This window comes from Castanea sativa, chromosome 2, assembly GCF_040712315.1.
Source record: "Castanea sativa cultivar Marrone di Chiusa Pesio chromosome 2, ASM4071231v1".
Taxonomy (NCBI): Eukaryota; Viridiplantae; Streptophyta; class Magnoliopsida; order Fagales; family Fagaceae; genus Castanea; species Castanea sativa.
In genome coordinates, this window is record NC_134014.1 from 47674896 (window position 1) to 47746140 (window position 71245).

Here is a 71245-nt window from a genome sequence, read left to right on the forward strand (position 1 = left end):
TGGATAAAGAACTATTGTAGAGATTAAGGTTCTGGTCTACTCACGCGTGGGCTGCAAGCAACCCACGAGCTCGGGGGGCTAAAGGTTGAGGTCTAAAAAGCCACAATGTTGCATCAAGGCCTAAAAATGGCACAAAGAATTGAACTCCATAAATAAATAAAAAACACTACTTGACCCTGCAATAAAGAAAACAAATGGTAAGCCCAAATCCACTAAGGGTTTTAAGGAGTGTAAGGGTCAATTTTTGGACGGTGTCCAGGCCTAAGTTTAAGCAAGGACGCCGAGCCCTCCTGTTGTAGTTTGAAGGGAAGGGATTGAGCTTGGTTCACCGCAGCTAAATGAGGGCTGATTACGAACCAAGTTGTGCGTAAGGCAAGACTCCTGCAATACGTACACACTAGCAAGCAAGAATATGTTTTGAGTAACAAGAAAATAGCAAAGGAAGACAAGATTATAACAATAAAACACAGAGTAATTGTTCGGGATGCTCAAATCAATAAGAGCTAATCCATTAATTTTTCTTAGTTATAGATTACAAATGCGCTCATTAAGACGTAATATAAGGTCCAAATAAGCTCAAAAAATTACAGACTTAGATGACTATTTAAGCCTCTAAAACTTGCAAAGTTTGAATCCTTTTGAATCCAAGTATGTACTGTAGTGGCTGTTTCTGGGATACCGGGAGATATTTCCCTGTTTTTTTTTAATTTTACAGAGTTTTTTCTTAATGATTCTATCTGATTTCCTTCTTGTTATCCAATGAAGTATTTTTCCTTTCCCTTTACCTTCATAGGTCCTGCATAAGAATACACTACACAATACACATATCTTCAAATAATTGTTAGTTTCTTAGATTAGGATAATGCATTTTAATAAATATACATATATGTAAATGAATTTCATGAGAATAATTCAGCCACAAGGATCTTGACCCCAATTCTCACAGTGGTGCTTTTGCACAAGACTTGTGGGATTTGGAACTCAAGTCCAAGTGGCTTTGCTTGGGTATTGCCATCCAAGATAGTTAGGTGAGGAGGATTTTTGTGGGAGAGAGTGATATCTAATGTGTGCATGTTTTTTGGCTTATATTTCTTTGGAGGCTAGGTGATGTTTTGAATAATCTCAAGGATATGGGACAAATTCCTACTCCTTGGCTCTCTCTTTTGTTTATTTCTTTCTCTCCCTTGCTGGGCTTCTAAAACTCTAAGAATATGTGTTTTAAACCTCTGAACTTTTCCCCTTAATACCCATTTTTCTCCCCTCCGAATCCTCCTTTTTGCTATGCGTTGTGTTCTTTTTATAACAGATCTGGTCTAGGACCCCGGGAGAGGACATGCCAGGTTTTCTGGGTAAAATTACGTCCTTTGTGACCTGAAAAGGTGCATTGGGCAGAAGTTTAGCTTATTTAGGCAATTATAACTCAAAATGGGCATTTGACTTTAGCTATAAATGCAAGATTCCCTTTGGGAAAGTCAAAGGAATGGATGGGCTGCTTAATGTATTGTCACAGCTTTGTTGAAAATGACATAGCAAACTTGGTCTGGTACCCCGAGAGGTCTGCTGGGTAAAATTACGTCCTTTGTGACCTGAAAAGGTGCATTAGGCAGAGGTTTAGCTTATTTAGGCAATTATAACTCAAAAGGGACATTTGGCTTTAGCTATAAATGCAAGATATCTTCTTGGAAAGTTAAATGGAATGTCTGGGCTGCTCGATGTACTGTGATAGCTTTGTTGAAAATGACAATTGAGAGGAAATTATGGGGAGGTGTCATGCACATGAGGGAACTGAGTTTTCCATTAGTTCATGCATTCCAAGCAAATATATGAACCAAGGGAAAGCTTCGGGATCCTCTTTTCACCAGAAATCACTCCCTTACCGACCAAACCATTCCTCCCTTACTATTTACTCGGGATCCCACGGGCTTGGACCATGGGTTATAAAGATAATACCTGGTTTTTTTTGCTGGATTTTTAATGGCTTATTCTTTGCTGGAAATCTGAACATACATAGGGCCTTGATGTTGATTTTTCTTGTTGCATATCCTCTGGCCTGACCGAGATCCTTGTTGCATGTCCTCTGCTTTGACCGAGATCCTTGCTGTATGTTCTCTAGCCAGGATCCTTGTCCGAGATCCTCTTCTCTTTTTTTTTTTTATATTATTATTTCTTTCTTTTTTCTTCTTTTTGGGATTTTGGCCTTCATGGTCCTTCTTAACTTCATGAATTGGGCCTTCTTTTATTAAAGCCCATGGTTTTTCCTTACTTTTCATGAAATAGGCTTTCTTGTGAAATTTTGGCCCTCAACAAGGAGGAACCCAAACCTACGAATGGGTAAGCTTTAGAACTCACGAAACAGAGGGGAAAAGAAAAGCCCAGCTCGCCAAGGTCAGATAATCGCTAGGGAGCCCAGTGGTAAAAACTGGGTCGGGATACCTAGGGACTGCCAGGAGCTTGGGATCCTCGAGACATGTAGCAAACCCAGGATTGGATTAAGACAGTTCAAAGGGGAGGCCAAGAAACACAAGGAACAAGAACAGATGTGTCCTTATCAGCCACCCAATGATGTAGAAAGGAATCAGAAAGCTTGGGAACCAACAATCCATGAACAAGGGGCTGATACCTCGAGGAACCTAGAAAGAAGAACCATGAAGGGAAGTAGCTAAGAAACTTTCAAACTGGTAAGAAGGCATCAACTCACTTGGGAAAAATGACAAAGGGAAAGGCAGCCAAAAGCTGAGTTTGAAAAGGTGGGAACTGGAAACCTTAAAAGGAGAAAAATCCAAGGTTAGCCCTTCAAGACGTACTAGAACAGAAAGGCAGCAGGAGACTTTTGAGGAATAAACTCCAAAAGAAGAAGATAATGAGGAATGAGGAAGGGGCCAACCACTAATGTTGCTGACACAATATTGACTCTAGAACTCAGGGGAGCAAATTGAGGGAATCAGTGGTATCCCGGGGACCTTAGGATGACACTATAAAAAGGGGAAGCAGCCAACAGCGAAGGGCATTCAACAATAGTGAATTAGAGTAGAATCATTGAGAAAACTCTGTTAGAACTCAAGAAAGTAAGAAAAGAGAGGGAAATACCGCCTGGAATCCTCAAATAGCCACTAGAGAACACACTTGGATCAAGGGGATTCAAACTTCGCAAGTCTTAGAGGTCTGAAGAGCCGTACAAGTCTGTAATTTTTTAACTTATTTGGACATTGTAACATGTCCTAGTGAGCATAATATATTACACAATTGGGAAAGTAATGAAATATTTCACATTATCTCAAGGACCCTTAACGTTTATTTTGTATCTTTCTCTATCACATTGCCTCTTTATTGTTTCTTGCTGTTCAATGCATATATTTCTGTTTGCTAGCATTTATGTGTTGTAGGATTCATGCTCTGTGCACTATCTGGTTCGTAATTAGCCCATTTAGCTGCAGTGAACCAAGCCTAGTCCCTTAAAACAACAACTAAAAGGCTCGGGGTCCTTGCCTTTACTTGGGCCTGGGCACCGTCTGAAAGGGGACCTACACACTATTTCAAAGCCTTAACTATTTTCAAAGCCCAAACTTTTCAGTATAACAAAACCCAAAAATAAATAGAGATTCACTATTTTTGAAACCCTAACTTTATTGATTCAATATAAACAAAACACAAAATAGAGAGAGGGTATCGAGATTTTCAAAAGAGTCACCTTGAGTCTTGAGATGAGAAGCCGATGATCAAGCTGACGTGGGGAGGGCGGCATGTGGAGGTGGCGGCACAGGCAAATTCAGCATGAGAGGGATTGTGGAGTGGAGGGCTGGAGGCTGTCTGAACGTGAGAGTGGAAAGTGTAAGAGTGAAAAGTGTGGGGTATGTAAGGTAGGGTTTTTTAAACTTTGTTTTTATAGTCTAATTAGTTTTAGTTTAATTAGATATTTACTTAGTTTAATTATAGTTAATTAATCTAATGGGTTTTAAAATGCTATCATTGCTATGTTTAAAAAGATAAAATGAAAAACTATTAAGCTAGGGGGCCAGATTTGATGACTGAATCAATCAGACTGATGTCTGATCATATAAACAAAAAAAGTTCTAATTGTTTTAAAATAATATGATGGAGGCCCAAAGTATATATAAACCAAGGAGGCCCAAAGCAAAGCATATATAATAACAAAGGCCCAAAGCTCAAATATTTACAAACTTTATATTATATATTTAATATAAAATATAATATAATAATATATTTCGATTTGGTTCAGTGCATTCAAATCTGCCACTGAAAATCGAACCGAAATTTTCAGTTTTTAATATAATAAAACTGAAATTGAACCAAATTGAAATTTTTGCAATGATTCGGTCGGTTTGAAGTAGTTTTTTTAGTTCCTCATTTTTTGCACACCCCTAGTTTTAGTAGCCAATATTAGATAAATAGCAGCACTAGATGGAGAAGAAAGCAAGAGAATCAAAGAAATTTTCAAATGGTGTTAAGTGACATTTGTGCTTATGGAGCAAATTGGATATTTCTAAAAAAATTCTAATAGTACCTGGCATTAGACCAAATCTTAAGAATAATTTTTTGTATTTACCCTTTAATATTTTATGTTAGATTTTTTTTTTGGTAAAAGGGAAATTTAATCAAACAAACTAAAGATTACAAAGTCTAGGGTAAGAAACACTCTAAGCATCAACAAATAATTGGTACAAACTAAAGGAAGGGGGATGCAAATATAAAACAAGGCTATCGCTAATAAAAGATCCTTCCTTGGCCAAAAGGTCCTCACATTGATTCTCTTATAGAAGGCAAGGTAGATGTGGATTTCCTCAAAAGGCTGGAGTATGGACCTACAATCAGAGTTCAAAGTACTACATGGGTGAGATGAATCAAATGAATAAATAGAATGTAATAATTGTAACCATTTCCCTTGCATCAATGACAAGTATCCCTCCAACTTAAAACTACTTTAACCACCGTACACCCTTATTGCGATACTCACTCCATAAGTATAAGTGCTTATGGGGTGTGGGGTGTGGGGGCAAGGGTCGGGGTTTAAGTCTCCAGGAGGGAGCTTCAAACACATATACACTTAGATTATGATAGAGTAGAATTTCTATTTTGTAAAAAAAAAATAAAAAAAATTACTTTAAATCCATCTAAACTACATTTAGCACATTCTATTTCAAACTTCTTCTAACTCATTTAAAGTTAATCTAAATTTTATTAACAAAATTATTATTGATTAAAGTATAGATTTCAATGAAATTTTTTAATATATTCTAACAAAGCAATTGCTTCTTTTCAATATATTTCCAAAAACACAATTTTCATAAGTTATTTGAAAAATGAAAATATTAAATAAATTCATTGCATCACAAAGAGGATATATATTTCTTAACAATATATATATATATATATATATATATATATATATATATATATATATATATTACAATGTTTACCAAAAAATATTTTTACAATTTGTTTTTCAAGAGTTGACAAAAATATAAAAAGGAACATCGTAGTATTTAATTTAGAATTCTTAAAATGAATCTATGTATAAGTATTGAACTACAGACTAATAATTTGCAAATTACTTGTAGGCATCCTCTTTCTTCCTTTGTTTTCTCTTGAGATGTGTTGCCTCAGCCTGGTTGATATGTAAGGCTCAACCTTTTACGAAGGGGAAATGAGCTTATTCTGTACAAGCCCAATTTCCCTTGATGAACCGGACCTAGAGTTGGGCTTCTAATTTATTTGTATAATGGGTAATGAGTTTCCTACTATGAGTAGCTCCTCAGTCGAGCCTTAATAAGGAATTGGCCTAACAATTGTTGTTCCTCCTATTCCCCTGCAACCACTCTCACTACCACTGTCTTCTTTTTTCTTTTTTTCTCTCTCTCTCTAGAATGTCCAACCCTCTTTCTGTCATCCTTCCTACTATTTATAGCTTTAGGATAATGGGGAGCTCATCATAGCCCTTGATCTCACTCGTGTGGGAGGGGCCCAAACTGATTATTCTTGACAAGGAATATACTCTATCGGAAATGGAATTGAAATCATTAGAACTGGTACTAACCTCCAAATCTTATTCGGTAGCGTAATTCCCTAAGGCATTCACGTGCTGCCGACGTATTATTGAACAAGGTAAAGACACTCACTGACCACCTTATACCGAATTGAGGGATAATGGGCTAGTCATGAGGTTGGGCTTGGGCGAGGTAATATCCAGATTCATTTGGGCCTAAGCTAGGGCCAAATGGGCCTATGGCCACACACCGTAAATATTATATTTCAAAATTTTCAAGAATTTTAAAATAAATTTTAAAGTTAATTTTAATTATTTTGATCATCTATTATAATTTTTTAATTTAATATAATAAAATTTATACATTACATACCATTTTCACACCAAATAACTCAATATATGATTATATGGCAACAACATTATAATTCAATTGGTTGACACCTTATTATAACCCAGTTTTCAAATCCTCACACCTCAATTATCAACCAAAAATGAAAAACAAAAACTCAATATATATATGCATGTGTGTGTGTGTATGTGTCTTTGCATTTTAATAATTTAATCTAAATGGAACTCTAATAAAGTTTCAAATGGCTCACGAAAGTTGCAATATTATTTATAAATTCATTTTTCTATTATATAAAAAATTTAATTTTAGAATTATGTGTTTTTGGGACTAACTTATAAGTTAACCTTTTGTTTTTTAGCTTTTATTTATAGTTTTTAAAACCTTAATTTTTCTTTTCTTTTTTTCTTACTTTTTAAAAGGACAATTATACTTTAGCACACATTCAACAAAAACCTAAATAAGTTGTTCCCAAAAGTTTTAACACACTTCTTTAATAAATGAGTGTTAAAGTTAAAGTAAAATTGTATTTTGAAAAAAAAAAAAATTTTTTTTTAAAAAAATGTACATAAAAATTAAAATTTTAAAATTTATATGCTAGTCCAAAGTCCAAACACACTGCCATCCTTTCTCCAAGGATTATTGGTTACAACTTACGAGCAAAACGAGGATAGTAGATAGTGCTGGCTAGAATTGTGCTACTCCTAGACTAGCTTATTAGATTACATCACCCAAACAAACAATCTCCTTTCTGCAACCGAGTCAAGTTGCGGTCTTTTTCTAGGTTTTATATAGTACGAGAGTGGAAACCAGACCACTTCGACTCTCTCTCTCTCTCTATCTCTCTCTGTCCGTCTCGATCAAAAACTGTCGCCGATCAAAATTTTAAGGTATAATCCTTAAACTCATTATCCAATTTATAACTTTTTTTTATTAAAGAAATTACTGTACTAATAATAGATCATCCTTAATCGTGATCAGCGAGTTTATGTAGCTTATTTAGTTTCAGATCAAGATTGTGCATTTTGCTCACTTTTCTTCAAGAAAATTTTATTTGAATTTCCAGTATGATCGTCGCTACTGTACTATCTGATTGTATAGATGTGATCTGTTTATCAGTGAGATCACTACTAGGGCATGTTTGGTTGCTGAGAATTCGAAGGAAAAAGGTTAAAAAAACATTAACATTCTTATTGTTTCTGATAATTACGAATAGAGATGAAAAAAACTCGAATTAGACAGTACCAACTAGTTGGCATTGGACTTTGCTCAGTGATTTTTCTTTTTGGGTGTGATTTTAAGTTTGGGTATTTTGTTTTTGTCATATAGGTGTAACTTTGTTTGGACTTAGGTGTGTGTGTGTGTGTTTAATTTTATAATCTTTGGGTTCCTGTGTATAGCCCAAGCATTTAATAAAATCCTAGTACCTTTGGGTACATAGTATTAGTACCCACCAATAGTGCTAGATTGGCTTGGAGCCTTGGACAATGAACCCACTAAGAAGGGGAGCGCAGAGTGCAAGCGGTACGTCTCCTTAATGAAAGCATCTAAATTGTGTAATTTGGTTAAGTGGGATTCTTCTACTAAGCTGTTTGATCCCACAAAATGTGTGTGAAATTTGGACTTAAGGTGTGTGTGTTTGGACTTAAGTAGGAAGCCATATTTCCACTCAAGGCCCTTTCGCAAGGTGAGATCAACCATTTATGGTGGAAGCAAAATGTTTGGAAGCAAACACTCAAGGTGTGGAAATAAGACCAACCTTGTTACATTTTCATTAGTGTTACTTTCTTACTCTTGGTATTAGTCACCGCCATCGCTAACATATAGGATAGAATATACAAATTCTTAGCTTTTTTTTTTTTTTTTTTTGGCTTTTCATGCAAATGGATAGCTGCTTGTTTTTACAAGCCCAAAATGTGTTTAGCTTGCAATATGATTTGTTAAACACTTAAATATAACTGCTGTCAAGGGAGTTTTACTTGGAAAAATTGTAGATTATATAGCCTTTTAGATAAAATGTATTTTTCTTTATTGTGATTCATCCACAATTCCACATCATTAGTTAGTTGTTAGTTTGGACTTTGGAAGGTTACTAATAATGACTAATGAGTTTCCATGACAATATTTGTTAGTTATATGTACATCATTAGTTAGTTGTTAGTTATATGTACAATATTTCACTCACAAAGTTGTTTTCAATGCATGCAGATAAACCTACCTTAAGCTATTTATTAGTTTAGCTACTGTGTAGGATAGTATTATTGTTGTAAATGCAGTAAACATCGATGCAATTGAGAATTTTATTGATTTAGAATTTTTCAAACATCAAAATTAAGCATTTTGAAACAAATGAAAAACCAAAAACCAATTCTGTATTGAGGATCTGAAAATTTTAGTGTTTGCTTTCTACATTTTTTCGTTAGATTTATTATATCAAGATACTTTTCAATTCTACTTACAAAGAACTTTGATGTCTTGATACAGTTTAACTACTGAATAGGAAATTTAATCAGGAGTTCAATGGATCAAGGAAGGAGACCAAATAAGTTCATTGCGAACAGAAACAATAAGATATACATGGACCTCAAAGACATAATACGGGAGCATGCCCTCCCTTTCCTTCCTGCTAAATCACTGTTTAGGTTCAAAGGGGTTTGTAGGGACTGGAAGCTCCAGATTTCAACTCCTTTCTTTGCCCACAATCAGTCAAATAATTTTCATAGAGTCATGGGCTTTTTTTTTCAATCCCAGTCAAAGCCACCCTCATTTATATCCCTTGATCCAAATTCATGTGGCATTCCAGACCCATCTTTGCAGTTTTTGCCTGAACCGGTTGACATCAGGACTTCTTCCAATGGCCTACTCTGCTGTCAGGGTCGCACTGGCGAGCAGCCCTACTATATCTGTAATCCTGCTACCAAGCAGTGGAAGAAACTCCCTAAACCCACTGCTAATCATGGGTCTAACCCTGCCCTTGTACTCATCTTTGAACCATCTTTACTCAACTTCATTGCTGAGTACAAGCTCATTTGTGCTTTTCCATCTGCTGATTTTGATAATGCTTATGAATTTGAGATTTATTCCTCTTCAGAAGGATCTTGGCAAATTTCACGTGAGATGTTCTTTGGTGGTGCAATGTTCATGCCTTGCTTAGGTGTCCATGTGAATGGAATTGTATACTGGCTCTCAAAGATGGGTGGTGGTGGGATTGTATTTTTTGATCTCACCATGGAGCGTACACAGCGCCTCTATTCTTCTCAAAATGGCTGCTTGGGTGTGATGGATGGGAAGCTTACTGTGACTAGTGCTTATGGTCAGGCACTAACTGTGAATGTGCTGTCTAATTCCTACACAAACACAATGGGGATGAACAGCAGAGTCAAGGCTTGGGATAGAAAACTTCATGTGAATTTAAGCGACAGGTCAGAACTTGGTGCACTTCCTAGTTATACTCATTCAGCACATGATCAGGGTGCTGTTCTCTTTGCCAGTGGGGATGTGATTGTGTTTCGTTGTGACAGAGCAGTTCATACATATGACATGAAGACTAAAGAATTTGGACGCCTAAGTTGTGAAATTGATAATGATATGAGATTTTTTGGTTATGTGAATAGCCTTGTTGAAATCTAGCTGGACTGTTTCTTATATGTTGTCTACAGAGTTTGCAACACTGTCTAGCCATAATATGACACACCGAGCAGTTATATTGGGTAGTAAATGGCTTTATCATGTAGTAGTCAGTGAAATAATTTAGGGCTGTTATGTTGTTAGCTATCAGATTTGACTGTATTACTGATTTACGTCTATTGCAACTTTCGGTCTTTTCGGTACAAAATTGAAAACATATTATGATTTACATCTATTACCTGGACCTTTAATTCTTACCTGTCAGCTTTGGAGCTTTGACTGGCCTGTATGGAATCTCCAAAAAAAGGGTGTTCGTGGCCTGGCCTCTAGTCTAACAATGACAGGTTTTCATTTTGAAATGATGGGATAAAAGGATCAATAATAGCTTGGCTTGAGGCTAATTTAGCAATAACCAAGTATTTTTCAGGACCCAAAAATAGAAAAGAAAAACAAAGAAGCACCCTTCTCTTTATTTTTAGGCGTATCCAATACGTGCCTCCCTCACTCTACTATTGGGAATCCAAAATTAGCTTTTAAGCTTTTCGTTTACTTCTTGCTTCCAGAAACAACCCCAAAACGCAGTAAGTGGAGCGCTACTAATCTCGAAAAGTTATATTTAATTGTCATGTAATTATTAGTACTATGCCTGTGAGATGTAGTTTAATTAAAAATTAAATGTAAATAAACTAAAATTATATTAATCATTAGTGAGACACGTGACAAAAACATATTAATTTTATGACACATACATAAGTATATTGAGCCACGTACTTTGCCCGAACATGATATATAATATATAAATTTTATTATATAAAAGCACAAATTTATGATATATAATCAAGATTATTAAGATATATATTAATTCTATTTTTTTATGAGGTCAGGGTTGTTGGGTCTTGTTGCGATGGAAAGTACCTTTTACCAAAAGCGACAAGCATTTGATCTCCTTAGGAAAATCTATGATTCAAGAATTGTGCCATTGCAATCTTGATTCAAACACAAAATGTCTTCCACTTTGATTGGAGGATGAATTGAAAGGTATTTGCAATGAAACTATGATGAATCTATAACTATGCACTTGTTAGAGACTTCTCATTCTTTGCGTATTCTTTGAATGTTCTTTATGTACGTTTTTCATCTTCAAAAATTTGTGGTGGAAGTTTGTTTTTCATCTTCCAAGATTTGTGGTGGAAGTTTTTTCGGAACTTTAGAGCTTGCAGCCTATGAAACTTCAATGGATTGGAGTCTTTGGAGTTTTTGGAGACCTTGGAGCTTGATTCAGCTTTGACAATTGAAATTCTTGGTGGTTTTGGAGCTTGATTTCAGCAAGTGGAGACTTTTGAATGTCCTCCTAAGAGACTTATAAGAGTCTCTATTTATAGCAATTTTGAAGAGGTTTAATGACACATGGTTGATTTTGATTGACAACATTACATATCATAATTTAAATGAAGAGACTTTAAATCTTATTCTCCAATGGACACATGACATAATTTGATCAACCAAAGTGTTTTAATTTTAAGTAACACATGGAAATATTATTGACGTGATTATTGTATGCCGACGTGATTGACTCTTGAATATTCATTTATCATTTTTATTCAGTATCCCTTGACGAATTGTGACATTTTGCAGGGGCATTCGGCACTCAAAAGTGCCAAATTTTCCTTGTGTCCTCGTTTCCCTTGATATATAATAATTAACTATATAAACTATAATTTGCACTTGCTATATCAACGTGTACAATCAGGTATGCATAGACTCTTCTTTAAAAAAAAAGGTATGCATAAACAAATTTGTAACGTTATAAAACAGCGTTAATACTAAATTTGTGATTCAAGCTATTTGTACGAGTTTTTATTCTTAGCAAAAAATATATATACTAGTTAAAAACCCGTGTGTTGCACGGTTTTATAACATATATATTTTATAAGAGAAACAATAACTAAATAAATTATTATTATAATAACAAAATGAATAAATTTTATTGGTATAACAACTATCAAATATAAAATAAAAACACCTCTGTAAGGACACAATTTGCATCTAAACTCAAAATAGGAAGGGGATAGACCCAAAGAGCCCAATACAATGAATTTGTAGAGAGTATGTTAGAAATCTAGGTTCTAATGAGTTTAGATAACAATGACAGTAGGCCAATATCACAGTATGATGAAAATGAAATAGTTTGTCTAGTGAAAATTGTCTTCAAACTCAAGCTGAGGAGGTTGATTCTTATATTTCTTTCTCTTAAGGACAGATTACAGGTATTGTTCTTGAGTCTGTAGTATACCTTTTCCTCTTTTCTCCGATCCTCCATCCTGAGGGTCTCCTTTCCCTTTTATTCTTTCCTTCCTCCTCTCTCTGCCTTCCACGTATGGATCATGTTGTCGATCTGGATACTTGTCACATCAGCTCCTTCTTGAAGGTTTTAAAAGTAGCTGTAAAGCTGGACACTATTGCTCAGGTATCACTTCCTCATTAATGCGGCCAGTGAGTTAGTTGTAAAACATTCAATGCGGTAGTAGCAGCTTTCCTTTTAGATATTCCATGGTTTTCTTTTGGGCTTATGTTCTCATGGTGCATACTTTTATCAATAGAGTCTCATGGGGCGTTGCTTCTGGGTGGCAGACAATACATTCCGACCTCTGCCTAGCTGAGCCAAGGAAGTATTCCTCATCGACGGACTCTTAGTAAGATATTTATCCATCCTCAGACTGCTTAATGTCCTCGGATTGGGCCTTCGGCCCAATATGTACGTAAATACGTACTTCTGGACCTATCTCCCCCACAGCCTCAATAGAAAATTATTAGCTTGTAACTTACAAATTGTGCTCTAATGAGACTTGTAGTGACATGTATCAAATTGTTTCTATCTAAATTTTGTATATAGCGGATTTGTAATATTATTGTAAAAAAAAAAAATTGTTTTAAATTTGGGGAGATTGTTGAATACCTCTTTGTACACTATATTTTCAGTGTATCCTAGTTCTTGTTTGACATTGTTCTTTATTAAAATCTTTAGTCCTTCATGCAATTGGCCGTGGCTGAACACTGGACTTGGCAAGTCCTTGATTTTTGTTGATTGTTATAGCATAACAGATTGTCTTCTTAATCTTAAAAAAATATTAATTATAATCATTTTTTAAACTATAATTAATATGTAATCATACGAAGATTATCATTTTGAATGCTTTTTATTTGATAAATCATGTCTAATCATTTTAATCATAAATGTGTATCCAAGAGTTAGGTCATTTTGGATATACACCACTGTAAGTTTCTTCAAAAATCTTCTCTTCTCTCCGTGTGTGTGTTAAAAATACTTAATATTCTATAATAATAAAAATGTGTAACAATGTATCACCATTGAATATCTCTTTAGCTACCAAGTCAAAAAGTAAAGCAGTGTGTAATTCATAATAACAAAATCATGTCTAACCATATATATATATATATATATATATATATATATATATATATATATATATATATATATATATATTGAGAAACATGTCTAAGCATATTTAATGATTGATTCTATATGGTATACAAAATAAAAATAAAAATCATGTCTAAGCATATTTAATGATTGATTCTCAAATCACAACCATATAAATTGAATAAAATTTAAGGAAATTAGGTTAAATAAAAGACAAAAAATACACAAAACCTATTCAATTTGATGGGAAAAAAATTAAAGTAAACAAATATATAGTTGTAGGTAGAAGAACAAAATTCCATGGAAATCAAAATTCATCCACATTTGGATATAACTATTTTTTTTGTATATGTTTGTTGCAATGATCAATGACGTAACAAAACAATTAAACCATTTTCAATAACCACTAAAAAAAAAAACAAAAAGAAATCATCAAACTTTCATATTCCAAATATGGCCCACGTATTTTTTGTAAACAAACAAAGGTTCAAAAAAAATTGTTCACATAAAATTAAAACTACATCCATCAATTTGAATTTAAAATTGCTTGTGAATTTATAAAATTCGTACCTTAAATGTTCAATCATGAATGTGATTTTTAATGCATCTACAATACAAAAGAAATATCACTGTCTCACCAACGAACATGATTCTTAGTTATCAAAAAAAGAAAAAGAAAAGAAAAGAAAAGAAAAGGAACATGATTCTTGCTTTCTCCAAACGGGCCTGAACAAAAGAAATTATATATATATAAACCATCTTCTCTCACTGCGTTTCTCTTTCTTTTATTTTTCATTATTCCAGCGGCACTCTTTGGCTGTTCTTTCTCTAATTATCTCACAAGTCACACCCATGTCTCTGTTTATTATTTGTCTCTATTTATATAACAAATAAAAGCAACCGTTTATCAAAAAATAAAAAGCAACTGCCTTTATCTTTACGTCCTTTATAAACAAAAGATACTACGTCCACAATATTTTTACAACAAATCACAGGTGATTAGTTGTTATTGGTTTAAATTTGAACCTAATACTAAAATTACTTTTTTGCTTCAACAATAACGACCAGCAACAACCTGCAACTTAAAATTTATTGTAAAAATATTGTGAAAATATTGTAGACATATCATTTCTCCTTATTAAATTCACTTGGGATTCCTATCCCTTTTTGATATAGAATACTAGATAAGTGGGTCTCTATGTATTTGTTTTCTTATCTATTTGTTCTAGAAAAGAGTTTATATGATACACCACTAAAATTACAACGTAACTGATTAGAAAAAATGAGCTGATTTTTACATTTTATTGCAATGCCTACTTTTTAAATACACCACTAAAATTACAGCATAACCGATTAGAAAAAATGAGCTGATTTTTACTGCAATGCCTACTTTTTAAATATATACATATATATTTGTGGGTTCTAGCTAACTCAATTGGAAAAGTCTCTGATGGTTGAATAAGAGATCTGGGGTTCAATTTCTGCCTACACCAAAAACTGATTGATGTCTTGGTTTGATGATAAAGAGCTTCAGGAGCGGACGTCATAGGTTAAAGTCTCATGTATTGTATGGATTTGTTTTGTTCGGAAACATATAAAATATATAATTTTATGAAAAAAATAATAATTATTAGTTTTATTACATAATTTATATGAATTATATGATATATGTATACACACTCCACATTGAAGAAGTTGATAAAAACAAAAAGTCTAATGCCAGTTTAAGCGGTGGAAGTGTGAAGCTGGATTCTAAATCTAAAAAATAAGTGTTAAGATTTTTATCAACTTAAAAATTATAGGAGAAGAAGATAAGATCAAAAAAGAAATTATATCTATTTTTTTAAAATCTAAAAAAAAAATAGAATTTGGATTGTAACCAAATTGAGGCTTTTATCAATTTAGAAATTATGACTAAAAAGATAAGAACAAAAAAAAAACTATTTTTTTTTAATTTATAAAAATTTCTACAATTTAGTGGAGTTGCTTGGTGCAACCACAGCTTTTAAGCCCCAACTTTTATTATATAGTATACTAGTCGCTAACTCGTGCGATACATGAGAAAGCTATTGAATATGAGATTTTATAAACTTTTCATTAAACTTCCCACCACAAAGATATTAATTGACCAAAACACAAAACTTTTAGTGTGAAAACAAAGATAATGATATTTAATGGATTGGGTAATAACACAGGCTTTTAGAAGAAAAACAATTTGATTTAAAAATTCGGAAATTTTAGCACAAGCAAGAGCAACTACAATTGTTAAGGAAGGATTAAAGGTCCTATAAGAAATATTTTTTCCAAAATTTGGGCCCAATGGTAGAGTTCAAAGAAGGTGACCTATTACACAAAATTCTTCTCATTATAATCAACATCCTAAAGTGAATATTCAATCCAAAAATTTGTAACCAATGTTATATATTTAAGTGCTGTACAGGGCAGAGATAGAACAAACATATTCTTATGACCACGCCCATATAGCTTCTAAGTTCTAACTATTATGCTAAGGAACCAAACAATATTAGTAATCGAAAAAGTATCATGATCCAGCATACTGATTTAAAAGTTACAATTTCAAACACAACCTCACTTTGAAAATTCCACTGACTTTCAAATATCAATTAGTTTAAGTAAAACTGTAAAAGTAATAAAACTAACATTTGGAGTACAGGGTTAAAGCGTATCTTTTGAATCTGGAACATATTTTCCTTTATTATTCACACTTTAAAACAATAATAGCAAATTTCAAAACCAAAAATAAATATATTAACATGTAATAAGGAACACTATTATAGATTTTATATTATACAAGGTTCTTAGCTATCTCTACTAATTCCAATTGAATTAGATTTCTATTCTATGTGGTAACTTCTGTCTCTACTAATTTTAATTGAATTTAGGTTTCTATTTTATTTGAATTAGGTTTCTATTCTTTGTGGTAACTTATGTCTCCTAATTCTAATTGAATTAGGTTTCCATTTGACCTATAGCTTCTCCTAATTCTAATTGAACTTCTCTCCTAATTGAATTAGGTTTCCATGTAATTAGCACGCTTATAAAATAGTTTTGCATTTTTTTGATCTTATCCTTTCTACTTAAGAATAAAAAAATGACTTTATGAAATAAAGTCACCAGCTTTTTAATTCATCAATAGAAAGATTTTTGAAAGGTTTGGATTGAAAGTTGCTTCTATAACTTTGAATCTAAACCCTTGAATAAAAAAATTGAAAAAAAAAAGTAAAAATGTCAAAATTGTTGTGAGAGAATTTCACTCTACAATAACCTAGTGGTATATTGCACGGGATCTCCATGCATGAATGGGTGATGTTTAAGGATGTAAAAACCAATTAACTAAATTATTTGATGAATATATACATTACAATCTATAATATAAGCCAAGAAAGAGCAAACAAAAAGGAAACATAGAATATGAAGGCATCTTTAAAGATTTTGCATAAGGACCCAGAAATATATTCACACAAACTATTAAAGGAAAAACAAACACAAACATAGACCATTAAAGGAAAAACATACACAAACCACTATTAAAGAAGGAATTACACAAACACAGAGCATTAAAGGAAAAACGTACACAAACTACTATTAAAGAAAGAATACAAAAACTAAAGAGAGAAAGCTGTGAAGAGAAATTTTCATACCTTGAGGTTGAGAAAGAATTTTTTTTTTTTTTTTAAATAATGCTGACGTGGAAAAAGAATCTTTAATAAAAAAGAATAGTGATGACGTGGAAAATTGTAAGAGTTTCAAATACTTTGGTTTAATATATATATATTCAAGCTATTTGTACGACACTTGGAAAAAAAAAAAGTCTTTTTTTTTTTTTTTTTGGAATCAAAAAGTTCTCAAGGTTAAAAAAGAAGGTTGAATCTCTAAGGGTAATACCACGATTATTATCGTTATTAATATATGATTATTATTGTTAGCTTTGTGAGGTGTTGTAGATATGCACGTAGTGTCAGTGTGTCACGGTAGCATTGTTGTTATATTTAGTTTTGTATATGCTACTCTTCAACTAGTGAGAGGCGTCTCTCTCAAAAAAAAAAAACTAGTGAGAGGTGTGAACATGCGGCAAAACAAAGATATCAAACATTCCAAGAAGTATATGTATTGATCACGTGGTCAAACAAAGAATATTACCAAAGTCATTAGTCCTTTTTTGGTTAAAGACCAAAGTCATTAGTCATTATTAGACCATTAGTATGCATAGGCAATTCCGTGACCATGAGTAAGCCCAATTTTATTTTACATTTTTATTTTTATCTAATACATCTATCAAATTTTGTGTTAGTCAGATATTATTTACTATATGATTTATATTTTATATCATATATTTTATGAATAATTTAAAACTACAAAAACTTGAAATTTAAACAATTTATTGATAACATAACTATTGATCTTTAAATATTTAGAAATTTTGCAAGCATTAAGAATATAAGAAGAAAATGTAATCTAATGATGAATTTGTCAAAATTCACCATCAATAAAAAGATATTAAGGAAAGTTGTAACATAAGGTTACAACCAATTTTGTAGTGAAACTTTGTCCTTCAAGTATTTTACTAGAAAAAAGATGAGTAAACTGTTAGCAAAATTGGACTACCGTACTAGGGTTATTAGGATTAACTTTTGAGTCCTCTTGGTGGACTATTTAAAGTTTTTAAATCAATAGGGTTCCTCTCGTTAAAGAATAATAGAGAAAGAGGCAAAGGGTTAGAGACGGTTCTAAACTCAGCAATAAGGTATCACTCACTGCATTGTTCTTCGTTTGAATAACATTAGAAGCCAATAATGAGTTATAACCTGATATCAGTTAAAAAAAACCGTGACAATATGTGAATTAATCTCAATAGCACAGTAAATTTTTTTTGAAACCGTGACAATATGTGAATTATTCTCAATATACTGTAGCATGAGATCTTTGTACTTTTTGTAGTGTGATTTCACTAGGTTCAGGTTTGGATCTTATAGAGTATTATAGTCTGATGATAGTTTTAAAATTGATATTTGATATAATACAATAACCTTTTGGTGTAAAATATTTGTGAATGACATTAGTTTTGATATTTATCCTATGAAGCCTATAGAAAACATGACACGCACACTCTCTCAAATTATATTTTATCTTTCCACCTCACACACACTCTCTCTCCTCTCTCAATAGCAGCATAGCCAATTTCTTCTCCCTTTTTCTTTTCCTGATACCGGTTTACACTGAACCAAATTTGGTCCATCGAGACTTTACTAGTTGAATTAACTGAATCTCACAGTTAAAATTGATATTTGATATAATACAATGACTTTTTGGTGTAGAATATTTGTGAATTACATTAGTTTTGATATTTATCTTGTGGAGCCTACAGAAAACGTGACACACACACACTCTCTCTCTCTCCAATTATATTTTATCTTTCCACCTCACACACACACACACACACACACACACACTCTCTCTCTCTCTCTCTCTCTCTCTCTCTCTCTCTCTCTCTCTCTCTCTCTCTCTCTCTCTCTCTCTCTCTCTCAATAGCAGCATACCCAATTTCTTCTTCCTTTTTCTCTTCCTGATACCGGTTTACATTGAACTAGATTTGGCCCATCGACCAAAAGAAAAAAAAATGAACACCAAATTCGGCAATTCATGTGCTAAATTTGGTGCCAGGTAGGAATTGAATTCCAAATTTCTTATTCAACCATCAGAGACCTTACCAGTTAAGCTAACTGAATCCCATAATTAAAATTGATATTTGATATAATACAATGACTTTTTGGTGTAGAATACTTGTGAATTACATTAGTTTTGATATTTACCTTGTGGAGCCTACTGAAAACGAGACACACACGCACACTCTCTCTCTCTCCAATTATATTTTATCTTTCCACCTCTCTCTCTCTCTCTCTCTCTCTCACACACACGCACTCTCTCTCTCTCTCTCTCTCAATAGTAGCATAGCCAATTTTCTCATTTTTTTCTCTTCCTGATACCACTTTACATTGAACCAAATTTAGTCCATCAACAAAAAAAAAAATGAACAACAAATTCGGCAATTCATGTGCTAAATTGGTGCCAGGTGGGGATTAAACTTTAAATTTCTTATTCAAATATCAGTGACTTTACTAGTTGAGCTAACTGAATCCCACAGTTAAAATTGATATTTGATATAATACAATGACTTTTTGGTGTAGAATATTTGTGAATTACATTAGTTTTGATATTTAGCTTGTGGAGCCTATAGAAAACATGACACACACACTCTCTCTCTCTCCAATTATATTTTATCTTTCCACCTCACACACACACTATCTCTCTTTCTCTCTCTCTCTCTCTCTCTCAATAGCAGGATACCCAATTTCTTCTCCCTTTTTCTCTTCCTGATACCAGTTTACATTGAACCAAATTTGGTCCATCGACCAGAAGAAAAAAAAATGAACACCAAATCCAGCAATTCATGTGCTAAATTTGGTGCCAAGCAAGAATTGAATTTCAAATCTCTTATTCAACCATCAGAGACTTTACCAGTTGAGCTAACTGAATCCCATAATTAAAATTGATATTTGATATAATACAATGACTTTTTGGTGTAGAATATTTGTGAATTACATTAGTTTTGATATTTACCTTGTGGAGCCTACTGAAAACGAGACACACACACACACACACACACTCTCTCTCTCTCTCTCTCTCTCTCTCTCTCTCTCTCTCTCTCTCTCTCTCTCTCTCTCTCTCTCTCTCTCGTAGCATAGCCAATTTCTTCTCATTTTTTCTCTTCCTGATACCGGTTTACACTGAACCGAATTCGGTCCATCAACCAAAAGAAAAAATGAACAACAAATTCTGCAATTTATGTGATAAATTGGTGACAGGTGGGGATTAAACTTCAAATTTCTTATTCAACTATCAGTACTTTACCAGTTGAGCTAACTGAATCCCACAGTTAATATTGATATTTGATATAATACAATGACTTTTTGGTGTAGAATATTTTTGAATTAAATTAGTTTTGATATTTACCTTGTGGAGCCTACATAAAACGTCACACTCTCTCTCTCTCTCTCTCTCTCTCTCCAATTATATTTTATCTTTCCACCTCACACACACACTCTCTCTCCTTTCTCAATAGTAGCATAGCCAATTTCTTCTCCCCTTTTCTCTTCTAGATGCCGATTTACACTGAACTGGATTTGGTCCATTGACCAGAAAAAAAAAATGAACACCAAATTCAACTATTCAAGTGCTAAATTTGGTGCTAGGCGATGATTGAACTTTAGATCTCTTATTCAACTATCAGAGATTTTACTAGTTGAGCTAACTGAATTTGATATAATACAATGACTTTTTGGTGTAGAATATTAGTGAATTACATTAGTTTTGATATTTACCTTGTGGAGCCTACAAAAAATGTGACACACACACACACACACTCTCTCTCTCTCTCTCTCTCTCTCTCTCTCTCTCTCTCTCTCTCTCTCTCTCTCTCTCTCCAATTATATTTTATCTTTCCACCTCACACTCACACATACTCTCCCTCCTCTCTCAATAGCAGCATAACCAATTTCTTCTCATTTTTTTCTCTTCCTGATATCGATTTACACTAAACCAAATTTGGTCCATCAACCAAAAAAAAATGAACACCAAATTCGACACTTCATATGCCAAATTTGGTGCCAGTTTGTAATGGAGTGGCGCCTCTCCTCATTTCCCTCAATAATTTACCCCATTTCACATATCGCCCTAAACACTCTAATATCAAATACTCTTTTAAAAAATAAAGTAATTTGTAATTTATCAGTAGTCAATAGACTCAATGATGCGTAACAACTAACAAGACTTTTTTTTTCCCCAATGAAACAACTGTCCAGGCTCTTTACTTTTTATTATCAAAATTTTAATGCCACAACGTATTTACAATAATGCTAAGATCACAACTAAACCCACAATGTGATGAGTTGTGAGTAGTAGAGTAATAATGATGGATTCACAATTCCATCATTCACAACTCCAAGAATTATTTACTAATATAACAACAATTTTTAAAGGAAAATGCTAGGATCATAACAAAGTTCATAACTTTTGTCACAACTTACTATATGGCAAGTTGTGAGAGGTGAAAGTGTGAACCCGTCGCTTTTTCTCCACTACTCACCACTCACCACATAGACAAATTGTGAAAAAAAAATGTGGTTTTTGTTGTGGTACTAGCATTATTGATTTTTAAAATTATTCAATGTGGATGATTATGAGTGGTGAAAAAAAATGGTCATCCATGTGAAAGTGTTAGACATGTAAAATATGAAAGTGACACATTTCTTATTTAATGTGGCTTATTGTGAGTTGTGGAAAAAAAAGTAGTTATCCATGTGAAAGTGTCAGGCATGTAAATGTGAAAGTGACACATTTGTTATTCGATGTGGCTTATAGTGGAAAAAAAAAAAAAAAAAAAAAAAGTCATCCATGTAGAAGTGCCAAGGCATGTAAATGTGAAAGTGACACATTTTTTTATTCAAGGTGGCTTATTGTGAGTGGTGAAAAAAAAGTAGTCATCCATGTGAAAGTGTTCAGATATGTAAATGTGAAGGTGACATATTTTTGAACAATTTATAAAATTTATCCATGTGGCTGATGATTGTGAATGGTAAAAAAAAAAAAAAAAAGTAGTTATTTATGTAAAAGTGATCAATATATTTTTTTTAAAGAATAAGTGACAAGTAATTAATATTAAAGTGAGACGGAGGCACATGGGTATGAAATTAATAAGAAGTACTATGTTCATAATATTTATATAATAAATCTTAATCGGCAAGTTGTTACAGGTTTTTAATTTGAATTTAATACTGAAATGACTTCTTACCCACTAGTAACAGTAGATAACGACATGTAAATATTGTGAAAATATTGTAAATATAGCATTTTTCGAAATGAATGATGATAAGGTCCTAGAGTAACTTTAAACCCTAACCGGCTAGAGTAACCTAGAGTCCAAAATCTTCTGTACCATTTTTTATGTACCACTCTATGTTCCACCAATCACTACTTGTTATGTTTTCATTTTACTTTTCTTATAAAATAATTGGAGTTTAAAATGAAAAATAATCATACACATAGTAAATAGTGATTAGTGGAATATAAAGTGGTACACAAAATGTAGTATGGATTTGCATTCGAGTAACCTAGACCTATAAATAGTTTTGAATTGATGAACGTGTCACAGAGTCACTCGCTCGTATTACACCCAATTTGCTCCAGCGACTTTCCAAAGACTTAATATATTTTAGCCCAAAAAACAAAGACTCCAAAGACTTATAAAACCGAACCTTCGCTAACACGTTTCTCTCTCTCTCTTTAGTTGACGGCAACGAGCGATTGACTGACTCCACAGGCTTTAGTTTGTACAACAAAGTATGTGTTACTTTTTCTCTGCATGTTGTTGTCTATCTTTCTTTCTGTATAGCCTACCACTTTATCTTGAGGAACTTTCATAGAATTTTCCGTCTTTTTTCTCTGTTCTTCTTCATCTTCTTCTACGCTACTTTTACCATTTTTTTGAGTGTTTACATTGTGGAATACATCTCATTGAGAGAGAGAGAGAAAAAATTAGTGGAATCTCTCTCTGTAGTTGGGTTTAGAGTTATACATACTGCAGGTGACTCTTAGTTCCATTTTCTCAACCTTGATCCTCTGTTTCCTCTTTTTTTTTTTTTTTTTTTAATGGGTTCTATTATAATATTTTTGAGTTCTTGCGGTGTTGTTATCAATTATGTGTTTTTCGGTTGTGGGGTTTTTCAAAAATTTGTTGTGGATGATTCTGTTTTCTTGTTTTTTTTTTTTCTTGGGTTTCTTGAAAATAATTTGTTGATATAGTTAACATAACTTGTCAATTCTGTTTCTTGAACATGTTACACGTATGTGGCATTACCTTATACTCTGTTTTCTAAGAAAAGAATTTCATCTCGGTTCTTACGTAATTAGTTGCGTAGTTCTTTGATTTTATTCGGATACAAAAATGAAATTTTCTTGTTTTCATAATCTGATCTTATTTGATTTCATCAAGTTTCCTTATTTATGTTTGATTCCTTGTGTGATAAGTAATCTCCAGTTGAACTAGGGTTTACTGAAAGAAATCCAATCTTTAATTGAATCAGGGTTTAGCATTTGATTGGTTAGGCTTTCTTTGTAGTGTAATTCAAGTATTCTATATCAAAAACATTTTAATTAATGGTTTTGTTAGATAATTTTTCCATGAAATCAGTTGGGTGTGTTTTCTGTTAGTTTTCAATTTTTTTTCCCAGCAAGTTTTTTAACATGTTGAAAGTTCTTTTGTCATATTATTAGATGTTTAAGATATCATACCTTGTTCCTTTTGTTACTCATTGATAAAAAAATTTTAACTGTAGGATAATGGACATTTGGGAAGACGATAATTCTGATGAAATGGATATTGACAATGACCTCATGGATGATTGTGAGGAAGATTCTTTTTCTGAAAGTGAACAAGAGAGTAATGTCAAACAGTTGCAAAAGTTGAACCTTGGCGATGATTTTCATGTGGTATGTATTTGATGATTTATTTTTTTCGAGATTATCTATGATCAAATTAAGAATGATTCCCTGTGTCTCAAATGTATACATTTTTTAGAGAGCTCATAAGCATACAAATTTACTTGTTTAGTGCATTGATGCGTTCATTTTTTCTGTTCATTAATCACTAATAAATTAGATTTGATTGTGTGCATATGGTGAGTATAACTAAGCCACCATCAAATTCCATGGCCTAGATTGAAAACCTCATATGGATAATTGGAAGATGAAGTTTAAACAAAAAATCATAAACAGAAGTTAATCTTTTTGTAGTAAAATTTGCTGTTCTGCTGACAAAAACCAGCTGCCTAAAGTTTACAGGAACAACGAGAAACACAAGAATTTTCAATCCCAGGTTATGATTTGATGGGATGATTGTGGTGTGAGTCCTACTTGGGAGTTAATTTAAAGGCCTGGATTTACCGTTCCCAGTATTGTAGTGACATTATTCAAAGCAATGTTAAAATTTAATACTTCTATTCTAATACCTATCCAAAAAAAAAATGTAATACTTCTAATAATTTGTTGGTCAGATAATTAGGGGTTTTGTGGTCTTTTATTTTGTTTTACTTTATAATAATGTGCGCTTCAAATTAGTTTATTTCAAGCTCAAGACTTGAAGTGTTGCCAGGGTTTTGAAGAAGCTTATATAAGCTTTGTTTTGGGCTTTTATTATCATTCACAGAATGGAATTTCGACAGCTAGCTTTGGGTTCTTTTTAAACCCTGGAAAGTGTAATGCTTTCTTTCACTAGGACTGATTCCTAGTAAACTAATAGTGTGATGCTAGTAGTTTGTTTTCTTAGAGTTTTCTTTGATTTGCTGCAAATACTACCGAAGTTCTGAGTCCTTAAATTCCTAACCAAGTCCACTACTTCCCCAATATTTTACAAACCCTAACCCTGTTTTCAAAACCATAAATCTTCCCTTGATATCCTACATGAACATGACTCCTTTATGCTTGTTTCGAATCTTTTGATTAATAACCTATGACCAACTGATCTTAATTCGTAATTATTTTTATGAAGAACACATTTGGTTGGATTGTGTTCTTAACTTCTTTTTTTACATGCTTATTTAGTTATAATTTGGCAATATTATTAAAAGTGTTTAGATGCCAAGAGATCTTTTCCAGATGAAGATGCTATGCTTATATATGATATATTTTTAATATTTAATGATTGCAATTTCAGGAATATGCACCCCAAAGAAACACTTCTGCATATGGCTCTTCAAGATGCCCTGAACATATAAAGTCTAAGGAGAAAATGGGAATTGGAGATTTGGTAAAGGACCATGCCCTTCCATTCCTCCCAGCAAAATCAATTTGTAGGTTTAGATCTGTTAGCAAAGAGTGGAATAAGTGGATAACTAATCCATTCTTAGCCCACAAGCAAAGTCAGTGCTTCCAAGACATCTCTGGATTCTTCTGTCAAATCGCTGATGAACACTCCTTCATCTCATGCGATCCACATTCATGTGGTGTTCCAGATCCGTCCTTCAGTTTCTTGCCTGAACCTGTTATCCTCAGAACCACTTGTAATGGCTTGATTTGCTGTCAAAGTTGCATTGCAGACAATGCCTACTACGTTTGCAACCCTGTCAATAGGCAGTGGAAGGTTCTTCCAAGGCCAAATTATTATCATGGACCTGGATCAGCAGTGGCTCTTGCGTATGAACCTTCTGCATTGAAATTTGAAGCAAATTATCAGCTTGTTTGTGCCTTTCCTTTGGCTGATCATCCAGTCCTCTATTTTGAAATTTACTCATCAAGGTCAAAATCTTGGAGACTTGTTGACACTTCATGTTGTGAGTTGGGCGCTTTGAAACTGAGTGGCGATGGGTTTTACATGAAGGGAATGGTCTATTGGGAAACTTTAGCTGGTTTGGTACTGACTTTTGATCTAACATATGAGCAATTTGGGATTTTGCCACTCCCTCCAGAATTTGGACCAGAAGGTGTTTTGACAAAGAGGCATGGGGAGTTGTGTTACGTTCTGCCGCATAAAAAAGATAATGAATATGCAATTCGCATCTATGGGGGTTTTAAAATGGTACGGAAGCATAGTTTTCGTCTTGAGCTAGACAATTTTGGTTATATGTCTGGAGGGTTGCGAGCTTTGTCTTGTCTGAATGATGATGTCCTGGCAATTCTTTTTGGAAATAGGATGATCACTTATCATGTGAAAGCACAGAAAGTAAAAATATTGGGCACAGTGAGGTCCGATGGATTTGTGACATGTCATCCATATGTAAACAGCCTTGTTCCCGTGGACCATCCATTGGTTAGTAGACAACAAGCTAACAGTCGTCCATGTACAAGCTCATCACTATGGCATTCCATTGGTTAAGCCTATGGATATCTACATGCCTGTTATGCACCATAAGTCCTTCCCTTTCCCTTTTTCTCAATCCGGCTTGTTGGTTTTAGGATGGTTGCTTGGAACTTTTACTACTTGGCTATGGTTAAGCCTATAAATGGCTACATGCCTGTTCTGCATTGTAAGTCCTCGCCCCATTTCTCCCTTTTATCAAACCGGCTTGTTTGTTTTAGGACATGTGCTTGAAACTTTTACTCTTTTGTGGAAGTTCCAATTTGAAACTTATGTTTGATTTAGTTTTATTAGGCTATTGACAATTTGGCACTACTTGTGTTCAAACTATATGATGGTATGATAGGAATAACTTCTTTATCTTCCATGTGAGCAATTTTGATGGTTATTTGATACCATACAATTCCACACAAATACCTGATAATACAACACTGATATTTCTGAATTTCATTTTAGTGAAATTTTGAAGACATCGTTTAGAAAATGTGTCAAGCTAATTGCGGAAGCTTGTGTCTTTTTTCCTTGCTAGTTTTATTAGGCTATTGACAAACAATGTTTGAATTGAGGCATGTTTAGTTCTTAGAGCAAAAGCCTAGGTTCTGTGTAAATTATGTCTCTGGTTGCGTTGTATGACATAAGTATATGCTTTTCGTAAGTTAGGGCCTCTTTCACTTGATTTCAAAATTCCGCAAGCTCCTGGCTACCTGTCCATTGGCAGTGGTATCTGTGGGGATAAAAGGATCCAAATGGGCATATGGGCCTTTGGACTGTAGCATGAAGGATCGACCTGCTTCAGAATTGAACTCTACGAATTGGCCAATACACCGAAGGTCTGAGGATACAGCCGAGGGCGAGCTTCTCCTCGGACAGGCCCAAGAGAACTCAAAGCTTCATTATGAAGGTCAAAGCACAACTCTAGAAAGACTAATGGTTAAAGGGGGAAACCCTGAACCTTCTCGATACCCTAGTGTTAAGGAAAATATCTAGAGCAAAGGCTGCCACCTCCGCATTAAAGACTCTGCACCTACCTCCCTGGCCGCATTAATGGGGAAGTGACCCCTGAACAGTAGGGCAGAAACTTCTAGTCAGGGTCCCAAAAGGGCATCTAAAAAATGGGTATTTAAGGGGGGAGGAATGCAAAAGGAAGGGGGATCTTGATCTTTTTCTCTCTCGCTGACTCTCTCTCTCAAAAGAAAAAGAAAAGAAATAAAGGATTGTAACCTGTAAGAAAGAAAGAAAAATAATAAAGAAGTAGTCCTCGGCTCACGTCCGAGGAGATCCATTTGCAATTCTCGTTCGTTATTTACCTGTATTCGTTTACAAAAGCCTGTTATCAAGCTCCCAGCACTTCTAACCTAGGTTTCAAGCCCACACTCTACAAATCTTATTGTTTAAGGCTCATTGGGCCTGAGCCCATAATCTTCTTTGGGTCCAGGTGCAATTGTGCACTTACAGTATCTATTTTGGATTACCTGCTGAATCGAAAGCAATAAAGTAGGTGCTATAATATGTGGCCTTGGCGTATTCAATTGGTGAATGCCTGAATGGTAATCGGACATTTTGTTGTATGTTTTTATTACTTATAATGTACTTCTGTTATAAATTTCACACTTTATTGCTACACCTAAGTAAAAAGTAATAAATTTATTGACATTTATATATTTAGTTTTTATTTCTTAACATATTTTTTTGTTATTGTGACATAGGGAATTTTCAATTTTGTTAATTTTTATTATATATTTTCTAAATAACTTGTGAAAATATATTGAAAATGACATAATCAGTTTTTTGAATATTTTTCATAAAGTAGCCCTTGAACTTAATCGATGGGACGTAGATTAGGTCTTTCCCATGCAATTTTATGTTTAAATTCTTTTATTAGATTGTTACTAAGAAACAAAATCATGATTTTCTTTCATTAGATTATTTACTACTAAAGTGGTGTAATTTTACTTTTCCTCAACATTTCATACAATTTTGAATTATTCATTCCATGAATGTCACTCCTCTGAGAAAGGTTTCAGCTAGAGAGGACAGATTGTACTGGGTTGGTGTAACTAAGGGTGATTTGATTCCGAAAATGCTTATAAACTAACCCTCGATGATGATGATGATGATGGAAGCTGATGGTCTATTGGATTGAGGGAGAAAAAGGGGAAGTAGAATAGAGTAGTGTAAATATGAACCAAAATTAGCTTATTTTCAGTCAACTCAACTCTACTCTACTCCCCCTCATTCCCCCTTCAATCCAAACGGACTCTTAAAGTTCAAAGGAAAATGGATTTAGAAGTTCAATATCATGCCAAAATCCAAATGTTTCTTTAGAATGTGGTCATGTACAATTATACAAAAGTTCACATAAAAATTTTATGCACTCTCTCACATAGAGTTGCCAGCTAGGAAGCACGAGTGCGGCATTAGGGCTACCGCACCCACACCCACACCCATTGCACACCAACATAGCATGCGGTGGTTGACGCCACTGACCTCGCATCCGTGGCGCATCCTCTCTTTTTTTCCCCGTCTATGGATTCGCGCTAAATCAAACCGTATTAGCCAAAACGAGCCCAATTGGGCCGAAACCGACTTTGAATTAGGCTGAAATTCTAGTAAATATTAATTTAAAAAAAAACAATTTAATGAATTTATGCAAAACTCATTGTTTTGAACTTTGAAGCAACTAAAAAAAAACCCTAATCCCTTTGAAATTTGAAGCTCTCTACCTCACTTGTTATCTCACTCTCTGTCTCCCCTCTCTCACTCCCTAACCCATGGCCACTCACTCAGAATCTCTCCTTTGCCTCATTGCCCAAGCTCACTCTTCATCTCTCGATCTCAATCTCTCTATCTCTCGGTCTTAAGCTCACTGACCCAAGTCCCAAGCTTACTTAGGTATTTTGCTTTCATTCTCACCCTCCATTATACTCACATTCTCTATTGCTCATTCTATATATGTCCCTCAATCTGTATCTATTATCTAATTTTTTTATATAAACTATAATGTTGAGACTTGGGTTAATTACTTGATTTCTTATTTAGTTATTATATATTAGTAAAATTATTTGTAGGTTAAACAACTTAAATTGAAATTATTGAATTTGCAATGGATGAAGCTACTAGGATAGAACCTTCATCAAATGAAGGTCCTCTTTGGAAGTATGTAACTAAATTGGAAAAACCTCCTGGTTCTACTTCTAAATTAGGTGGAAACACACATTTTAAGTGCAACTATTGTGATGAAACTTTTGTGAGATCCTATTCTAGGGTTAAGGCTCATTTATTAAAAATTAGTGGTAAAGGATTAGAGCATGTATGAAAGTGACACCGGGCCATAGATTGGAAATGCAGAGAATGTGTGATCAAGTTAAGAATGATAAGTTAGAGCGAGAACGCAAAAGTTGAATTCCCTTACCCCCACCTCTCCATGGGCCTATTCCTTCGTTTCGGGGAGAAGAAAGGAGTGGTAGTACAGATGTAGTGGTTGATGGTAAGAGGAGGAAGGTGATTGTGAATTCTCCTTTGGAGAGAGCATTCCAGAATAGTGCTAGAGTTGAATTGGACAGTAGAATTGTTAGGATGTTTTATACCGGTGGGCTTCTGTTTCACTTTGCAAGGAACCCAAATTATCGTAATTCCTATGCATATGTTGCTACCTATAACATTCCAGGTTATGTTCCTCTAGATACAATGCCTTGAGAACAACACTTTTGTAAAAAGAAAGAGCTAATGTTGAAAGAATTTTGAAACAAACTAAGGAGTCTTGGCTTGCAAATGGTGTAAGTCTAATTTCTGATGGATGGTCAAATCCACAAAGAAGGCCTCTTATTTATATTATGGCCTTATCAGATGGGAGTCCAGTGTTTATAAAGACAATTGATGGGTAAGGTGAGTTCAAAGACAAACTTTTTATTGGTGTGGTGTTGAAGGATGCTATAAAAAAGATTGGACATAAAAAAGTTGTTCAAGTCATCACTGATAATGCTAATGTGATGAAGGCTGTTGGAGCTCTTATTGAAGGTGAGTATCCCAAAATATTTTAGACACCATGTGTTGTCCACACTTTCAATCTAGCTTTGAAGAATATTTGTGCAGCAAAAACACTGAAAAGAATGAAGTTATATATGAGAAATGTAGTTGGGTTACACGTATGAAGGCACGTATTATTGATGACGCATCTTTCATATGTGTTTTTATCATGAACCATTCAATAAGGTTGGCAGCGTTTAATGAATTTTGCTCATTAAAACTGCTCCAAGTTGTTGATACTAGATTTGCTTTGGTTATTGTTATGCTGAAAATGTTGAAATTGATAAAAATATGCCTTCAAGCCATGACTATTTGTGACCAATGAGCTTCTTATAGGGAGGATGATGTTGGAAAAGCTCAAAAACGAAAGATTTGATTCTAAGTGATCATTGGTGGGATGTTGTTGATTATATCATTGAATTCACATCACCTATTTATGCTATGCTACGAGAAGCTGATACAAATCGACCTTGTCTTCATCTTGTGTATGAAATGTAGGATTCAATGATAGAGAAGGTGAAGGCAGTAATATATTGGCATAAAGGCTTGGAAGCAAATGAGTATAGCTCATTTTTTAATGTGGTGTATGATATACTCATTGATAGATAGACTAAAATTGTACACCACTACATTGCTTGGCTCATTCATTAAATTCTAAGTAAGTACTTTCATTTTCTATTTTCCTTAGTTCCCCCTTCTAGTAAAACACATGTTTCATCATCTATATTTGTTTTTAATTTTTTTAATTTTTAACTAAGTATTGCTTCATTGAATGGCTTTCGGAGAATTCAAAACGCATCCCTCCATATCAGGATCATGAAATTTCTATAGAAAGGAGTAAGAGTTTGGAGCAATACTTTGAAGATAAGAATGAATTAAAGTTGGTGAAAGTTGAGTTTGTTACATTTTTAGGAGGGAGGTTTCTTTCACCAGATGCCTTGACAAATTGGTGGGTCTTACAACCTTTAGTTTAATGGCAATACCATGGCTTTTCATTACCAATGCTTCAAACCCTTGCCTTTAAACTTCTTGGACAACCTTGTTCATCCTCATGTGCTGAGAGGAATTGGAACACATACAAATTCGTTCATTCCTTAAAAAGAAACAAAATGGCTTCTGCATTTGGTGAGGATTTGGTATATGTGCATTCTAATCTTCGACTCTTGTTAAGGCACCATGAGGAGTACGTAAATACAGCAACAAAGATGTAAGATATTGCAGGAGACCCTTGGAATGAGAGTGACATACATGGAGGAGCTGGAATTCTTGAGAATGCTAGCCTTACACTTGATGAGCCAGAGTTAGAGGCCATGGTTATTGGGAATGCTAGCATTAGTGTTACTGCTAGTGAAAGTGAAGTTCAAAGTGAAGCTATGGATCTTGAAAATAATGATGATGGTTGTATTTGATTGTCTTGAACACTTATCTTTTATTTTGTTTTAGTTTCAAACTTGTGGGTTGTATTTTAATTTCTGAATATCATGGAATGTTTTAGTTTCAAACTTGTGGGTTGTATTCTAATATATGAAAATCATATTTTAATTATTATCTACTATTGCTCTTAAATTAGTATATGTTTACAATTATATGAAAAAAAATATCCTTAACAATATATAGAAAATATAAATAAAAATATTTTCAAAAATACCAGACCTGTAATTCATAGGTTGCCAGTACCCATCTTATTTGTGTTGACCATAGCAAAAAGTCATGAAGAAAAGAAAACAGTGTGAACTTTCGGCGAGTCTATAGAAAACTTCAAGAAGCCTGTTGTGGGAGTCCCTTTTCGAACAATATACAGGCCCAAGTTTAAACAAGGACCCCAGACTCCCTAATTGTAGTTTGAAGGGATTGAGTTTGGTCTACCGCAGCCAAATGGGCTGTTTAAAGACCAAGTGGTGCACAGGGCGAGACTCCTGCAATACACATACACTAGCAATCGAGAATATACGTATTGATTAGCAAGAAAACAGCAGGGCAGACAAATATAATAAGGCAAAAAACGAAATAATTGCTTGGGATTCTTAAATCAGTGAGGAAATATTTCATTAATTTTCTTGGTTATGGATTACGATGAGCTCACCAAGACTTAATGCAAGGTTCAAATAAGCTCAAAAATTACAGACTTAGATGACTCTTTTAGGTCTCCAAGACTTGCAAAATTTGAATCATTTTGAATCTAAGCATGTACTATAGTGGCTGTCCCTGGGATACTGGGAGGTATTTCCCTATTTTCTTTGAGTTTTACAGAGCTTCTTCTTAATGATTCTATCTGTTCTTTTCCTTGCTGAATGCCCCCCAACATTGGCTGTTCTCCCCCTTTTATAGTGTCACATTAGGGTTTCGGGGTACCATTGATTCTTCCCCTCTTGACCCCCTGGGTACTAGAGCCCTTTGTTTATCTCAGCTCTTCTGACAACTGCTCATTTCCTTATTTTACATAGCTCCCTTCTTTTGATATTTTTTTCCTTGAAAGTGTCTTACTAACTTCCTACTCTGAAACGCTTTTGCCTTCTAAGTCCCCTTTTTTGTCTGTCTTTTCTTTTCAGGCTTACCCCCTTTTAGCCACCCCTTCCTTTTGTCATTTTTCCCAGTAAGTGAAGTTTACTTCTGAGAAACCAAAGGTTTCCCCAGCCATTTCCTTTCGTGGATTTCTTATTCTGGGTTCCCGAGACACCGACTTCCTACCCCTGAGCCGTTGCTTTCCAAATCTTCAGGCCTTGCACTGTATTACTGGTTGCTTCGAGAAAAGGCCCATCTGTTTCTTGTTCCTAGTACCTTTTGAACTATTTTAATCCTTCTTTAGTCGTGCTGTACATCCAAAGGTCTCAGGCAACCCCCCCAGCGTCCTTCCCCAGCTCCTTTTCTTTCTCTGGTCCTGACGGGTTGAATTCTTTTCTTTCCCCTCTCTGTTTTCCTATGGACTCCTCACTCCCTTTTGGGCCTCAAGCCCATCATTCCTCTTTCTTTTGTAGCCTCAATCTTTCTCTTCTTTTCCAATTTTTTTTTATTTCCCACGGATTGGCCCAATGTACCACCTCCCTGGGCCTTTTATCATGTTTTCTTATATATATATATATATATATTAGACCTCAACACCTATTAATATTTAAAGGGTACAGTTAGTAAAATCCATATTTAAAACCTAATCACATAAACAAAGGGCAGGTTGATTGAAACCGATTGGTAGACAATCAAACTATTCATCCAATCAGCTGCAAAAGTTTGAGACGGCTCCATCCTCCCTGACCACTGGCAGCTCTACGTTCAGTTCAAGGTGGTCTCCTGAATTTTTTTTTATCATATACAAATTTTAAAATTTTATGATTTTTTAATCTTTAAAAAATATTTGTGATCATCCTAAATTTTTTTAGACCCAACATAATCAAATTCTAGACAAAATTTGGTAACAAACTTGTTATAAACTAAGGCTATAACTCTACTCAATAATTTTTTTTTTTATTGTACGTGAATTTTGACAAATCCACAAATAAATACATTTTCTTCTTATATCCTCCATATTTGCAAAATTTTAAGAAGATCAAAGATTAATAATAGCTATGCCATCAATCAAATTTTTAAATTTCAAGTTTTTGTAGTCTAAAATTATACATAAAAAATAAATTTATGAATCAAAAGTAAATAACATGCAATTGAACAATTAGACTTTCAAAATTGACCATGTTAATTTATTTAATGAGAGTTGTAGCCTTAGAGTATAATTAAGTTTGTAGTAAATATTTGTCCATAAACTTTAGTCCCATTAACAATATATTAGGTCCTTACAAACAAAAAGAAAAATTCCAAGAAATTTTTTATCTAACTAAAATTTTGATTGAGATGTAACTTGCAACATGGGTAATGAGACTATCATGCAAAATTTCCAAAATAAAAAAATTTGTAGAAATAAATTGTAAGAATTTATATATTTGTGTAAGTATGTGTTTTTTTGGTCAATATATAAAATTATTTTTTAATTTAAATTTTATGTAATTTAAGTTCTTAATTACAACCTAGCAAATATTCCTTGAGCCGCGGTGTCCATGACCTTGAGTCCTTTGACTTCAATTTCTGTGAGGCTCTGGGGTTGAATGCAACGAAGTTTACTTCCCCACAAAGTCGCAAAGAAAAGAAAAGAGAGTGAACTTCCGGCGAGTCTATAGAAACTTTATGAAGCCTGTTAATATTTAAAACCTGATCACATAAACAAAGGTCAGGTTGGATGAAGCCGATTGGTAGACAATCAAACTGTTCATCCAATCAACTGCAAAAGTTTGAGACGGCTCCATCCTCCATGACCTTGATTCCTTGACTTCAATTTCTGTGAGGCTCTGGGGTTGAATGCAACGAAGTTGACATCTCCACGAAGTCTTGGACGATTCTCCCCTAATTTTTTCCATATTTTTCCTCGCTCCAGCTGCTACAAAAGAGACTTGCTGTATCCGGGTTAGATAAATCTCTTCAATTACTTGATCATTGTATTTGAGAAGGAAAGTACTTCTCTAGAATGGATGAGAGAATTGAAAGGTTGAACCAGATTGCTCAACAGGGCAATATTGATGCATTTTACTCCTTAATTCGGGAGGATGTAAGCCTTTTAGAGAACATGGATAAGCTTCCTTTGGTTGATACTCCCTTACACAAAGCCGCATCTGCTGGGCACACCCGATTTGCGATGGAGATGATGAGATTAAAGCCATCATTTGCTAGGAAGCTAAATCCAGATGGGTTTAGTCCAATGCACCTTGCTCTACAAAATGATCAAACCCAGATGGTGCTCCGGCTTCTAGAGGTGGATGGAGACCTTGCCTGTATCCAAGGAAGGGAGGGTGTCACATCCTTGCATCATGCAGTAGAAACAGGAGACCTTTATCTGGTGGCCAAGTTTCTTTCGGTCTGTCCCAATTCTATTAAAGATGTGACCATTCGGAGTGAGACTGCTCTGCATATTGCCCTGAAAACCGACCAATCTGGAGCTTTTGAACTCTTGGTGGGATGGCTCCGAAGATCCTGGTTCAAAAATGCTTTATTGTGGGAGAAGAGAGTCGTGAACTGGGAGGACGAGGAAGGAAACACTGCTTTGCACGTTGCCGCATCCAAAAATCAACCCCAGGCAATTTCTCTCTCAATCTTATCGTGTCTTTTGATGATTTATTTTATTTCAAAGTAGTAATATATCTGTATATCAGGTTCACCTTGTTTTCTCTTTAATTTTAGTGGCAATTATTTAAAAAAAAAGGTTTTAAAAGCTTGCGTTAAGAAGACTTTACATCAATGACATTAGTAATGATACATCACTATATTATATATGCAGGCTGTGAAGCAATTATTGAATTGTAGTATTGATGTAAACGCCAAGAATTTAATGGGCTATACAGCACTTGACATCTTGCAACAGCAAACAGTAGGGGACTACAAAGAGATCAAGGATATGCTGTGCCGTGCAGGAGCTTTAAATGCTTCATCCCTTCCTCCGGTTACAACTCTTGCAGAATACCTACGATCCACAGTATTGATTCAGGAGAAGTTACCTCTATCCTATCTTCGAGAGAGAACAAAAATATCAAGCGACATGCGCAATGTACTTCTGGTGGTTGCTGCATTGCTTGTAACAGTCACTTATCAAGCAGCACTTAGCCCTCCTGGGGGAGTTTGGCAAGATGACTACAATCCTGACACCAATGATCATCAATTCAACACTACAGCCCCGGGCATCATAATTAATGAAGTTAGTCCATCTCTCCACACAATGCCGGGACGGTAGTCATGGGGTTGGATTTTTTCCGTATACTCTTGTTTTTCAATAGTGCAACGTTTTATCTAACAATCATGATAATTGGTGTCCTTCTTCCAATTGGGTTCACTGGAGGGATGTTCTTCCTGCCCCTTGGCCTCCTCTTTCTTTGCTACATCATTTCTATGTCAATCGTATCCCCTTCTCCAATTAGTACCATTTTAATACTTTTCTTCTGTTATGTTGTACTGTTTTTGCCTGTATCATTTGGCAGTTGGGGTAAGAGGCGAAGAAAACTTTTACAGGTTTTTCTACCAGTAGTGCGATTGCTTGACCCAACTTTCACTTAACATCGATGGCAACAAATCTCAAGGAGTACATGTTCAAAAGCTCCAATGCGGATTGCTGGTTGTTTATGAAAAACAAAGTATTGGGAAAAAAAAAAACTAAGCAGGGACACACAGCAGTATGTTTCTAAAATGTTTAAATGCTTTAAAAGTCATTAACTTGCAATAGCCACCTTAAGTGTCATTTGCAATTTTCTTTTTCTTTTTGGTTTTGTTTTGTTTTTTATAACTCCATACTTGGTGGAGGGGGTATTTTTTCCTGAACATTTCCATTGGGAATATTTGAAAATGCTCATTGAGCTTGATATGACATTTGTAATTTTGCTTCTTCTCCTATTTAGGATTTGAGTAGTCAATTTTAGTGAATGTTATTATAACAAATACAAGGACAACATGATCATATGGTTGACTATGAGTGGTATTCACTTTCTATCCAACATTTTTTTTATGTGAATCCATCATTTTTATTTTTCCCACCATGCACAATCGATCATTTTAAAAAATTGTAAAATTGGATGCAAAATTGAGCGTGTGTGTAGTACTGTTGAATTTACTAATTATTACATAATTAAAGTACCTCATATCAAATATGTATAATATATATTGCAATGGTCACTCCACAAGTATAAGTGTTTGTGGGGTGTAGGGGGCAAGGGCCAGGGTTCAAATTTTCAAGAGGGAGTTTCACACACATATACACTTAGATTATGCTAGAGTAGAATTCTATCTTGTATCAAAAAAAAAAAAATATATATATATATATATATATATTATTGCAATAAAGTAGCCATATTGTCTTGATAAAAAAAAATAGCCATATTGCCTCGCATTAGTTTAAAATTTAGATTTTTATGTCAAAATTTTGACATGCCTAAAAATTTTCAAGACCATTTATATAATTATATGAATATCACGCAAATGTTTTTTATTTTTTATTTAAAATTTATCATTACTTTAATATGTTGGAAACATGTTAAAATTTGATAATCAAAGTTCTGTTTGTTTCAGCGGGGAAATATTTTCGAGAAACTATGCGTTTTTTTGGATATTTGAAATAGCTAAAAATCTTAATCAAACCAGTATTATTTATTATTTAGAAATGATGAACCGTTTCCTCAAAAAAGAAAAGAAAAGGAGAGGGAAGCTGGATTACCATTCTTGCAGATGATGCTTTCTTTGGTTCTAATTGCCTGGATTGGATACTCTAATGCTTGCAATGCTGGCAGTTACTAATAAGACATCTATAAAGCACCTTTTTATTTGGTATTTGAAAGCTTTGACCACAAAGATTCGAAAAAAGTGTTTCATCCGCAATTTCTTATTGTTCAAAAAAGTGAAGCAACTAGTGGTGGAATACTCCTATTGTGTTCTGAACCAAGGTTGCAAAAGGGTTCCAGTTATTATGCTTATGAGATGGGAGAAGCCAAGCCAAAACTAGTTTAAACTTAAAATTGATGATTCTGCAACATGAGCAACTTGAAACCCTGGGCATTTGGGAAGTGGGAGCCTCATTAGAGGCTGGAATGGACAATGGGGCAAAGGCTTTGCCAGAGTAGTGAATTGGGCTAGTAGCATCATTGTTGAACTCTGAACCCTATTACATGGACTTACATGTAAAGACCAAATAAAAAAAGCTAGCCACATTTGCGTTATACCTTAAAATGACTACTTGTCACAATTGAAACTTCTTATAGTTGTTAATAAAGTTTAAATCAACCCAATATATGCTTGGTGTGGGATTCATCACACACCCACATAACACTCACAATCACTTGTGGGCAGAGTGCTTTGAAGGGGTGGAGTATGTTAAGATACTAGCTAGAGTGTTGCACTATGATTAGCATTGATATTAGATGCATTGTATTGGCTGTGTTAATTAGCATGTGCTGTTAGGAGTTTGTTAATAACAGATTAGTTTTTAGAATAATTATCCACCAGCGTGTCAAGGTAGCCTTAAGGAGATTCCTTGGCTTAGCAGGCTATTATAGAAAGTTTATTAAGGATTATGACTAGATTGCTCAGCCTTTAACTACATTGTTGAAGAATGATTCATTCCGGTGAAACGATCAAGCTCAAGCAGCCTTCCTCAAGCTTAAGGATGCAGTAGCCAATTCCCCTGTGTTGGCTTTACCAGATTTTTCTAAACCCTTTCTTATTGGATGTGATGCTTCAGGAGTGGGTCTAGGGGTTCCACTTGCTAGTCCATAACTAGTTTTAATATTAATTGTTATGTATACAATTTTTGATTAATTGTTTTGAGGGAACCAATATCTTCAAATTTGATAAATGAACTACTTTGAAGATGTCATAGACATCTAAGTTAGACTAGTTAACAATTTGTAACTTAAATAATCATGAATTTTCTTCCACTAAATTAGAAAATCATGTCTATTGTTTATTTATTATCCACATCTAAATTTATACATGACTTTCAAATAGATAAAAAAAAAAATTAAATATTAACTTATTGTTTATCAATAAAACTAGTCGGTCATTCATCTCTATCATTATTTATCCAATACTAAATACAACAAATTAGGCTTATAATTATGAATACAAATTTTCTGTACCATTTTTTGTATTCCACTTTCTATTCAACCAATTACAATTTATCATTTTTTTTTTCATTTTAAACTTTGGCTATTTTATAAAGAAAGTTAAACAAATACATTGCAAATTATAATTGGTGGAACATAAAATAAAATACAAAAAGTGGTACAGAGGATTTGTATACCCTACAAATACAAGGTGTTTTTTCATATATATTATATTTTATATTTCTTAGCCGCCAACATTCTTGCTGAGATGTATATGTCACACAAATAATTGCATGCAGCTTTATTTCCCTCTGCAACTCGATGTAGATTCGTACCTTTTGGGATAGAAACGTAGCAGCTTTTATTTGTTTGTGCCTGAGGCTGTATTTGTTACAGGTGTGAAGACTAGCGTACAATTTGGAGTGTTTATATTTGAAGTTAATATCTGTTCCCTATATTATAGGTCCACATAGGATCAATAAGAAGTATATGCAAAACCCATGCCAGGAACTGGTAAAAGGAATAACAAACTCAAACTAAGTTAGGGGTGATAAAACAATAGGTATAAACTTTAGAGAGAGAGAGAGAGAGAGAAAGGTCCTCCTTTGTAGGAGATCATTGGGAGGGAAGGACAGGATCTCCTTTCAATTATGGAACTCTCAATATGGAACAAATTTTCTTTCTCTTTCCTTTGAGAACAGCTTCTATCTTCAACCAGGTACCTTTTTTCAATGCAAACAAGTTTTTTTTTTCCCTCTCTAGGAAGTGTGATCATATATATAATAAGAAATTCAATGGGAAATGTTATCATAGGCTGTAAAAATCTAAATCCTAGGAACTTATAGAACCCCCCCACATTCAATAAACAACAATGCGAAAATGTTCCACATTGTTCATTGCTGATTGAACATTTGATTTCTACCATACATAACTCTTTTTCTCTCTGTCCATCTTTGCATCTTATATAGGGTTCTCTTGAGACGAGCAGTTGCCGGAGTGGTGGAGTTTCCGGCACATACTTTGACGTAAATCTTGGCTGGAAATCAAAGTTCATGAACCAATTATAATTATGTCTACTGCTCCGTCACCAAGCTCTACACCTTCACCACCCGCTCCACCACCAGATTCATCATCAAATAATTCTTCTTCTCCTACTCCATCAGCTTCACCATCACCACCCTCACCACCCTCAGGGTCACCACCCTCAGAATCACCACCACCCTCAGAATCTCCCCCACCTCCCCCACCATCCGAATCTTCTCCATCACCATCATCCGGCTCTTCTCCACCGCCTTCTTCTAATGCCTCTCCCCCTCCACCACCTCCAAAAAACAACTCTCCTTCACCAACAGGCAGTGCCACATCGCCACCTCCCCCGCCACATTCACCACCTCCTCCCGGAAAATCATCACCTCCACCGCCACCTACGCCAAAACTCTCACCACCATCAGCACCTTCTTCAAATACCACATCGTCGTCCGTTTCATCATCAGTCAGCAGCAATCTACCTATAATAGTGGGAGTATCAGTTGGGGTAGGCGTATTTTTAATTGCTTTGATCATCACTTGTGTCATCTGCCGTAGGAAGAGGAGGAGAAAGCATGATCATATGCAGATCTACTATTCAGATCCTTCGCATAAAGGTGCATGCCAAATCCTTAACCTTATTCTGTGCTTCTAAGAGAATCCAAAAGAGAAATTTTGTCGTGCATAATTCTGGTATTTTAACCCTTTTTTTTTTATTGAGAATCAATCCTTGCTATTTCTAACATAATCCTACAACAAAATTTGCTTTTAGTAATATACATACGCATTATCCACATTATTTATTCTCCACCTTAACTTTTCAAAGGAAAGAGACATTACATTTGAATTAGATCTTATTGACAATAAGATTGTCTTTTCATCTCTGTATATAAGAAAGTTTATTAGGAAATGTTTTGTGGGACTTCCAATTTTGATTTTTGAGAGCTTTGTAATGGCCATTGAAGCTCAGGCTCAGCAAAATGAAGTTGATTAATCGCTTTATTTCCCTGTCTTTGGAGCTAGGTAATATCTTGTGCAATAGTTATATGCCATCAATGTCTCACAATATGTGAAATCCACAAGTGTTTGGTACCCAATAACAATGAGACATCAATTACATGCAACTAATGTACAACATTGCCTTCCACATAAGAAATTATGGAACCATGTTGTAAAATATTTTACTATGAATCATTGAATTCAAGAGACTAAATGTCAGGGGAAAAGGATTGTAAATATAGTTCAAAATTAAAAATCATCTTCCTGATTTTAAGTATCCAAATTTATACTCCACCAATTATATTCATATATTCTTCTTCTTCTATTTAATTCATTATAAAATAACCAAAACTTTAAAATGAAAATAAATAAATAAATATATGCATAGAAAATTGTAATTGGTGGAACATTAAGTAAAATACTAAAATTGAGATAGATAATTTTTATCCATAATAACTTACATGCAATCCATTTATGATTCTTCTCATCATGCTAAGCAATTACTGGTTTGTGTTGTTGATAACCATTCTATGATTTGTGATGCCTAGGTGCAACTCATGAATACTACAATAGTCAACCTGCTTGGCACATTAATACTCCCCAAGCGGACCATGTTGTGAGGCTATCCCCAGGAGCAGGCGGAATGGGAGCATCACCTGGGCTTCCCTGGAATTCTCCTCCTCCTGCACTCCCCACCAGTAGCGAAGAAATGAGCGCCGCTTACTCTGGCCCACACAGACCCCCCTTGCCACCACCCTCACCAAACCTTGCACTTGGATTTAACAAGAGCACCTTCACTTATGAGGAGCTAGCAGCTGCTACAGGCGGTTTTGCACAGGACAAGTTGTTGGGTCAAGGTGGGTTTGGTTATGTGCACAAGGGTGTGTTGCCTAATGGAAAAGAAGTTGCAGTGAAGAGTCTAAAGTCAGGGAGTGGACAAGGAGAGAGAGAATTCCAGGCTGAGGTTGACATTATTAGCCGTGTTCATCATCGACATCTTGTGTCACTCGTTGGATATTGTATTGCTGGTGGGCAGAGGATGTTGGTGTACGAATTTGTTTCCAATAAGACCTTGGAATATCACCTCCATGGTAAGTAGTTCTATGCTTGCATTCAGCATTTTGGTCCATTCTACATCACATCTGTTATGAACTTATAGAAATCTTATTAATTTTCCTAGTAATATATTTATCTAACTTTGGCTTCCATGATATTTATTAGTTGCAGGAACGGATCGTCCAATCATGGATTGGCCAACTAGGCTTCGTATTGCAACAGGATCTGCCAAAGGGCTTGCATACCTTCATGAAGATTGTAAGAAATTCCCAGCCTCTCTCATAGTGTTGTTCTGATAATTTATTTTCACTGATTTATCTAGCTTTAAAAAACAAAAACGGAAAACCAAAATAAGCATTATAGCCATCTCATTTGTTCATTGAAATTGCTTGCAGGCCATCCTCGGATCATACATCGGGATATCAAAGCAGCTAACATTCTCCTTGACGACAACTTTGAAGCCATGGTAACTGTTTTTTGCCCCAAGACAATATTTCCACCGATAAAATTTGTAGAACTGTTCACTTCCCTAGCATTTTATATGTAGGATGCTTCTGATGCTTATGCTTATTATTAAGGTGGCTGATTTCGGATTGGCTAAGCTGTCTTCTGACAATAACACTCATGTATCTACACGTGTCATGGGAACATTTGGGTATGTTGTCATCAAAGTTATTAGTTTTTATTAGATAGGTAAAACTTAGGTACAATTTCTTTGACATAGGACATTAATACCTAAGTTTGGCCCTTTTTAGATGATTGAGTCTGAAATTGAGTAAAAACTGAATGTGAGTTTATCAATAAAAGAACTTCTCTATGTGGCAATGCAGGTATTTGGCTCCAGAGTATGCTTCTAGTGGAAAGTTATCAGATAAATCTGATGTTTTCTCATTTGGTGTCATGCTCTTGGAATTAATAACTGGGCGGCGACCTGTGGATCCTTCAAGCACAATGGATGATAGCTTAGTGGACTGGGTTTGTATACTTTCTTTATACTTTGTCAATTTTGTGTATTGGTAGTTTACATTGAGATTGTTAGTCCAAAAGTTCTCTGTTTTTCCCCTGTTTGTCCTGTTAGCATTGAGTTTTTCTGTAAATGTGTAACAAACTGCAGGCTCGACCACTCCTTACTCGTGCTTTGGAGGAAGGCAAATATGATGAACTGGTAGATCCAAAGTTAGAGAACAATTACAACCCTAATGAGATGGCACGCATGGTAGCCTCTGCCGCTGCCAGCATTCGTCATTCTGCCAAAAAGCGCCCGAAAATGAGCCAGGTATGACTATGAGGCTTTAAGTTGAACTAAAAGAAGGTATCATGTATCCAATATATGCATCTTTGCTCTCACAGTGTATGAGTCTTACACACGGCTATAGAGCACATTCAGCGTGAGAGAGATGATGCATAAGATAATTATTGCAGAATAAGAGAGAACACATGCACATACATTCTTTAACATGCTTTAAATTTTTAATGAATGTTTCTAATGTGTAGGAACACATTCATCCAAAAATAAATAAATAGTAGTAATAATAATGTTTACCCTTCTTGACTCGATTGTAATAATCATGGAAAGCAGATTGTGCGTGCATTGGAGGGAGATGTATCGCTGGATGACTTGAATGAGGGAATGAGGCCTAGCCAGAACTCCATTTTCACCGGCTCAAGTTTTACTGGAAGCTCAGACTATGACACCACCGCATATAATTCTGACATGAAGAAGTTCAGAAAGATGGCACTGACAAGCCAGGAATTTGTGAGCAGCGAGTTTGGCACATCCAGTAATGAGTCCCGCGAGATGGGTAACAATGGAGGGAACCATAAGCAATACTTTTAAACTGCCTGACTAGTGACTACGTGCCCTTATGGAAGGACTTGCTTGACAATGGGGCCTAACAAAGCCATCTTGGTGTTCATACACTTCAAAGAATTGTATTCATGATCCAGTTAACGTTTATGAGTTGTTGTTTTAATTTGATTTTTGGGATTCGAGGTGACACTGAGAAAGATCTGCGGTTCCATTGATCCTTGATCAATTTATTTCTTTCTTTTTATAATTGGATATGTTCTATTGCATATATATACTAAACAATGGAGACAGATCTAGCTTGTATTATTTCAGAAATTTGTTTGTATAATACAATTGAATCTGTTATAACTTTCTCCACACAAAAAAAAAAAATCTGTTAATAAAAGATCTATAGCTTATATTATTTCAGAAAGTTGTTTGTATCATACAATTGAATCTGTTATAACTTTCTCAACAACAACAACAACAACAACAACAACAACAAAAATTGGGATAGTCTAGTAAATAATTTTCTAAATGAATCTTATATAAAAAAAAGGAAGTCATAATTGTTCGGGTGATAAGTTGGATTAGGCCTTTTACATGGCACACTAACAAGCCATGAATCAAAACCCGCTGTCCCCAAGTAAACAAATATCATTACTTTTCAATAGGATATTAGGATCTGTGGTCACTCAAGACCACCACAAAGTTTTCCAAGATGCCCAACCCTAAAATTAGGACCCTCTCTTTAAATAAAAAAGGCCACACATATGCCGGGTTGTACGTTTTACCAAAACATAGAAGTTGATATAACTACAGAAGAATTCAAAGACTTCATGTGCCAGAAACCAGAATAGCTTCTTCTTGCAAAATAATAGTGGATATTGAATCAGAATTTTTTTTGGGTATTTGTTATTACACAAAAATTATTTTTTGAACTAAAATTATGACTTCAAGACATGTTTTTAATCCAAAAACCGAATTATGTATACTTTGTATCATTGTATGTAATAGTTAAGGACCATTTGTAATAGACACTGCCTTTTTTAAAAAAATTCCAGTTTCAACAATAGAATGAGTGGCGGCTCGATCAATTTGTAAGTGAGGGTGGTCACAGACTCACAGGACCACCCTTTACTTGCCAAGTTAATTTTAAACTAATTTATTTTGTCTACTTACAAAAAGTTTTTGACCACTTATTGACCAGCTTGACTTGAAAATTTTAAGAATTTGAATTCAGTGAAAATAGAATAATCCTACCTCTACAATATTTTTATAACAATTCAAAAAAATCCTAGATAGTAAGCTATATTGGTTTTAAACTAAGCCACCATTAATATTAATTTTTTATCCATCAACAACAACTTGTCACATAAGAATTATTACAAAAATATTATAGGCATAACATTTCTCGCAAAAATAATTTTAGCCTCCAAACATAATCTTTAACTCTTTAAAAAAAAGATTAAAAAAAAAGTTTAAATAACTGAAAAAAGATAATACTATTTTTAGTTCTCACTCTATCTCTCGTCATTCCTTTTTTTTTTTTTTATTTTTTATTTTGTTAGTAGAAGTAAATTATAGAACTTAATATTCTATTTTTATTAAATTTTTGTATAATTTAAGTTTTCTAATAATGGGACTAGAAAAAATTCTTAATACCGCGAAGAATGACTTTTTTTTTTCTTAGTCAAATTAGTCTTGGATGAGTGAACTCTCCCTGACCAGCCCTGTATAAAAGGACAGCCACAGCCGCATAGAATAAGAGCAATTGCATCAGTTGGTGTATAAGTGTGTATAATAAAAAAAATGCTTAAATTTACACATTTTGAGCACACATCAGTAAGTGTAAAAAGATGCAAAATTGTGCAAACTGATCCCGAGCTACAGTAACGTGTAAATATACACAATTACTGTAGCTCGTTTATCCCTTTTTTTATTAATTTCCATTGGCTCCTTTTTTTCTCTCTCCTATCCATGCTCAACAACCCAGTTAACTGCTCATCTTCGTTTTCCTCAAATGCACACAAACACACCCACAAACAAACACACAGAAATCATCACAGCTATACACTTCTCAAAAAAAAAAAAAAAAAGAGATACACACAGATAGTAGATCGGAGCTCGGATCGGAGCTCGTGGCTGTGGATCGGACCTTGTGGATCGGAGCTCCGAGCTGGTGGATCGTGGATCGGAACTCGAAGCTCGGATCGGAGCTAGTGGATCGGAGCTCGGAGCTCGGATCGGAGCCGGTGAATCGGAGCGGATCGGAGCCGGTGGATCGGAGCTCAGAGCTCGGATCAGAGCCGGTGGATCAGCGCGGATCGGAGTTGGTGGATCGGCACGGATCGGAGCTGGTGGATCGGAGCGGATCGGAGCTGGTGGATCGGAGCGGATCGGACGGATCGGAGCAGATCGGAGCTCGTGGAGCGGACAGATTGGAGCGGATTCGAGCTCGGAGCTGGTGAATCATGGATCGGAGCTCGGATCCGAGCAGATCGGAGCTCGGATCCGAGCAGAACGGAGCTCGGATCCGAGTGGATCGAAGTGTTAATCGAACTAGCTAGAGAGAGAGAGAAAAAAAAAGTCTGAAATGAGAAAGGAGAGAAAGAGAGAGCGAGAGAGAAAAGAATGAGAAATGAGAAAGAAGAGAGAGAGAAAAAAAAAATCATAAATGAGAAAGAATCAGAAATGAGAAAGAAGAGAGAGAGAAAAAAAATCAGAAATGAGAGGAGAGAGAGCGCGCGTTTGTTAGTTAAGAAAAATAATAAAAAATTGTGAAAGTATTGTTATTTAATTAAAAGATGGGTAAAATAGAAGAACTGATGTGAAGATTTTGTAAAAGTGATAGTGTAAAATAGAAAAGGTAGATTTTTTGTGTAAAATAGAGGAAATTTTTAAAAGAACTGATGTGGTTGCTCTAAGACCCCAATTTCGCTGGCGCACTATTTTGCATGCGTGTTAATTGGAGCGAACATAGGCGTTTTTTTTTTTTTTTCTTCTCTCTTTCTTTCTTCTATTTTGTAGGCCGAAACTTGACCTCGCTTTCCGCTGCTTAAAATCTCTCTTCTCTAAAATTGACGCAAGTGACTTTCCTTTCTTTAATTTATTTTTTTTCGCCCTTAAATATCCATAATCGTAAGCCTTTTGTGAACTTAATTTTGCCATTGATTATTCATGCATGCTTTCATATCAGGTATGTAGTATTCTCCTTTCACTATGAATGATAGGTTACAGTTAACTCAATTAGTAATTTAATGATTAAATGAGAGATTTAAGGTTCGATTTCCACCTATATCAAAATTAACTAAAAGAAATTTTTTAATGGTTGAGACTTTGCAAAATACATCTGCCTCAAGTTGTAGAAAGTGATGATGCTGCCTCAAGTCGTAGAAAGTGATGCTGCCGAAAATCGTCAGTAAGCTACACGGTCCTCACGTGTCTTTGATAAAGAACTTGCATAACACAAAAGCTAAAGACCTTGAGAGAAGTCCTAGTGTGGTACCGGCCAAATACCCTCCGACGGTGAAGTTAGAGAATTCTTTTATTCACAACTCTAGAGTGCCAGAGCTGGGGTGAATTATGCGTACCTTGATTTGTGAGGGTTTTGGGGGTATTTATAGTAGTATAGGGTTGACATCCGTGCCTTGGCCAAGAAGTCCTTTCCTTCTAGGAGAGAACCTCTTAGATTTTGAATATCTCCTAGACTTCTTTTCCTTGTAGGAGTCTTCTTGATTAGGGTTAAGCGTGCAACGCAAGATGACTCCTTATACACGGATGCGTGGAGATCAAGTAAGGTCATGTTAGATACGACGGAGTTTTGCTTACTCTCTTCAGCTTGTTCCCGTCAGCTTTTGGCGTCGTCACCAAAGTAGGGTCGTCAGCCTCGGTATAAAGCTGTAGACTCTATGATGTAGTCGTCTGTAATAAGTAATGCCGACAAGATTATTGTGTCTGTTGCCTTTTCTTTCGTCATGGTTTATCTACAAAATTATCCTTGTCAGCTGTCCCTTACTCCATAACCTCATCAGTTTTAGCTGACGGGTTATGGAGTTAACGTCGTCAGAAAGGTCATTCATGTGTGATGCCTCAAGCCGCCTTTATTAAATGCTTAAGCACATGGCGCAAACTGATTAGTTCCAATTCTGGACAAGCGTGTCGCTTCGTCTTCCGTGCATTCTTTGCCTATAGATATATTTCGACTCTTCCCTCACTTCCAACATTTTATCCTTCGCTGATCTTGAGAGAAAGAGCCCGTAGCTTTCCGAACTCCTTTCCCCGTCGGCCTTCTATTGGCGTCATCTTCGTTACCATCGCCTTTTTAGGACCATCCTTTTTTCCAAGGAATTGCTCACTTGTAAGTTCTCTTTTCTTTGATTCCATCCTTTACTTTCATTTTTCTAGTTAATTAATTCCATTGTGAGGCTGTCATCTTAGGCCTCCTAGAATGAAACCGTCGCTTGTGGGTAGTCGGATGCCTAGAGAAGCGACGAGTAAACAATTGTCAATCCACAAGGGAGCGGGTTACAACGAGGTCTTCCAATTAGGTCGTGAGCCCGAGAAGGGCTTCTCCTGGTCTTCAAAGAGGAAAACGTCAGCCCAATCTTCTGACGAGGAAGTAGGAAGTTGTAAAGGAGAAGATGAGGACATAATAAGTGAGGGAAGATGAGGACGTAGTAAGGACGAAAAGAAGGAGGAAAGAGTAAGTAACGGGGGCGAAAGTATTGGTGAGGAGGAAGAAAGAGTGAGTGACGGGGATGAGAACAATGGTGATAAGGAGGTCTTAGAGAGTACTTCGGGAGGTCTCGAAGATGACCGTCCTTTCATTCTACCTAAGAAATGGATCGTCAATGAATTCTTGTCGACGATGTCAGTCAATGTCTTTAATACTTTACGTGACCGTTACCAAATTTTGGACAACATCCCAATCTGTCTCCCTAGGGAGTTCAAGAAATGTTATTCAAGACAGATTGCAAATGTCGGCATGTATAACGCCATGTTCATGGTAGGTTTGAGGTTGCCACTGATGGCACTTCATCGTCAGCTGGCTAATTTTTTGGGTTTATCTATCAACCAAATTGCCCCCAATACTTGGTAGATATTCATTGGGGCTAAGATATTCATTGGGGCTAAGATTTTGTGGGGTCGTCTGAATGGCGAGAACCATCAGCTAACCCTTGACGAGTTCTTTTGGTGCTATCGACCCCAACATATCTCCTCATCCCAAGGGATATACCATTTCACAATAAGGAAAAAAGAGCTAAAGTTGGTGTCGGATATACCTGATTCAAATAGGAATTGGAAGGGCAGGTATTTTTTTGTCAAAGGGACGAACTTGGTGTGCCGTCAGGAGGAGTGGGAGACGATACCCCATGGTTTTGACAAGACTTGGGCTTATGTCAAGGAATCAGGTTAATCCCGTCTGCTTTTCAACTTAGTCTACTTATTGTAAATTTCTAACACCGTCTACTTTTCTCTTCAGCTAGTTTTCGTCCACACATCACAGCTTAACAAGAAGACTTTATCCGTCGAGTAACAGCAATCCTGTTGGACTAGTGGAAGTGTCGAGACCTGATTACACTCGACACTTTACATCTTTACTACAGAGGTCCGGAGCTGACGCTGGAGGCTCTGTAAGTTAAACGCCTATTCCCGTCGACGTAAGCGTCCCTTAATTTCTCCCGTCTCTTTGTTTTCGTCGTTTCTCTTGTTCTTATTCTTGTCTCCCATCTTTTGCAGAAATGGAGGCAGCGTGGCAAAGAGCGTTGGTGTGGGCAGTTGCCGCTAAGAGGAAGGAATAAGAGAAAAAGATAAAGGGAGAGGGGACGTCCTCGTCAGCCCCAAAGGCCGTCGGGAAGGCGGCCACTAAAAGGAAGGTCGACGAGAAGAACATTTGTCCTGGAAGAAGGCTGCCACCTGGAGATAAACCCCCTAAGAAGCCGTTGCTTCCTAAGTCTGGCCATGGGGCAGGTAAAGGGCTGATGACAACATCAGGCCCCGTCATTCAGGGACCCGACCGTCGCCTTCTCACCCACGAGGACTACGCTGTGGAGGTAATGGAGTCCATCCTAAAAAGTGAAGAGATAGATCCTTGTGTTGAGCAAGCGACGGAGGAGCTAGGGGCATCAAGCCTTTTTGACCTTACTCGAGTATGTTTCTTTCTTTATTCCAACACTAGCTGGGGTTCAATAAGTTGATGTCGTTTTTTGTCATTATAGGCTCTAGTTCGTATGAAGGCTTTGCAGGATAGGGGCGTCGCTAAAGAGGGAGTGATCACCCGTCTGCATCAGCGCATCAAGAACCTGACCAATGGGCAGGAGCAATATAAGGAAGCTGCTCGTACTCTTAATAAGGAGGTGAAGGCGCTAAAGGAACAGTTGGAGGAGGAGGGTTGTTAGAAGAAACAAGAATAAAAAGCCAAAGTGACGGCAGAAAAGGAGTTGAAAGCTCTTTTAAGCCAGGTGGAAATGGCCAGGAGCGACGCTGTGGCAGAGTTTAAGGCTTTATAGCCCTTCATAGATGCTTGTGTCGTATACTACGGTGACGAGTTTGAGGACTGCCTAAAGCAGGTCAGGTCCGTTTACCCTAACTTGGATTTATCCAAAGTCACTATGGACGAGCCTCTACTGTCGACTCTTGTGGGCGATACTATCTTTGAGGAAAGTGACGATGCTACCAAGTTCAAGGCAGGCCCAAAAGATGATAGCATCGTCCTTGCCCAACCTGCCGTGGACCAGCCCATCTTCTTAACTCCGTCAGCTAATCCTCAAGCTGAAGACCCTAATACTGTAGATCCTTCCGCTCCAGGCATCCAAGCCCTCCATCCAAAGGCTGATGAAAAGCCTCAAGACCCCCCGGCTTCATGAATTTAAGCTTTTTTCCTTCTTTATTATAAATGTAAGCTAATTTCAGACGATGTTTAATGCCCGTTTGTTTTTGGGCTTTTGCTTGTAAAAACATCACTTTGTAGTGTTTTACGCCCATCACTTTTAGTATATATGCATTACTTTTTATTTGGCATGTGTGACTATCCTTTGTATTTGTATGCATGTTAGGATACATTTATAGTAAGTAATTTAAGGCAAATCCGTCCACTTAAGGTTTCTTTAGACTCGTCTTTTTTAACAGTTTCAAACCATCTTCCTCTTTGAATGCGTCCCTTTTGTGGATTGGTGAATGAATCCGTCCATTTGTGGATAATAGCGTCAACTTGCTTTTACTTGATGGACTCGTCCACTTGTGGAATGAGTCATACACTCGTCCACTTTGTGGACTTGGTAATAAATTCATTCATTTTATAGGTTTCATAATGAACTCATCCACTTAGCGGATTTTATATTGAACCTGTCTACTTTTCGGACTTAATAAACCCATCCACTTGGTGGACTTTGTAATAAGGTCGCCCACTTTGTAGATTTAGTAATGAACCCGTCCACTTTGTGGGGTCGTCCACTTTGTGAACTTAATAATAATTTCGTCCACTTTTGTGGGGTTGTCCACTTTGTGGACTTAGTAACAATCTTGTCTACTTTGTGGACTTAATAATAATCTCGTCCACTTTGTGAACTTAGGCTCGTCTACTACGTAGACTTGGCAATATGCCTGTCCACTTTGTGGACTTAGGCTGGTTTGCTCTGTAGACTTTGGTCAAGTTTGTTGGATTTATAGTAAACTCGTCTATTTTGTAGACTTGGCAATAGGCCCGTTCACTTTGTGGACTTAGGCTCTTCTACTGTGTTGAGTTATAGATGTAGCTGTGTAGGGGCAAACATGCACGTGGATTATTTCTTAATAACTCCTCTTATTGTGATGGATGCATACATAAGTAGAAAATTGTTCCAAAAAGAATAAAATTCAGCCCCTTGGCTTAAAAAGTGTTGTAGGTAAAAGTAAACTAAGATAAATGACAAAAAGAAATAAACAAGTAATAAGGAGTAGCGTTCTTTATGTTGTCTTCTACTGGTAGTATTTCCTAAGATGCTCGGCGTTCCACGGATGGCATAGCTTCTGCCCGTCAAGAGTCTCCAAGTGGTAGGTGCATTTCCTTAGCCATGATGTGATTCTGTAGAGTCCTTCCCAGTTTGGGCCAAGCTTTCCTTGTGTGGGGTCTCTGGCGGCGCCCATCACTTTCCTCAAGACGAGGTCTCCAACTTTGAAGTCTCGGTGTTTGACTTGGGAGTTGTAGTGTTTGGCCATGAGGTCCTGGTATCGCACGAGCCTTTGTTTTGTTGTTGCCCTGACCTCGTCAACTAGATTAAGCTGTAGACGTATGGCTTTGTCGTTCCTCCCCTCGTCGTGATTGTCCATCCTGTAGCTCGCGAGACCGATCTCAGCTGGGATGACCGTCTCACTTCCGTATGCCAGTCGAAACGGAGTTTCTCCTGTAGGGGTTCTAATCGTCGTCTTGTACGCCCATAGTACGCTGGGCAACTCCTCTGGCCATACGCCCTTTGCCCCCTCGAGCCGAGTCTTGATGATTCAAAGCAAGGATCGGTTCGTGACTTCCACCTGTCCTTTGGCTTGAGGATGGGCAGGGGAGGAGTAGTGGTTCTTGATCCCTAACTGTAAGCAAAAGTCTCTGAAGGAGTCATTGTCAAATTGCTTCCCGTTGTCTAAGATCAAGACCCTAGGGATTCTGTGCCTGTAAATGATGTTCATCCAAACAAAGCTCCATACATTCTTCTCAGTGATTGTGGCTAGGACTTCAGCTTCTACCCATTTGGTGAAATAGTCTATGCCGACTATTAGGAACTTCAGCTGTCTTATTGTTATCAAGAATGGGCCCATGATGTCCAGTCCCCATTGGGCGAATGGCCACGGGGCTGTTATTGGGGTCAGCTCTTCCGTCGACTATCTGATGATGTTGCTGAATCTTTGGCATTTGTCGCAAGCTTTGACATAAATCTAGGCGTCCTTTTGCATAGCCGGCCAGTAATATCCAGCCCGAATCAATTTATGCACCAACGACCGTGACCCTAAGTGGTTGTCGTAGATCCCCTTATGCACTTCTCTCATGACGTAATCTGTTTCTTCGAGGCCTAAACATCTCAGGTACGGTCGGAGAAACCCCTCTTATACAAGATGTCCTTTATCAAGATGAATGGCGTCACCTGAACCTTTAGCTTTCTTGCGGCTTCTTTCTCGTCAGGCAGCGTGCCGTCTTTCAAGTAAGAAACTAAAGGGGTGGTCCAATTACTTTCGGAACCTATCTCCTGCACATCGACGACATCTATTTGTGGTGAAAGCTGAATAAAGGAGAGTACCTTGTCGGGGGTGATCATGTATTCTGCCGATGCGGCCTTGGCAAGACGGTCAGCTTGCTCGTTCTCTCCACTTGGAATTTGAACAATCTTGGCCTGCAACTCGTTTATCCTTCTCTTTGCTTGCTCCAAGTACTTCTTCATCTTTTCGCCCTTACATTCATAATCATCGTTCACTTGGTTTGTGACGAGTTAGGAGTCGCAATGGACAACCATATTCCCAGCCCTTACTGCTTTGGCGAGATCTAGTCCTGCTATTAGGGCTTCGTACTTCGCTTCGTTGTTAGTTGTAGAGAAGTCGAGACGGACCATGCATTCTATCTCGTCACCCTCTGGAGATTGAAGTACGACCCCTGCTCCACCAGCTTGTCTATTGGACGATCCGTCCGTGTATACATTTCATTAGGGATATCTTGCCCCCTGGCCTTCCGCATTAGTGAATTCCGCAATGAAGTCAGCGACCACCTGTCCCTTGATGGCAGTACGTGGGCGATATTGTATGTCGAATTCACTCAACTCTATTGCCCACAGCGCTATACGTCCATCAGCTTTAGGACTGCTTATCGCTCGCCGTGAGGGCTTGTCAGTTAGGACGATAACCGTATGGGCTTGGAAGTATGGCTTAAGCTTATGGGCGGCTGTGACTAGAGCGAAGGCGAGCTTTTCCGTTGGAGGGTACCTTTCTTTTGCACCATGAAGCACCTGGCTGGCGTAGTATACGGGCTTTTGCACCTTGTCATCTTCTTTGACTAAGGCTGCACTGAAAGCGGCCGGGGAGACAGCCAAATAGAGGAACAACTCTTCTCCCGGTTATGAAGGACTCAGCAACGGTGGGGAAGAGAGGTAGGCCTTCAGGTCTTCGAATGCCTGCTAACATTCGGCCGTCCACTCAAAAGACCTCTTCAGCGTGTGGAAGAACGGTAGACACTTATCTGTCGCTCTGGATACAAATCTATTAAGCGCTGCAATCTTGCCGTTAAGGCTTTGTACTTCTTTTACGTTTTTCGGAGGCGCCATTTCTATTATAGCCCAGATCTTGTCCAAGTTAGCCTCAATACCTCTCTAGGACACCATGTATCCTAAGAATTTTCTCACCGTCACTTCGAAGGCACACTTGCTTGGATTAAGCTTTATGTGGTAGGAACGAAGAGTGTCGAAGGTTTCCCAAAGATCTTCCAAGTGATCGTCTTCCCTTCGGCTTTTCACTAGCATGTCGTCGACATAGACCTGAACATTTCTCCCAATCCGCTATGCGAACATCTTGTTCATGAGCCTCTGATATGTTGTGCCCACATTTTTTAAACCAAATGACATGACCTTGTAACAAAAAAGGCCCTAGCTAGTTATGAACGAAGTCTTCTCCTGATCAGCTTCGTCCATTTGGACCTGGTTGTATCTTGAGAATGTGTCCATGAAGCATAGCAGCTAGTGTTAAGCCGTAGAGTCTATTAGGAGGTCAACCCGTGAAAAGGGGTAGCTATCTTTGAGGCATGCTTTGTTCAGGTCCGTGAAGTCTACGCACATCCTCCATTTTTCATTGCTCTTCTTGACCATCACAATGTTTGCCAACTAGTAGGGGTAATAAACTTCCCTAATGAAACCTGCCTCTTTCTTGTAGTAAATAGCCCAGTCTCTCTCTTAGGCGAACACTCGCTTCTTCTGACGAACGGGTGGAAAGGAAGGTGACATATTCAACTTATGCATCATAACTGACGGGTCGATTCCTGACATGTCTTCATGGCTCCAAGTGAATATGTCCCGGTTTTCTTGAGGAAAGTTGCAAGCGCTTGGCGGATCGTCGGGTTTGCAAGGGTGCCGATCTTGGTTGTTCGTTCTGGTCGGGAATCGTCAAGAAGTATATCTTCGAGTCTTTCAACGGGCTCCATCATTGTTCGATGTTCTTCTATGCTCATGGCCTAGAGGGGATCATCCATTTCCATCATAGCTATGTAACACTCGTGCACAGCCACCTGATCTCTTCGCAACTCCTCTACTCCACAGTTAGTAGGGAATTTGATCATCAAATGGTAGGTTGAGGTTATAGCTTTCCACGAATTGAGGGTAGGCCATCCTATGATGGTGTTGTAAGTGAACGAGCAGTCGACCACGAGGAACGTTACACTCTTAGTGATCTGCTGGGGATAGTCGCCCACTATTACATCCAAAGTGACGGTACCAAGGGGGAATACCCTCATTCCTCCAAAACCAACGAGCGAGGCGTTTGTTGGAACCAGTCTGTCACGTCCCTGTCAACTTTTTTTTTTTTTTTTTTTAAAAAAAGGGGGAGAAGTCAAATTTTTGGGTTCCTACGTGCCCCACCTAACCCCACTCCCCACCACTCAATTTTTCTCTTATCTCTTACTCTCTTGGCCGGCTCACTCTATTCTTTCCTTTCATTTTTTTTGTTTTCTCTCATACACTCCTCTCTACTCTTTTACTCTCTCACCAGTACTACTACACCACCATCACCACCATTTTCACCATCACTTTTCGGCAAGATCACTGGAAAAATTCTTAGGAACCCATAAGCATCTTCATCATTTTATTTGAGGTAAAAATTTCTAATCTTTTGGTGGATTTTACACTTTTGCTTGAGGATATTTTTATCTAAGCTTTGATAATGATACCCATGTGATTTATGTGCATTGGAAGTGATATTTATGTGTTTTTATGTATGGGTTTTGTATTGGTGGAATTTTTGATGAGTGGGTATATATATATTTTGTGCTAAAATGGCTATTCAAGGTTTATGTATGGTGGAAAAATTTAGGGGTTTTAAGATATAATGCATGATGGTGGGTAAATTTAATTTTGCCATTGTCATTGGGTTTATTTGGAGTTAGTGAAATTCTAAATTTCTTGTCTTGGAGGATATGTTGATTTTTGCTTTCATGGGTCTCTTAATGATGTAGTGTAAATCTTATGGAAACTAGTCATAATGTTGGAGATATTATGAAATGGGTTAACTTTATAAATTGGAGTTGATACCTTGTGAATAAATTTGTTGAGAAACCTTGGGAATGGTATATATTATTTTTGATGAGGTTAAATAGTAGGCTTGGCTAATTAAGTGTTTATTTGGCAAATCCTAAATTTTGGTTAGATACAATTTCAAGTTTTATACTTATTGTGATAGGTTTACTTGATATTGTTTAGGTTCTAGCTAGTATCCTTGGAGGTTGGAGAGTTAGGCTTTTGTGGTTGCAAGGTAAGTAGCATCTTAATGGGATATTTTTGAAAAATTACCATATTTCACAAACGATGTTTTTGGGTCAAACACATTTTGGAAAATTATATATGGATATATGTTTTCTTGAAATTGTCGTGTTGTGACCCTATTACATATTATTATATATAAAAATGCATCATATTTGGTATTGCATTTGGGGAAATGCATGAATTGTTCATATGGAAAAATGAGCATCTTTTATTTAATCTTTGATAAGGAAATTATGGATTCTATGGTATAATAGAAAATTTAAAGATGCTTATCTTGTCTTAGTACTTGAAAAATTGATAGAAAATCTTTTTGGCAAGAATGAAGTTGAAAACCTTACAAACTTTGTGGAAGTAGATTATTTAAGGTTTTTCTGAAACTTCTTGGATATAAACTATGTGTTTCAAAGTAATGTAACTTGTAAGCATTATGTAATTTTAACACCATGCCATGTGTGATTTCCCGGTGATCACCCGATTTGGTTTTCGTAGTTTTTGTGACAACGGAATCAAATCTAGGTTAGTGCCCTTTCATTTTGGATGACGCGTTCTTCCCTGCTGTCCATGGGAGGGAAGAGGTTCCTTGATTGTGTGTGGATGAGGCTGCTGTCTATGGGGCCAAAAGACCACATGCAAGAGAGGTCCTATTTGACGCGCTTTCTCTGCTGCCCAAGGGGAGAGAGAAAAACATTGAGGGTATGGGCGAGGCTGCTGTCCATGGGGCCAAGAGTCTGCATACCAGAGAGGACAATATCATGTCAATTGTGAATGAGTGGATCCCCTGACTGGTCTATGTGGTAGTGTGGTATATTATTGTGATAATTTGTCTTATGTTAGATATTATGGCTTTGGAATTTATATTGTTAGTGCTCACAGATTATAGTATATTGTTTCAAGGTAGTTACTTAGATAAATTTGGTATTTCATTATTTAACCATTCTTGTCATATTATTATTATTGAAGTTGGAACTTGCATTTCCCCCACCCCCATTAATTGTGCTATTTACTAGGCCCTGTCTCATCCCATTATTTTTATAAACTTTTCAGAGTAGGCAACAATATTTTGAGACAACTTTTGGTGGCTAATAGTAGTTAGACAAACTACTGATGAAGGCTGAACTTTTGTAATGGAGTTATTTGATGATGTACATTTTAGAATAGGCTTGACTCATTCTTTTGTATAATATAGTGGTTGTGACTATATTTCCCACTGATGGGACAAGCTGTTGATATGTAATTATTATTCAGACCTCTATTCTTTTTGTGGCCAGTGGTCTTTGTAATTAATGCTTAGAACTCTGACCTACTTTGAGAGTATATTCAAGGGAATTATTAAGATAATTCTTGATGTTGATACTTGATAGGATTTATGTGGATTGAATTGTCAAAAAGTAAAAATTTACAGGTACTTAAGATGTCTTTCTCACGCTTTGAACCCTTTGGGGTTTGGGGCGTGACACAGTCGCTCCCTACCAATCCCCATCTGCTGAAATACGAGGTAGTAGAGGATGTCAGCCAAGCTGCCGTTGTCAACCAAAACCCGGTGCATATTATAGTCTCTTGCTTGTATGCTAACGACGAGTGCGTCGTCATGTGGGTGGTAAAGATGTCGTGCATCTTCTTCCGAAAATTCGATGAGGGGGTTGTCTATCCACGCTATCTTGGGCACGGAACCTGTCAGCTAGATGTTTTGAACCATCCCGAGGTAAGTCTTATGAGCCTTTTTTGACGACCCAGTAGTCGTGGTACCTCCTACGACATTCTTATATCTCCTATGGGTGGTCTAGGGTGCTCGTTCTCCTATCGGGGAACCTGTTCCTACGGTGGGTCTGTTTTTTTCTTACTGACGAACCTCTATAGCCTTTCTTGCCTAATAAGAGCTTCTATTTGTTGCTTCAATTTGTAGCAATCAGCTGTGTCATGGCCGTGATCACTGTAGAAGCGGCAATATTTGTCCCTTGACCTCTTATTAGGATTTCCCTTCAGCTTGCCGGAAAAAGTCAGGGCTCTTTCGTCCTTAATTTGCATCAGCACTAGGTTGGTTGAGGTAGTCAGCGAGGTGAAGCTCGTGAACTTCCCCACGGGTGGTTTGAAGCGTTGGTCCTCCCGTCGTTCTCCAGTTCTAGCCATCTTTCGCCCCCTGTCCGACCGTACATCTTCTTGTCTTTCCCTTTTCTTAGGCTTCTCTTCTCAGGCTAGTAGTGCATCTTCCGCGTTCATGTACTGGGTCGCCTTGTAAAGCACCTCTGACATGGTCTTCGGGTCGTTCTTATATAGAGAAAATAGGAACTTACCCTTCCGCAACCCATTGGTGAACACCGCCACGAGTATCTTGTCATCTGCTTTGTCGATCGAGAGGACCTCCTTGTTAAAGCGAGTTATGTAAGACCTTAACGACTTGTCTTCCCGCTGCTTAATGTTCATTAGGCATGCAGTGGATTTCTTATACCTGTGCCCCCCGATGAAGTGTGAGACGAATTGGGCGCTTAACTCCTTAAAAGTACCAATAGAGTTAGGCGTCAGCCTACTGAACCAGATCCTTGCGGGTCCCTTCAACGTGGTGGGGAAGGCTCTGCACATGATTGCATCCGACACCTCTTGAAGGTACATCAGGGTCTTGAAAGACTCCTAGTGATCTAAGGGGTCCTTAGACCCTTCGTAAATTTCTACCTACGGCATGCGAAACTTCAGTGGAAGGGGGAATAAACTGACGGACGCTGTGAATGGCGAGTCAGTTCGCTGGACCAGGTCATCAAAATTGCTAAACACCCGTCCTCTGAGGGCGTTCATCATACAATCCATCCGCTCCTTCATCACTTGCATCTCAGCGACTATGTGAGGTGGGACGGTATCGGTGACAGATGGTCGGCTCGTGTCCTATCATTCCGGCCTGCTTAGGGCGTTGCTACCTTTTGGCCCTTCCTAGTTCCTTCTCTCCGCGATAGTTCCTTTTTGGTCTTCCTCCTAAGTGTTAGCGCTCGCATTCCTTTGGCACAGTTGCTCTTTCAAATCCTAGTTTTGTTTGGTGAGGCATTCCACAGCGGTGGCCAAAGTTTGGACCTATCTCTCGAGCGACGTCGTGCGTGGTTCGTCTCCTTTAACGTTGTTGGTGGTCTTCATTGAGCGAGTGAGTACCATGCAACTCTTTTTCCGGGAAGCGATAGCACGGCTTTACAAGTTGCTAAAGTTTCCCACAGACGGCGCCAACTGATAATGCCGAAAGTTGTCAGTAAGCCACACGGTCCTCACGTGCCCTTGATAAAGAGCCTGCATAACACAAAAGTTGAAGACCTTGAGAAGAGTACCGGTGTGGTACTGGCCAAATACCCTCCGACGGTCAAGTAAGAGAAACCTTTTGTTCACAACTCTAGAGTGTCAGAGCTGGGGTGAATTATGCGTACCTTGATTTGTGAGGGTTTTGGGGTATTTATAGTAGTGTAGGGTTGACATCCGTGCCTTGGCCAAGAAGTCCTTTCCTTCTAGGAGAGAACCTCTTGGATTTTGAGTATCTCCTAGACTTCTTTTTCTTGTAGGAATCTTCTTGATTAGGGTTAAGCGTGCAATGCAAGATGTCTTCTTATACATGGATGCGTAGAGATCAAGTAAGGCCATGTCAGATACGATGGAGTTTTGCTTACTCTCTTCAGCTTGTTCCCGTCAGCTTTTGGTGTCGTCACTAAGGTAGGGTCTTCAGCCTCAATATAAAGTTGTAGACTCCATGATGTAGTCGTCTGTAATAAGCAATACTGAAGAGATTATTGTGTCTGTTGCCTTTTCTTTCGTCATGGTTTATCTACAAAATTATCTTTGTCAGAAAGTATGAATATATTATGCTATTAAGTTCGTCATGTATTATCGTTGAGCATGAGAGAATATATCCATGAGACAAGTGATATACTTATTGTATCATTATATCTCTTTCTTATATAACATATATCATTGGAAATTTACCTTATGCCCTGTAATTTTTCCATGACATCTCCTAATCTCACTCTTCTCCATGTCATCTAATTGTTTCAAGGAGACTATCCACCCAAAAGAATCTTTTTTTTTTCTTTTGTTAGTTGCTTTTGTGTAACCTAACTTATTCTTCTTTATACGACATATACTTCAGCCTTTGATGGCTTATTCTTTTTCTTTTTTTTCTTCTTTTTATGTAGCATTAGGCCCTTCAATTTCCATTGTTTCTGAAGACTTTTGCACCAAGTTTTACAAGATTTCAGCCACGCAACTTTGTCAAGTTTGGCATGACTTCAATTATGGAACTTAAAAGGGTACATTCTTGTAATAAATTTGCATGTTGATGATTTTTTTTTTTAACATACTCACTTGAGTAGATAGATATGCTTTATCCATCTCTCTCAAGTGTGCAATTTTTTTTCTTTTAAAAATGCTCACTTGGGTTTACATGGTTAACCATCTCTTTCAATTAAGTGTGCAAAACGTTTTTATTTTATTTTCTTTTTAAAAAGGCTCACTTGGATAGTGGGACTTGGTTTATCCATCTCTTTGATGTGTGCATTGTAAATACAAAATCTCAAGTTTGAAAATCAAAAAATTGAAAATGGTTCACAAATATAAATTTGTATTTATTGAATGGTTGAGGACATTCCTCTTATTCAATATTAATTCTAGGAAAGTTTTTCAATGCATGATTTATGCGGATGAAGTCTTGATTCAAACACAAAATCTTCTCTTTTGTTGGTTGGAAGAAGGATCAAATGGTCTTCATAATGAATCTCTGATCTTGAGCTTGTTAGAGATTTGTTATTCTTAAAGCTCTTTAAATGTTCTTTGAGTTCTTTGAAGATTCTTCAAATGCGAAACCTTTTTTATGGAAGTTCTTTGGAGCTTTAGAGGCTTGATCCTTAAACCTTCGATGATTTGAGACTTTTTGAAGTTTTTGGAGGCTTTTAGAGCTTGATTCCAATGAAACTTTGAGTCTTTGAAGAAGGATTCAAATGAATTTCTTGAAATGTTCTTTGAGTGTTGTTGAGACATAATTTCTACAGAGGTTTGATGTCTATAAAAATTGTGTAGAATGAGGGGTAATCTCTATTTATAGTGGTTTCTTATGATGATCTCCTCTTTAAATTGATCTCTTTGAGGATGAATAGTGATTTCTGATTGGCCCAAAGTCAATGAGTACCATTAAGACTTGTTGTTTGTAGATAATTGTCTTCATTTTTATTTATTTTAATAAAGAAAATTATCATCAAATTTGATTAGAAAATTCATGTCTACCTCGTGGGCCCAAATGATATGTGGTAAATTTAATTTGCCAATGTGGTGTCATATTGGAGGACACATGTCACCACTTGATTTATTTTATTTAATTAATTTAGTGACACATAAATTTGAAATTTGTCAATAAATTTTAACATAACACTTTGTAACTGGCTTAATAATTTTTTGCCTCCTACATCCACATCAATGTACATAAAGTTTTGGTTAAATTTTCTTTTTCAACAGAAGCCCTTAACTTCTCAAATCTTGAGAGGGGATCTCATATACCCCATTGTATTGTGAACCTTAATTCAACCATCATGCACAATCAAATTCAATGCACAACAATGCATATGGAGGAACTCATAACCCAAGAATATATCCTCCTCATCCTTTGTTTTTCTCAGTGTGTAGTCTATAGCTACAGTATTGGAGCTTGCATTTTCAACAGTAATTGTGAAGATAATATTTATTCTCCACTCTAGCAAATAAGACTCAATCACCTTGCCTATGCCCACCCCTTCCCCTTTATGATTAGGTACTAACAAAAGTTCAAAATTTTATTTTGATACACCCAATCACTATCAATATAATGTGCAATAAGACAAAGGTAGTTGAGGTTTTGAAATATTTTTCGAAGGAAAAATGCATACAATCTCTCGCATAGTGATGCAAGAGGGAACAACAAACCTAGGTTTGACCTCTATCGTATAATCAATAAACTACTCATGCTCTAAAAATAAGCAATAAATTTATAGTGAATTAATATTTTAAAAAAAGTGAATTAGCACACCAAAATGCTACGTTTACTACTTTAACACATCATTTCACAATTCACTCTACGTCTCATCTCTTATTTTAGCACATCACCTATTAAAATAATCATAAAACTTATACTTTCACCACTGCAAGTCCCATCTTATCTACCAAAATACCCACGACCACCAAATACCCATCACCACCAAATACCCACACAATTGGATTACATGTTTCTATATTCTTATCATTCATAACAAACTTGTGTCAATCGGGTATCATTTACAACTCAATCAATAAACTTACTTTTGTGCATAATTTGAAAACCTCACTATTAGATTATATGTTATTCGTAGCTTGATTGATAAGTTTATGAGAGTAGTGAAGTTGTGTGAATGTGGTTTTTTGTTCCTTAATTTGTGATTTGAGAAAATAAATTCCAACTAAACAATAAGAGAATATTTGAAAATACAAAAAAAAAAAAGTGATGAAAATCTAATTCCAATTATATATTTTGATAAGCTGCATAATGTTTTGTAGGTAAGAGCATTAGTATTCTGTATGCTAAAAAAAGTGAACTAGCACACCAAAATGCTACGTTTACTACTTTAATACATCATTTCACAATTCACTCTACATCTCATCTCTTGTTTTAGCACGTCACCTATTAAAATAACCATAAAACTTATACTCACCACCACTGCAAGTCCCATCTTATCTACCAAAATACCCACCACCACCAAATACCCACAACATGCATCAAACCTAGATTGGCAAAAACGTCCCACAAAAAAGTCAAACCCAGATCAAATGCCATAATCAGGGAAACCTAAAATAGTAAACCCAAATAGCCTAGAACCCATATACATAGTTGATCCAAATCCTCCAACAAAACCCAAATCTTGACCCATAAACCACTACTGATCCATATGACGTCATTATTGTAGGTTTCCAAAAAAATGAGAGAGAGAGAGAGAGAGAGTTGCAATAGTAGAGTACTACTAGTAGATTACTGTAGCAAGCTGCCAAATATTTTTAGGTTTGACACATAGGATGTAGCATGTTTTTTGTTGTTTGAGGGTGGGCGGGAGGAGTGCAAAAATAACATTTTGGGTGTTTTTAACACACACAATCCTATAAGATAACACAAAACATGTTAATAACAAATGAAAAAAAAAATGATCTCCTCATCAATCGTATTCATTATCATTGACTAATAATTGATCGAGTCTTTTTCTTTTGAATAAGTATAAGTATACAATTATAAAATTTTTTAAAAAAATAATATTGTTTTTTGTAATTGATGCATAATAAAAGTAAAGTCCACTCCATGGGCTAGAAGCTATTGCTTTAGGTCGAAGCACTAAAAGAAAAGGTTTGGGAAACATGGCGGCATAGGAACCATGGGACTCGTTACTAGTAAAGGGTTTTAGTTGTCTGATGATGAGTGGAATAGTTTGACAAAAAATTGGAACACAACTTTTTTTTTTTTAATAAGGGAACACTACTTCTTTTTATATATAAAAGAATAAAAATAATTGTACTCTAATCATAACATGTTATGATAGCAGTTGTAAAAACAAAAAGTAAGAAAAATGTTTTTATTTTTATTTTTGGTTACTGAATAATATTGTTACTCTTGATTCTCACAAAAAAAAATTGTTATTACTCCAATCATAACATTTTTTTAGAGAGTTTCAACTTATGACATCCGCTCAATTTCTACCTCTCTCTCCTATTGGTTTTTCTTATGTGTTCTGTTTTCTCCATTGGTCTTGGGCTAAATAGCCCACTTGGGCGATGAGATATGGGGTTACCCATATAAACCCACCATCGTAATGATATCGTCTCATCATTTTTGTCAATAAATAAAACAACTAGTATTACCTTCTTTGTCATCATTTTTGTCAATAAATAAAACAACTAGTATTACCTTCTTTGTCATCATTTTTGTCGATAAATAAAACAATTAGTATTTACTTTTTTTTCTTCTTTTTGAGAATCAATCAGTATTATTTTGAACCACTACACACTCTTAGTATGGTTGACACTCCATAAATATAAGTACTTGTGGGGGTAAAGACAGGGTTCAAATCTTTAAGAGAGAGTTTCATACATATATACACTTAGATTAGACTAAAATATAATTTATATATCGTAACCAAAAAAAAAAAACTACAATTACCTTACTTTGTACTTTGTACTTTGTACCCAAATACCGAGTTATACGACTCACTGGGTGTCTTTGTCTCCTACAGTAATTAACTCGGGCAAGTAAAATTGACCTTCTATTATATAATACCCTCTCGAGACCAAAACCCTTTCTTCCATTCTTTCTCCCTTTCCTTGCTGCTTTCGAAGGCTCTGCTCGCACATCATACCCGACCCGATTCGTTTCCATTCGGGTTCGATGCTTTTCATATCTCTCATCTGGTAACCAAACCAAAACCTTTGATTATCTCACAAACAAAAACCCTAAAGGCTCAACCCCCGATCGCTCCGCCATGGGAGACTTCAACGATGCCTTCCTGCGCAACCCGCAAAACGCCGCCGTTCAGGGCCGCACCAAAGTCCAGAACCGCGCCAACGTTCAACAGCTCAAACTGGTTCGCTATCTCTTTCTTTCTCTTTCACGATTCGTCGTTTTTCGCTTTTGAAATTCTTAGGGGTTTTGTCGTTTTGCCATAGTTTTTAGGGTTTTCAGCTATCCTCACTGTAACCCTAGTTCTTAGTGTAAAAATAGCTTGATCTATATTTTCACGACATGGATTTGTTAATTATTAGCGGGATTTTGTTCAAATTGTTGATTATGCATTCTTGATTTTCTTTGTTGTGTTTGTTTTTTTGGATTATGAAACTGACTAAAAGTTCATTGGGGCTTTTTTTTTTTTTTTTCATTTTCCGATTCAAAGTATTGCTAATGGGATTGATTTTTGGCTTTGTAATGCAGATTGGGCAGAGTCACCCCACTGGTCTAACAGCAAACTTGCTGAAGCTATTTGAGCCTCGGCCGCCTTTGGAATTTAAACCACCTCCAGAGAAAAGAAAATGCCCACCATTAACAGGTTTGATGGGCCTTCTAGAGCGCTTGTTTGGTGTTGTCTTCAATTTGACATTGGTTTTGTATGTTATAACATGATTTGTCTTTCTTCTTATATAATTTATGAAGGGATGGCGCAATTTGTGACTAAGTTTGCGGAGCCTGGAGATGCGGAATATTCTCCACCTGTTGTTTTGGGTGAAACTCCTGTAAGATATTACACTTCTGCAGGGTTTTTTCTATGTTCAAGTGTTATACATTAGATGATCATCATTTGGCTCTATTATAATTTCTTGAATGGATTATCCAATTACTAGTGTTGTTTCTTTAAAGCTTTTGTATATGGCTTATTTTATTTTCTTTGAATTCATGGTTTCAAAAGCTTTTTCAATTTTTTTTTTTAAATATAGGTAACGGAAAACTTTTATTAAAAAAATATAGCCAACCCAAGTACACCGGAAATGTAGTACTATAGGGGCAAAAACATCAGGAACCCAAATTACAATGATCAATATGTTTTAAATGCTTTAAAGGAACCATTTCAAGGAAGATGCATAATATTTATTGTTTCAACTGAATGATCATGAATTATGTGGATGATTCTCTTCTGTCAACAAAGGTGTTACCAATGAAGAATGCTGTTCAATGATTACAAATTAGAAATATAACTCAGCTGAAATGACCCTAAACCTGAACTACTTGATCAACTTTGAGTTAAAGGCATCACTTTACTGTGAGTAGAATTTTGACTTGTTTACTTGCTTTTTTCCCCCCCTCTGTAGCTTGTCTTGGAAATATAATATTCTACAGCCTCTCTGTGGAGCTTCTCCTGATGGTTGTTTGAATCTTCCCTTTGTTTTATTTTGTTTTGTTGTGTGTGTGCCTACTTGTGAGTAAAACACTGCCAGAGGAGGAGCTACAACTAAGCAATTCCAACCATCTGCACAACCCCTGGCCTGAGGGGAAAGTGTACAAACTAAGCAACTTAAGCTTACAACTAGGAAATGCGTAAATGTAACTTGGTTTTTTGCTCCATATCTGGTTTTGATAATTTTTTGTGGATCCAGACACAAAGAAGGGCTAGAGTACATGCGTTAAGACTGGAGATGGGTGCAGCAAAGGCTGCTGAGGAGCTACAGAAATGTGAAGACACTTATATCTTTCTTTAAGGTTTTTGAGTATAATAGTTTCAGTATGTTTGTTCTTACATGTAATTTTTATGCAGATAATCCACAAGAAGACCCAAATGTTTCTGGAGATCCATATAAGACATTGTTCGTGGCTAGACTTGTGAGTGATATTGTCTTTGTACTTTGGATATTTCAACTTGTACCCAATTTTTTGTTTGAAATGACCTATTATTCATGTTGTCTGCTTGCAGAGTTATGAGACAACTGAAAGCAGAATCAAAAGGGAGTTTGAGTCTTATGGTCCAATCAAGCGGGTAGGTATTTTGAGCATTCCCTGCGGGGGTTCGGTAAGAGGTTCAGTTCTGTGGTAGCTTTATCCTTTATGTTTATCTTATTTATAAAAAAAAGATTATTTTCTGAGAAGTTTTTTTTTTCAAGGTTTTAAAATGTATTTACAATCTTACTATTTGTTTTTTAAAGGGAAAATTTGTATTTTACTGAGCTCTATATTCTATTTTATATTTTCTCAAGCTTACTGCTATTAGACCCCTAATCAAGCCTGTTAATATAATTTCCACTTAATCAACTGGTCCACTTTCAGCCTATTTGATTGAAATAATGAATCACAGTCGAAAAGTTCTACTCTTATCAGTAATTGTCATGAATATTCTGTTCGGCATTTATTTCAAGTTTGAAAGGGAGAACATTCAAACGTTCTTTGATTTAATATACGATCCTTGGAGCGTGTGCGAGTTGGTATTAGGAGCACTGGTATCACCGCCAATTTCCTGGAAATGGCTAATGGGTTTGTTCCATTAATCCTTTCATCTCTCTTGATATAGTTGGGTTTAGAGATCTTTCTGGGACTTGGATGTGTCTAGGAATTACTTAAGTTACTACATATTGAGTAATATCCCTGGTAAGGAGGTGATTATTGCATTTAGTGAATGTATTTTTCATTCCACAATTTCCTACCAACCCAATTCCAAAGATGGTGGTTCATCCTGCACAGCAAAGCTGAAAATTTTAAGTTGATCAGAGCAGTGATGCATTATGCCTTTTGGCTTTATTTTCAATCCTCAAGAGGTGACTGACAACTTCTGTTCTTTATCCTGCACTGGGTAAAACATGTCGGGAGTATTAGCATCTCTCTCCTTTGCTTGAATTTTTAGCGCGTGTATTTCCTGTTGCTAAAACTTTTATTGTTCGCTTTAAAGGCTGTCAAAAACATAGCAGCAGTTGAGAAGATTTCCTGGTATTTCTTATACTATCTATATAGCTTTCTAGTTATTAAAACAATTTAAAATCCCTGGTAAGGGGAGACTAGTCTGTTCAACAACTGGTAAATTGGCCACAAATACATCAGTTTTTCCGCAACTCTAGCTGGTGGTGATGCATCTCGCGATGGGAAGCTCTATGAATTGAAGGTGAGCACGGCTAATGAGGCATAGTGCCTGTCTGCCGTGCCATTTAGGATTTACTATTTTAACTTCTTTTTTACCATTTCTTCACTTAGTGATGGAATTAAAAATCATTAGATTGTATTTTATGACTCTGGTTGAGATCTGATTTCTTTTAATTACTGGTGTTTATTTGTTTATTTCTTCTGTGTTTTCAGGTTCGATTGATTACTGACAAAGAATCAAATAAACCTAGAGGCTATGCTTTCATTGAGTATGTGCATACACGGGACATGAAAGGTTTGCTTAATTTTAATGTCTGTTATTCTATCTTATATGCTTTATATTGTATGTTTCTAAAACTTCTTGTATGCACTAAACAGCTGCATATAAACAAGCTGATGGAAGGAAAATTGATGGTAGAAGGGTGCTTGTGGATGTTGAACGTGGTAGAACTGTCCCAAATTGGCGTCCTCGCCGACTTGGTGGTGGGCTAGGAACTACCAGAGTTGGAGGTGAAGATGTTAATCAGAGATACTCAGGGAGGTAATGACTGAATTGGACATCTGCATGCAACATCATCTGTTGAACAAATTCATGCTTCAATCTTAGTTATCAAAACTGAACCAAGATTGACCCAGCTGAAAGACCAGTTCAGTGGTTCATTGGTTGAATTGTAGGCTTATTAATTGACTAATTAATATATTTTATAATTACAAGAAATAACTAAAATAAATTGAAAATGGCTATTCATTTAATTATAACTAAAAATTGTCACATGACATTAATTTAGGAAATAGGCCATTCTACAATTTTGGAATAAATTTTAAATTGTATCAAAAATTAAAATTAAATAAAATTTGATCATAATTCATAAATAATAAAATTATTAAAAAAAACGTTTTTGAAGCATTACCATTAGGCGCTTTAATAGATCTCCTAGCCTAGCTTAAGTGCTTGAATAGTTGATGCCTTCATAGCTTACAAAATAGTGAAAAAGAAAAGAAGGAACATTAATGGAGAATGGAGTGACCAAAGTCTTGACAATTTGAAAATGCACAGCTTTAGCCAAAAAAAAGACAATGCACAGACGCACAAGTGAATCTGTGAATGTAGTGAGTATTGACGACATGGGTCAGTGGGTGGGACATTACATAAATGACTGGGTATTAAATATTATAGTAGGGTAGACTTAGGAAGCATGGAAACTTCAATTTTGCTCATATACCCGTGTCTGATAGTAACGAATACCTCCAGGATACTCTGCATGTGTGTCCCAGCTTTATTTTTATTTTTATTTTTTTGAAAAAAAAAGTGCCAATTCTGGGATATGTGAGGCCCTGATATGGTCGTAACCCAATCCTCCTAATAGTGACAGATAGCCCAAACTAGTGAAGAATTTTATTTTTATTTTTTATATATTGTTTTCAATGTTAAACACTTACCTAGATATCTTTTATTTACCCTTTTGGATCTTGTTTTGTATTTTAAACATCATTTAAAGGCCATGGACTCACTTCATTATCCATTATTGCTCTTAACTTGATATGTGCTTAACAATATATGAAAATAAATGCTTATCAATATATAAAAAATAGAAGAAAAAATATTTAATAATTAATTAATACATATTGTAACCTAGTTTTCAAGAATTGTTGTATTGTCGTATCCTATATCGTACTCATATCGGTGCTTCTTAGGGTAGAAGCTAGTTCCTATTAGGTTTGATAATTGACTTAAATACACTCAAAATTCAAAAAATAGAGTCTAACTACTTTACAAGTTTGTTAGGTTTTTCTTTTCTTTACCATTATTTATCTACGATTCCATGGTTTTCCACAGGCTAAAGCAGCTTAATTGCTTAAGATCACAAAATTTGTGGTTGAACCGGCAGTACGGTTTGGTTTGAATAACACTGGTTTCAATACATGCTGTATTATAACCTTATTGATAAATCTAAGATATGTTAAAATCAGATAGCTTACTGAAAATGATAACTTAGTTGTGATGTGCTTTGTGCATCTTCACGAGTAGATTTGGTTATAGAAATGTTCTCTTTAGATCTGGGAATTTTCTGTGCTAATGTTTTTAATTGGAATGCTTGGGACTTGTAGGAAATTATTTTAGTATGCTAAATGTTGCATGTCACCTATAAAAAAAAGATGCTGCATATCATTCAAGCAATAATATCTCTGAGTATTAATTTTGCAAAGTATCTTTGATACATATTGTCAGTCCAGTTGGTTACATAGATCCTTTAAGATGTTTTACTGCACAGCATGTCTGGTTTTCTTAACTCTTAATTTTAATTGTTCAGGGAGCAATTGCAGTCAGGAGGACCATCTCACTCTGAGGAGCCAAGGGCACGAGAGGATCGGAGTGCAGACCGGTAAGATTTGTTCAAATTGTTTTGCATTTCATTGTTTTCATTTGAGCCTTAGCTGATGTGTGTGCTCAGCAATAGATTAACACTTCTTTTCTATAAAGAAATGGTTAACACATTGATCTAGAAGTTTCATGTTTAATTTTAAGCACTATTTTTAACTTGTCTATTTAAATGACGGTCCGGATAGAAATTTTTAGTTTCTGCAAAATAATTGTTGTTCCGCAGCTTCATTAGTGCACTTTATTTTTTTAATTGATTTTGAATGAATTGATTTCAGGGATAGGGAAAAATCACGTGAAAGGGGAAGGGACAAAGAGAGGGAACGGGAGAAATCCCGTGAACGCTCCCATGACAGGCATAGGGAACGTGATCATAGGGAGGATAGGCACCACAGAGATCGTGACAGGGACAGGGATAGGGAGAGAGAAAGAGACCGGGGTCGGGATCGCGACCGAACACGTGATCGTGATAGAGAGCGAGGTCGGGATCGTGGCCGTGACTATGAGCGTGATCGACACAGAGACCGTGATAGGGAGCGTGATCGTCCTCGAGAGAGGGAGAGTGAGAGAGACTATGATGTTGAAGACCATGACCACGACCGCGGGCGGTCCGGTGATAGGGAATCTAATTATGATCGGGTTGAACCAAAGCATGAGAGGGACCGACATGGTGAAAGAGAGCGGGACCATGATCATGCTGAACCAGAGGATGATCATGGATGGTATGAACAGCCTGAGCATGGGCATAAGCATTCAGACCCAGACCAAGACCAAGACCCTGACCACTATGAGCGTCGTCGAAGTCGGAGCCAGTATGATCATCTGGATGTCCAGGATGACCATGACCGTTATGACCAATATCGTGATCGTGGTCATGACCAATATGAGCGAATGGAGGATGATGATTACCATTATGAGCGTGCAACATCTGAGTCACGTGAAAGGGAGAGAACTCGAGATCCAGAGCATGA

The 71245-nt window shown here is 36.3% G+C and overlaps 7 protein-coding genes across 9 annotated transcripts in view; 5 read left to right on the forward strand and 2 right to left on the reverse strand.

Moving 5' to 3' along the window:
• Positions 1–7084: 7084 nt before the first annotated feature.
• Positions 7085–10182, forward strand: LOC142626475 (putative F-box/LRR-repeat/kelch-repeat protein At1g11620). Of its 2 annotated transcripts, none has more exons than XM_075800304.1 (2): positions 7085–7237; positions 8832–10182. In XM_075800304.1, exon 2 carries the CDS (start codon positions 8868–8870, stop codon positions 9975–9977), a length of 1110 nt encoding a protein of 369 aa, XP_075656419.1. In that variant the 5' UTR covers positions 7085–7237; positions 8832–8867; the 3' UTR covers positions 9978–10182. The 2 variants fall into 2 exon arrangements, with proteins under 2 accessions (XP_075656419.1, XP_075656420.1); XM_075800305.1 differs by having other exon boundaries at positions 7142–7237; positions 8848–10182.
• Positions 10183–22741: 12559 nt separating this feature from the next.
• On the forward strand, positions 22742–26711 carry LOC142623287 (F-box protein At5g07610-like). 2 transcript variants are annotated; one of them, XM_075796679.1, is made up of 3 exons: positions 22742–22833; positions 23829–23982; positions 25205–26711. In XM_075796679.1, the coding sequence occupies exons 2-3, from the start codon at positions 23833–23835 to the stop codon at positions 26360–26362; spliced, it is 1308 nt and encodes a 435-aa protein (XP_075652794.1). In that variant the 5' UTR covers positions 22742–22833; positions 23829–23832; the 3' UTR covers positions 26363–26711. The 2 variants fall into 2 exon arrangements, with proteins under 2 accessions (XP_075652794.1, XP_075652793.1); XM_075796678.1 differs by lacking the exon at positions 22742–22833 and adding an exon at positions 22856–23077.
• Positions 26712–34423: 7712 nt separating this feature from the next.
• Positions 34424–36779, forward strand: LOC142625943 (ankyrin repeat-containing protein BDA1-like). Its single transcript, XM_075799702.1, has 2 exons — positions 34424–35483; positions 35685–36779. The coding sequence occupies exons 1-2, from the start codon at positions 34878–34880 to the stop codon at positions 36132–36134; spliced, it is 1056 nt and encodes a 351-aa protein (XP_075655817.1). The 5' UTR covers positions 34424–34877; the 3' UTR covers positions 36135–36779.
• Positions 36780–40057: 3278 nt separating this feature from the next.
• Positions 40058–44064, forward strand: LOC142626235 (proline-rich receptor-like protein kinase PERK15). The gene is made up of 8 exons (XM_075800033.1): positions 40058–40631; positions 41562–42104; positions 42241–42327; positions 42465–42535; positions 42648–42724; positions 42900–43044; positions 43184–43345; positions 43649–44064. Exons 1-8 carry the CDS (start codon positions 40058–40060, stop codon positions 43904–43906), a joined length of 1917 nt encoding a protein of 638 aa, XP_075656148.1. The 3' UTR covers positions 43907–44064.
• A 9459-nt stretch (positions 44065–53523) lies between these two features.
• On the reverse strand, positions 53524–54138 carry LOC142625439 (uncharacterized). Its single transcript, XM_075799096.1, has 2 exons — positions 53997–54138; positions 53524–53876 (listed from the first exon to the last, which is right to left on the reverse strand). Exons 1-2 carry the CDS (start codon positions 54136–54138, stop codon positions 53524–53526), a joined length of 495 nt encoding a protein of 164 aa, XP_075655211.1.
• Positions 54139–58527: 4389 nt separating this feature from the next.
• LOC142625440 (uncharacterized) lies at positions 58528–58947 on the reverse strand. The gene has a single exon (XM_075799097.1). It carries the CDS (start codon positions 58945–58947, stop codon positions 58528–58530), a length of 420 nt encoding a protein of 139 aa, XP_075655212.1.
• Positions 58948–64638: 5691 nt separating this feature from the next.
• The window catches only part of LOC142626311 (U1 small nuclear ribonucleoprotein 70 kDa), a 7065-nt gene continuing 458 nt past the window's right edge, over positions 64639–71245 (forward strand). The window contains exons 1-10 of the mRNA XM_075800132.1: positions 64639–64925; positions 65270–65384; positions 65489–65568; positions 66427–66502; positions 66585–66649; positions 66741–66803; positions 68108–68189; positions 68273–68435; positions 70207–70278; positions 70553–71245. The exon at positions 70553–71245 is cut by the window's right edge and continues 80 nt beyond it. Of these exons, the coding sequence (XP_075656247.1) occupies positions 64824–64925; positions 65270–65384; positions 65489–65568; positions 66427–66502; positions 66585–66649; positions 66741–66803; positions 68108–68189; positions 68273–68435; positions 70207–70278; positions 70553–71245 (1511 nt within the window). The 5' untranslated portion in view covers positions 64639–64823. The remainder of the gene's footprint in view (positions 64926–65269; positions 65385–65488; positions 65569–66426; positions 66503–66584; positions 66650–66740; positions 66804–68107; positions 68190–68272; positions 68436–70206; positions 70279–70552) is intronic.

Bases quoted from the DNA above. Each gene is read 5' to 3' on its own strand.
- LOC142626475 (XM_075800304.1), top strand. From the start codon at position 8,868: ATGGATCAAGGAAGGAGACCAAATAAGTTCATTGCGAACAGAAACAAT.
- LOC142623287 (XM_075796679.1), top strand. From the start codon at position 23,833: ATGGACATTTGGGAAGACGATAATTCTGATGAAATGGATATTGACAAT. The intron at 23,983-25,204 runs GTATGTATTTGA...TTGCAATTTCAG, and splicing joins TTGGCGATGATTTTCATGTG to GAATATGCACCCCAAAGAAA.
- LOC142625943 (XM_075799702.1), top strand. From the start codon at position 34,878: ATGGATGAGAGAATTGAAAGGTTGAACCAGATTGCTCAACAGGGCAAT. The intron at 35,484-35,684 runs GCAATTTCTCTC...TTATATATGCAG, and splicing joins CATCCAAAAATCAACCCCAG to GCTGTGAAGCAATTATTGAA.
- LOC142626235 (XM_075800033.1), top strand. From the start codon at position 40,058: ATGTCTACTGCTCCGTCACCAAGCTCTACACCTTCACCACCCGCTCCA. The intron at 42,328-42,464 runs GTAAGAAATTCC...AATTGCTTGCAG, and splicing joins TGCATACCTTCATGAAGATT to GCCATCCTCGGATCATACAT. The intron at 42,725-42,899 runs GTATGTTGTCAT...GTGGCAATGCAG, and splicing joins CGTGTCATGGGAACATTTGG to GTATTTGGCTCCAGAGTATG.
- LOC142625439 (XM_075799096.1), bottom strand. From the start codon at position 54,138: ATGGCGCCTCCGAAAAACGTAAAAGAAGTACAAAGCCTTAACGGCAAG. The intron at 53,877-53,996 runs GTTAGCAGGCAT...CTTTCAGTGCAG, and splicing joins TTTTGAGTGGACGGCCGAAT to CCTTAGTCAAAGAAGATGAC.
- LOC142625440 (XM_075799097.1), bottom strand. From the start codon at position 58,947: ATGTACCTTCAAGAGGTGTCGGATGCAATCATGTGCAGAGCCTTCCCC.